The sequence below is a fragment of the Castanea sativa genome, chromosome 7 (assembly GCF_040712315.1).
Source record: "Castanea sativa cultivar Marrone di Chiusa Pesio chromosome 7, ASM4071231v1".
NCBI lineage: Eukaryota > Viridiplantae > Streptophyta > Magnoliopsida > Fagales > Fagaceae > Castanea > Castanea sativa.
In genome coordinates, this window is record NC_134019.1 from 33,817,365 (window position 1) to 33,889,453 (window position 72,089).

General features: G+C 37.5%; 3 protein-coding genes, 1 long non-coding RNA gene and 1 pseudogene across 10 annotated transcripts in view; 4 read left to right on the top strand and 1 right to left on the bottom strand.

Moving 5' to 3' along the window:
• The first annotated feature begins 13,734 nt into the window (after window positions 1-13,734).
• Window positions 13,735-15,966, top strand: LOC142644362 (protein FAR1-RELATED SEQUENCE 5-like; annotated as a pseudogene).
• LOC142642005 (uncharacterized) lies at window positions 14,721-18,077 on the top strand. The gene is made up of 5 exons (XM_075816352.1): window positions 14,721-15,985; window positions 16,073-16,228; window positions 16,316-16,471; window positions 17,580-17,680; window positions 17,811-18,077. Exons 1-5 carry the CDS (start codon window positions 15,976-15,978, stop codon window positions 17,829-17,831), a joined length of 444 nt encoding a protein of 147 aa, XP_075672467.1. The 5' UTR covers window positions 14,721-15,975; the 3' UTR covers window positions 17,832-18,077.
• A 700-nt stretch (window positions 18,078-18,777) lies between these two features.
• LOC142642314 (uncharacterized) lies at window positions 18,778-20,892 on the bottom strand. The gene is made up of 3 exons (XR_012845637.1): window positions 20,590-20,892; window positions 20,142-20,258; window positions 18,778-19,126 (listed from the first exon to the last, which is right to left on the bottom strand). It is a non-coding gene; the product is annotated as an uncharacterized LOC142642314 (long non-coding RNA).
• A 32,440-nt stretch (window positions 20,893-53,332) lies between these two features.
• Window positions 53,333-61,343, top strand: LOC142642884 (mitochondrial import inner membrane translocase subunit TIM44-2-like). 4 transcript variants are annotated; one of them, XR_012845758.1, is made up of 7 exons: window positions 53,333-53,436; window positions 58,694-58,777; window positions 58,914-58,989; window positions 59,832-59,876; window positions 59,969-60,037; window positions 60,137-60,209; window positions 60,393-61,343. XR_012845758.1 is itself a non-coding variant. In XM_075817324.1 (5 exons), the coding sequence occupies exons 1-5, from the start codon at window positions 53,417-53,419 to the stop codon at window positions 59,975-59,977; spliced, it is 234 nt and encodes a 77-aa protein (XP_075673439.1). In that variant the 5' UTR covers window positions 53,333-53,416; the 3' UTR covers window positions 59,978-60,127. The 4 variants fall into 4 exon arrangements, 2 of the variants coding, with proteins under 2 accessions (XP_075673439.1, XP_075673438.1); XR_012845759.1 differs by lacking the exon at window positions 53,333-53,436 and adding an exon at window positions 56,847-57,958 and having other exon boundaries at window positions 58,862-58,989; window positions 60,393-61,342; XM_075817324.1 differs by lacking the exons at window positions 60,137-60,209; window positions 60,393-61,343 and having other exon boundaries at window positions 59,969-60,127.
• A 541-nt stretch (window positions 61,344-61,884) lies between these two features.
• LOC142642883 (mitochondrial import inner membrane translocase subunit TIM44-2-like) overlaps window positions 61,885-72,089 on the top strand; it is a 13,526-nt gene continuing 3,321 nt past the window's right edge. For 2 of the 4 annotated variants that reach the window (XM_075817319.1, XM_075817322.1), the window contains exons 1-8: window positions 67,682-67,797; window positions 68,269-68,764; window positions 68,842-68,948; window positions 69,614-69,697; window positions 69,834-69,909; window positions 70,737-70,781; window positions 70,890-71,321; window positions 71,447-71,515. In XM_075817319.1, the coding sequence (XP_075673434.1) occupies window positions 68,567-68,764; window positions 68,842-68,948; window positions 69,614-69,697; window positions 69,834-69,909; window positions 70,737-70,781; window positions 70,890-71,321; window positions 71,447-71,515 (1,011 nt within the window). In that variant the 5' untranslated portion in view covers window positions 67,682-67,797; window positions 68,269-68,566. The other 2 variants (XM_075817321.1, XM_075817320.1) reach the window with 2 other exon arrangements.

Here is a 72,089-nt window from a genome sequence, read left to right on the forward strand (position 1 = left end):
CTCAAAAAGAATGCTTTATCCGAGTATGGGTTTTTATAAATTTTTGCATCCTCGAAAGAAGTTGGTTCATATATATAGAACCAACTTGTAAGGTTGAATTTATTCAACTATGTGTTAGCTTTATTCTGTGCCAATTTTGCTTGTAATTTCAGCAATTAGATACCCTGTGTGGAAATTATGTAAGGGTTGTGTGTGAGAGAGTGTGAAGAAAAATCAAGTTGTGTGCATTCAAAGGAGTCTCGCAACTGGATCTCACAACTGACTTGCGACTGACAAGTCGTCAAAGTGCCACACGTGCGAAGCATGCAGGAAGCTGAAGGGTCACGATAGCTGGAGCACTACTGGACAAAAAGTATAGTTTGGCTTGGCAGTTAACTCGTTACTCGAACCAGTCACGAGAGTGAGTCGCTAGAAATGCCATGTTTTGTAGAAAAATGACTTTTCACATTCCTTATGTATCCTTCTATACCACGAAATGTAGAGAGCTCCCACAGAGAATTTTGAGAGAGAAACCCTAAAGAAAATCAAGATTGACTTATTCATAATCTTAGACTTTTGATTCTCCAAATTCCACTACTCTCACCCTCTCCATTGACATATCCTTGAGAGGTTCATTAGCCAAATTCTTATCTCACTATACCCATATCAATGAGGAGATATTTTAGTACTTGAGAAGTAGTTCAGAGATGACCAATTCATTTGGTTGATGCAATGGGCTTATTACGGGATTCGGAAAGTTAGAGAAAACATGATTAAGCTTAACCAGTTGGTAATAGGAGCTTGGAGGGCTCAAGTACATTGGGTAGACTAGGCTTTGAGGGTCTTTTGTTATTTGTGTACTCCAACTTTATTATCTAGTGGATCATTTCACCGCTTAAAGGGCGGCAAATAGGTTTTTCACCAAGTTCTTCAGTTTCTTCTTCGATAACACGTATCGGTATTATCTTTGTGTTTGCATCTCTCTTCCCTTACTCTTTACATTTTAATTGCTACTATGATTGTGATTAACTATGGTTTAGAGTGGTTTACCAATTTGGATTTAGCTTATATTCATCATTCCGCACATATATTGTTTGTGTATAAGCTTGTGTTGGTAATTTTGAAATCGGGGGTCTAAACATTCATTAGTGTTTTACACACTAATTGAATTTTCAATTGGTACAGAGCGGGTGCACTTGTTGTGGTTTCATTACCTAAGTGTGATCCTAGACCCCATTTGAGATGGATTGATCTCAATCCCTCAATGCACCTCCCTACTTTGATGGGAGAAATTACGCCTTTTGAAAAGTGTGTTTACGTGCATTTCTATGTTCTATTGATGATAGTTTTTGGGACGCTGTCGAGACAGGATGGACTAGGCCGGAGGCCGCCAAATCCACCTAGGATAAGGCAGCCTTTGCGGTGGCAAATGCTAATAGCAAGGCTTTAAATACTATTTTATGTGGTGTCTCACCTAAAAATTTTCATAGGATCTCTCATGTTACAATTGCCAAGGAGGCGTGGCAAATTTTGAAGACAACCTATGAAGGCACCAAAAAGGTGAAGGATACCAAGTTGCAAATGTTCACCACTCGCTTCGAGGAGTTAAAGATGAATGAATACAAGTCATTCGACTCATTTTATGGAAAGCTAAATGAAGTGGTGATTGGAAAATTCAGTTTAGGAGAAAAGACGGAGGACTCTAAAATTGTTAGGAAGATTCTACAATCATTATTAGAGAGCTTCCGTGCAAAGGTTACTACCATCGAAGAGAGTAGACCTTGATGAGATTAAAATTCAAGAACTCATCGGTTCTCTTCAAACCTATGAGCTATCTCTACCATCACAAAGAATGAGAAAATCTCTTGATCTTAAGACAATCAATGAGAGATTGGAAGCTCAAGATTCCTCAGATGAGGATGAGGTTGAAAAAGAAGTGGCGTACCTTGCTAAGAACTTTCGTAAGTTTTTAAAGTTCAAGAAGGATGGAAAGTCTTTTGAGAAGGGAATATTCTCAAACTCTACAAAGAAGAAAAAGGATTTCAAGAAGAAGGATTCTAAAGATTCTTCTCCATCACAAGTGGTCATGTGCTACGAGTGCAAAAGGCATGGGCATGTGAAGAAAGAATGTCCCACATACTTAAAGGCAAAGGGTAAGGTGTTTGCCACTACTCTTAGTGACATAAACAACTCCAATTTGGACTCAGAAGAAAGCTGTGATGGAGAAGGAAATTACTCCACATTCATGGTCATTGCTCCTGTAGAATCTTTGGATGATTTAAGTGGTCTTGTGGAAGAGCTTGGTGAGCACACTAAAGTGGAGTCCATGGGAATTGGGGAGGAATCTAATGATGAAGACGAAGGAGCAAAGGGATTACAAGAATCCTATAATTTTCTTCTTAAGAAGACCAAAGAGTATGCAAGAGTGGCTAAAGCAGTCATTAAGAAAATGAAGAGAGCTGAGCAAGATTACAAAAGTCTTCTAGTGCGGCACAAGGAGACTAAATGCGAAGTTGAGACGTTAAACGAAGAACTAACTGAAGCCTATTCCAAAATCAAGTTTCTTGAGTTTGAAGTGATTCAAGCTTATGCTAAAGTGGAGCATTTTTCCTCCAAAAAATTTGACGAAGTGTTTATTCATTAAAAGCCTTTTTCTAACAAAAGCGGATTAGCATACACTGGAAAAAGTAGTTCAAGCGCCAATGTGTCCTAGGAGATGAAGTTTGTTAAGGCCAAGGAACCAATGATAACAACTTCTATTGTTGAGAAAGTGAAGGTTGAGAAGAAGTCAAATGTGATTGCTCAACGGGTTTTAACAAAGCCTCCAAACCCATTAGTAGCCAAACCCAAGGTTAAAGGAAACTCTCTTCTGAAGTCACAAAGAGGTCCACAAACTCAACATTTTTGCCATCATTGTGGAATTCGAGGACACACTAGACCTAATTGCCATAAGCTTCAAGTATTGAAGAATGCAAGTTTTCATAGGCCAAAAGGACCAAGAAATGGCAAAGGGAATCTCAAACAAGCAAAGGGGCGAGAAGTTGACTCCGATATTGGTGATGTGATGAAGATGATAGACACCATTACTTCTTGTTTGGAAAACTTCACACTAAGGATTGAGAATCGTAACCCGATTACTCGATCCTCTAAGGGTATCACCCTAAATGCACATGCCGTGTGGGTGAAGAAAGGTATACATGCATAAGCCTAGGAACATGTCCATGCATTAATACTTCCGATTTGGTATGACATTGTTTGGTTGTGTGCTTATGTTTTTCATTCTAGCATGTTTTTTGTTGTTTTGTTTTTAAAATGCTTGGAGTGTTTTTTTTTTTTGATCAATTTTTACTTGCTTTGTGTCAAAATCCAAAAACACATAAAAAGTAGAAAATTCAAAAAGTTTGATTGGCATTATTGTGTTTTGTCACACGCATGTTTTGCTTTGTACCTTCTTACAAATGGCTTTGTGCATTTACGAGAGTAGCTTATTCTCTATGCACTCATATCATTGTGGGAGAAATCTTGACATCTATGTGATTGTTGTAAATAGATTTTTAAACTTGTCATGAATGATTAGTCAATGATTTTGTTGATCTTGAGACATGTATAGACTTATGCTTATAAATCTTCCCACTATTTTATGTTTTGCTTAAAATAGCTCAACCAATGTCAAATCTCGAAAAGAGATAATGAGCTGCAAAAACCGTTACACATACTAGTATTTGACTAGAAAAAAGGGAAAGTGACTTGTAATGAAAATGTATGGTGCCCAAAAAGCCAAAGGCTTATTCAACAATTTGAAATATAAAAAATTTCAAGCATCGATCTCAAAATAAGATGTAATGATTTGTAAAGAAGCCAAAATGTAAAGCTTCAAAGATATGTAATCAAGTTTTATGAGAGGTCATATATGCATATTTCTATAATTGAGATTGGTCACCCTTCTTAGTGCTAATTGTGTATGTCTTGGTTGCATTGATCATTGAAGCTTCACATTAGACTAAAGACTATCTCATATTTGGTATCCACACACATCACACATGTCTATGTTCAATGAATGCCTTATTCATTTATGTGATTATACTTGATTAAATGTGTTGCACATACTCAATCATATGTTAACCAAACACAAAAAGATTTTTAAGTATTTTTAATTGTTTTTGGAAAGTGCATTTATTTTGAAAAAGTTTAGAAAATCCAAAATTTGTGCAACTCTGTTTTTGGCGACTCACTCTTGCAGGTCAACCTAGTCGTGAGCTCACTCAGAAGCTCTCACAACTTACTGGCAAGTCAATCCCCAATAGCGAAAAAGACTTAGAAAATTTTCAAAAATTCTGGGTTTTTAGGATTTTTGGGACTCAAATTGGTGACTTGTTCGCAAGTGGAAGCTCCAGTCGTGAGCCTACATAGAAGGATTCGCGAGTCCCCTAGCAACTTGCTCGCAAGTGGACTTTCCAGTCGCGAAAAACACTTAAACAAATTTTTCAAAAATTTTGTCAAGGGATTTTGGCGACTCAGTTTGGTGACTTGCTCGCGACTTATTCCAGTCGCGAAAAACGCATGTTTTGCACAAATAGGGTTAAATCCAAGATAGTTTTCACAAACTTTTCAGTTTTTTCGTGCCTCATGTGCACCTTCATTGTCTTGTCCGCCTCTCCCTCTTCCAAAATTTCCATTCTCACTCACAAAACCTCCATTTTCTTCATCAATCCATCATCAATCTTCATGAAAATGTATGGTTTTCTCTTATTCTCAAAGTATTTCAAGTTTCAAGCCCTAGTTTTCTTGGATTTTGTGTTTTTGTTAAAATATGGAAATATGATGATTGAATATGGTTTTGATGATGTTTTGTTGAGTTTGATTTATGAATTTTGTTGGTTTTGTTAGTACAATGCTCATTCTACTCGTTTTACATATTTGTTCTTCCTTTTTGTGCAATGCACTATGTTTTGTGTTGTGTTGTGCATATCATGTTCATGATAAAATGTCTCTTAGATATTTTTTTGTGTATCTTTGGATTCCATAGAATACAAAGTTTGTAGGGATAATCATGTTTCTTTGATTTTGAAACATCATATGATTATGTGTTCTTACACTTTGCCCTAATTTGCATACTTTTGCATTTGATGCGCACACACACACACACACACACACACACACACACACACACTTTGACATGTTTGAGTGCTTAATGCCATGATTATATCATGTATTGATGTTTTATCTCCTATCATGTCAATTTGTTTTCACTACTCTTTAAATTTCAGTTTTTAGGATTTTAAATTCAATGTCCATTGCGTTGGGACTAACTTGTTGCTAATCAAGTTTGTTACTTTTTTGTGTTTTATCTTGCTCCTTGACAATACATGTTGTAGCTTGACGATGTCTCTTTTCAAGAAATAAACTGTCAAAGGAAGTAGTAGCAAAGGAAAAGAACTAGTGATTGATCTTGATAGCCTCACCCCAAATTCAAAGAAGACCCAATCATCGACATCTTTGATGCTGACGAGTTCAGATCATATGCCGCATCTCAAGCATATGAGAACCACTTTAGGAATGTCCCTTTGTTGGTTGAAAGGGTGGTTACGCAAGTGTCCCTTCTTGATACGAACATTACAAAATGGTTCACCACCAAGGATTGAAATTTTCTTCTATCTAACTTTGAAGAAACATACAAATAAATGGTGAATGAATTCTATGCAAATGCCATTCATGAAGGGGATGAGCTGAAATGTTGGGTTAGAGGAAATGGCTTCATAGTGATACCCTCCTATCTTACCATCATTTTACGCATCAACCGGCCAATGTTCCAAAAGCCACCGGTGTATGATGACTTAGATCCAAAGGAGGATTTGCTTCGGGAAACTTTTGGAGAAACCTTGGAGTTCTCTCCCAATGGAAAATCAATTAGTGTTTCATCACTACCTCACGAATTGAGGTTGCTCACAACAATTATGTTCCATAATCTCTATCCTCTCTCAAGCAACGGTTGCACGAATCTTGGTCGGGCTTTATTCCTTCATGACATGATCACTTATGAAGAAATCAACATTTGCTCTCATATCTTCCATATTTTGAGTAAGACGGTTGAGAGAACTGCCTCAAGTAACTGCCTTCTTTTTTGCTACCTCATTTCAAAAATTATGAAGCTCAAAGGCGTTCACCCATCGACAAATGAGTACCCTTTTTCTAAGCAAAGTCCAATCTACAATTGCACTCTCAATGCTAGCATCGGTCACAGCTGAAAGGGAGTCAAGCCAAAGAGTCACTCTCCTCATAGTGGTTCACACTCTAGATCACTCTCCTATAATGAGAAGTTGGACAATATTATGGCATCTGTCCAAGACATCAGTACTAAGATGTCCGATCTTGCATTTATCATGCACACCCAACACACTCGTTTTGAAACAAAATTCACATCTCTCCGAACTCAATTAGACCAAATCCAAAGGAAGCTAGAAGAAGATGAGGACTAGCTATTCCATGAAAAAAAAGGGGGAGATGGTTCATGATAGGGGGATAAAGAGCTTTGATCAAAGGGGGAGCATTGGAAGTTGAAGAGCAAGAGAAAGAAAAAGCATATGCTTAATATTTTGTTTTACATTATCTATGGTCTTTGTTCATATTTCATGGTTATGTTGTGTATTTAAACTATTCTTTTATGTACCTTTGCTTTGTAGCTATTTAGTACTTTTAGAATATGTATGCATTTTCTTTAGTACTCTACTCTTATGCCCTTATTGGATCTTGTAGGCTTGATGCAAATACCTTAGTATTTTGTATTGATTGAGTGCTGGGCATGCAAATAATACTTTACATTGAGCTTATTAGCTTGCATGTCCAGATGTTCATTCCTTGTGTGAATGATTATTGTGGTCACTATTTATAGTGATTGTTCTTGTTCGGTCAAGCCATGCTTTATAGTTATATTCTTTGTTGCTTGATCGCATTATGCTTGCTCCATATGCATCTCAACGTTTTTGCTTACAATGATCTTGTTGTGTTATTGTTTTTCAGGTATCTTGTCCATATGGTTTAAAAGCTTCATGGAATCTAAAGTTAGGTGTGAATGAGTTTCGGAAATAGTTCCCACCTCATATTTTAAGTCTAGAGTCTGTTTTAGGGTTTTGTCACGAAATAGCGAAAGGGGAAGATTGTAAGGTTGAATTAATTCAACCATGTGTTGGCTTTATTCCGTGCAATTTTGCTTGTAATTTTAACAATTAGATACCTTGTATTTAGGTGTGAATTATGTAAGGGTTGTGTGTGAGAGAGTGTGAAGAAAACTCAAGTTGTGTGCATTCAAAGAAGTCTCGTGACTAGATCTCGCGACTGGCAAGTCGCCAAAGTGCCACACGTGCAAAGCATGCAGGAAGCTGAAGGGTCACGACAGCTGGAGCACTACAGGACATAAAGTACAGTCTGGCCTGACTGTTAACTCGTGACTCGTACTAGTTGCGAGAGTGAGTCGCCAAAATGCCCTGTTTTCTAGAAAAATGACTTTTCACATTCCTCACGTACCCTACTATAAATACCCTTATATCCACGAAATGTAGAGAGCTCCCAGAGAGAATTTTGAGAGAGAAACCCTAAAGAAAATCAAGATTGACTCATCCATAAGCTTAGACTTTTGATTCTCCAAATTCCTCTACTCTCACCCTCTCCATTGACATACCCTTGAGAGGTTCATTAGCCAAAGTCTTATCTCACCATACCCATATTAGTGAGGAGGTATTTTGGTGCTTGGGAAGCAATTCAAAGATGACCAATTCATTTGGTTGATGCAATAGACTTATTACAGGATCCGGAAAGCTAGAGAAGACACGATTAGGCTTAACTAGTTGGTAGCAGAAGCTTGGAGGGCTCAAGTACATTGGTTTGACTAGGCTTAGAGGGTCTTTTATTATTCGTGTACTCCAAATTTATTTTCCAATGGATCATTTCATCGCTTGGAGGGCAACGGAGAGATTTTTCGTCGAGTTCTTCTGTTTCCTTTTCAATAACACGTGCCGGTGTTATCTCTGTGTTTGTATCTTTCTTCCTTACTCTTTACTTTTTAATTGCTGCTGTGATTGTGATTAATTATGGTTTAGAGTGTTTTACCAATTTGGGTTTAGCTTATATTCATCATTCCATACATATATTGTTTGTATATAAACTTGTGTTGGTAATTTTGAAATTGGGAGTCTAAACATTCATTAGTGTTTTACACACTAATTGAACTTTCACAACTGCAGCACAGGATGTAAAAAAAATGTTATTTTATTTAAAATATCTACTCTCTCTCTCGTCTCTGACTCACTCTCTCTTTTCTATTTTTGTTTCTCTTTCTCTCGGTGGATTTGGTGGTACTTGGCATAAATTTTGATGGTTGAGGTTTGAATCGGTGGACGGGTTTTGAATCAGTGGCTAAGCCTTGGGTTTCCTCTTGATGGTTTTGGTGGCGTTGGGCTTTGGTTTCGAGGCTAGGGCTTGAATCGATGGAGTTGGGCTTTGGTTTTAGGCCTGGGACTTGAATCGGTGGCGGGCGGCGTGGGTTGGCGGTGATTTCTGTGGATTTAAATCAGTGGCTTTCTCGGTGGTTGTGGGTTACTGAAGTTGTGGGTGTGGTGGCTTGGGTTGAATCGTGTGGAGATTGGGCATTTTGGCTTGGGTTTTGATGGTGTGTTTGGGTTTTTGGTTGGTTTTGTGTTTCAATGGTGTGGATTGGCAATAGGTTTTGTTGGTTGATTTTGGTGTTTCGGTGGTGGCTGAGCTTTAGTTGTAGGTAGTTGTTAGCGGCGCTGGGTTTGTTGTAGTGGTGCGGCGGCAGCGGGTTCTGTAGTTTTGGATGATTTGATTTGGGTTTGTTGTAATTTTGTTTTGTTGGTTTTGTGTGATTTTGGAATGGGTATGTTGTGATTTTGCTATATTTGTTTTGGGCCTGGATTCTTGTTGATTTTTTGGTATAGATAGATTTAGTGGATTTTGGAAGGAATGACTTTTGTTACTGGGCTGTGGTATGGAGTTGGTTGCTGGGAGCACTGAGAGGAGAGGAAGACTTTGGTTGGTAGTAGCAGATTGGAAAAAAATAGATAAAAAGGAAGAGAGAGAAAGAATAAAATTTATATTATTTTAATCAGTTGGATGTAAAAATAGAAACTGAGATATTGGAAGAGTTGTAAAATAAAATGGTAAAATAGATAAAGTAAGTTTTTGAAGATGCAAAATAGAACTTTTTTGCATCTCCAGCTGCTAATGCTCTAAGACCCACCCCCCTGTGAGAAAAACTTCGCCCCTCCTCCAATACGTAGCCATACAAGTGCCCCACCCCAAATTCCTACTTTTCATCTTTTTTTACTTTTTCTTTCATTCTCTAAGACATGTCAGCCATTTCCCACATTTCTTTTTCTTGAGTGAGGCTATATCCCATAGCTATTCAAAGACCTATGTTGTACTGGTGTGGGAATTATCATTAGAGAGTAGAGTGATTGTGAGGGTATAGTAATAGACTATTTTTTACCATAGTGACTTTGTTATATTTAATTTCTATAAATATTATTTCTTGTAAATGTAGTTTAATTTTGGTTAGATTTAATGTTTTTTTCTAAAACTATTGACATCCCAAAATCCCACACCTCTTTTATTTTCGAGTTGCACAACTTACTTCACCTGATCCAATGATTTTTTTTTTTCACTCCAAGTCTACCCCATCACTTTTTTTTTTGGATATCAAGTCTACCCATTACTATTTAGCTAGGATGGAGTCTATATTATCATATAAAATCTTTTAGAATTTGAAAGATATTTATGGGATAAATTGCTTTAGCTTGTGCAATGGTCTTTATTCTTTTACCCAACCTAACTGCCTTAGAAATATATTTCTTCTTCCACCCCATCATACATTTAGCTATACGCTCTTGAAGCTCTTTAAAACTGCCAACTTTAGATTTACTACCCACCATTGGTAACCTTGGATACTTTTCACAGCTTGACATAACTTAAAGCCCCTAAAATATTGCAAATCTCTTTTTTCACTTCAGACCTAGTATTCCGACTGAAAAACAACTTTTCTTTTTTGTCTATTAATTTCTTGACCAAATTTAGCTTCTTATTTTCCAAGTATGTCCAAAAGATGGTGGCATTTTGATGTATTTGCCTAACAAAAAAAGTAGACTATCATCTGTAAAAAGAAGATGAGACATGCTTACCCTCCATTATCCCTTGTAGTTGCCTCGACACTGTTGCCTAAGAAGATGACACATGCTTACCCTCCACGACAAGGCATTATCCTTTGTAGTTGTCTCGATACTATTGCCAAGACATTATTCCTTGTAGTTGCCTCGACACTGTTGCCTAAGAAGACGACACATACTTACCCTCCACTACAAGACATTATCCCTTGTAGTTGTCTCGACACTGTTGCCAAGGCATCATCCCTTGTAGTTGCCTCGACACTGTTGCCTTCCTTATCATAGCAGATAACCAATTAGATCCGTATACACTTAAACTTAGAATATTCACATCAGGCTATGCAAAAATTATTATTTAGTTTAGTATAAAAACTTACATTTTCTACTTTATCTAACCACTTTTTCAACACTCACATCATATTATTTATTTTAAACTCTATTTTACTAAAATATTTAATTTTCTTAATTTTTTTAATCATTTATTTCTCTTAACATTCCACAACCACAACCATCTATTTTAACACTTTCGATGCAAATGCTCTAACTTATTAGTTATCATGACATGGATCACCAAATTAATTAATAACTTAATTTTTCGAAGAATTAATAAACATTAAATGAATTAAAACATGAGATGGGAGGAAATTGAAGTGGACGGCACCTGGCAGCCACTCAAAATCAATTAAACATTTAAAAGAAGAATAATTAATTGAGGAAGCGAAAATGCGGCGGACAAAAAAGGAAGAGAGATTAATTAATAATTTAGTTTGTCTGCCACACAAGAATCAAAGATTCAGAAGGAAGAGTCTCAACAAAAAAAAAAAATCAAAAGGAAGAAAGTTTCTTCAATTTATTTTTATTTTAAAAAAAAGAAAAAGAAGAGACAATATTTAGTTACAAATTTAGTTATAACTAAAAATAATAATATTATTACATTTTTTTTAAATCTAATAATCGGATTGCATATTCTTTATATTATTAACATATATGCCTAATTTCGTATCAATTAAATATTATTTATTATTCGATCCATAAACATATTTATATGCATAATTTTCTACTAAAAATATTATAATTAAACATGTGATAATATAGCTATTAATTTTTAATTTTTTAGAAATTTTGCAAGCATGTAGAATATAAAAAAAATTAATCCAATAATATATTTATTAAAATTCACATTAAATAAAAATATATAGAATTGAGTTGTAGCCATTGTAGCACCAAACTTTTCCCTTAAAAAAAAGAGAGAAAAAAAGAAGTGTCAAAGAAACAAAATTGTAGAATAAATTGGAGGATCAATGAAGATAATGGCGATGTGAGGTGGTAGTGTTTAGAGGAGGAAAAAACCTGAAATTATGGGGTAAGAGTTTGAAGTTTTAGAGAATCCAAAATTACATAATTGCTTTTCTGTCTATATTTTGAAATGTGGTTATGTAAAATAAGTCAGTAAATTTTTATACTAAAACAAATATGAAATTTTTCAAAAAATATTTAATTATTTTTAATAAGAAATGATATTTTTTTCACAACAAATTCTAAGTGGTAAGTTGTTATTGGGTAAAAGAAAATTAATTTCAGCAATGGGTTTAAATTAAAATCAGTAACGATTTACCATTTAAGATTTTTTGCAAAAATTTTCTTTAAAAAAAATTATTGTGAAAAAATTATGGACTATTACTTCTCATTTTCAATAGGTAAACTTAAGGTAGAAAATATAAAATTCTAAAATCACAAATCAATTTACAAACTAGTAATGTGATAAGTGATTATTGGTAAATAAAAAAAGTGAAGATAGATTAAAATAAAACCCAGTAAAAAAATTTGTTTTGTAAAAAATTATTTGGGCTTGATGTGGAATAAAATTTCTCCCCAAACTAGTTTGGAGAGAAACTCTACAAACTTCTCATATATTTTTATATTGAGTGTGAATTTTGAAAATTTAATCGTTAGATTGTATGTTCTTATTATATCCTTCATGCTTGAAAAAATTGAGAAAATTAAAGATTTATTGTTTTGCCATCAGATAAATGTTAAAATTTTAATTTTTGATGATCTAAAATTGTGCTTAAAAAATAAGTTCATTGATCAAATAGTAAATAACATTCAATTTAATCAAAATTTGATATGCATATTAAGAATAAAAACATAAGGAAAAATGAAATTTAATGGTTAGATTTTTAAAATTTTAACCTAAAAAAGAGTTGAATAAGAAGTTTAAAGAGTTTCTTTTCAAAGTAATTTAGAGAAAAACTTTGTTCATCACAGGAAATCTAAAACTATTCAAATTTCAAAGACTCAAAAGGGCCTTTAATTTTTTTTTTTTTTTTTGACTCAAAAAGGCAAGCACAAGGTCTTCCACTAAAATACAGCTATGGGATTGGATTTGTAAACTAGTGTACCCAACGAGAAAGTATACTATGTTTCAGTAATTCCAACTCAGCATCTCCTTTGGTGTTTCCTAACCAATAAATTATCAACACCTGTCCCAAAAAACCCACATCAGCCTGTTGTAGTGAACCAAATCAAAGACCATTTTATCCCTAAAAAAATGTCGAATCGCGCCACTTTCTCCCTCGCTTACTAAACCTGAAATTCCAAAACCCATTTGTCTTTCACAGTCTCTCAAGTGCTCCCTCTCCCTCTCCCTCTCCCTCTCCCTTTTCTCTCTCTCAAGTGCTCCTTCTCCTTTCTTTCTTTCAACTCCGAATTTTGCTGCCAAACATAGCCACTGCCGAGCATCCAACGAGATTGGAGTTCTTTCTCTCAACCAGGATTTTGCTGCCAAACACAGCCACTGCCAAGCATCGCAGGTCCTACGAGACTGGAAGTTGAATCCTTTGAAAACCCCAAATTGAGCATCGCAAGTCCATCGCCGATTTCGAGAATCCGCCGCAAAGGGGTAATATTTCTTTTCATCTACTTCCTTTCATACCTATTCACATCTTCTTTTTCATTTTAGTTTTATTTGTTTGCAACTACGGAATGGTTTTTTTCACTTATCAATTATCACCCAAAAAAGAAAGGCAGAGACACCCCAAAAAGAAAGGCAGAGGCACATTTGAGTTTGGAAAGGAGATAGTTTTTTTAGTTTCTTTTTATTAATTTATTTGCAAATACAGATGGTTTTTTTTTTTTTTTACTTATCACCAAAATAAAATTAAAAAAAAAAGAAGAAAAAGAAAAGCAAAGACACATTTGAGTGTGAAAAGGGGATAAATGGGAATAAGAACCTGAAACATGCTGTATATGTGATAGCCTAAATAGGAAGTTTATTTTTTATATATATCCCAGCTTTTGTGAAACAAAGAGTTGAAGAAACAGGGTATTGAAACTGATCCGTATCTCTTTCAATTTGGCACTGGTGCAGGGATGTGATTCTTTTGTTCTATTTGGGTTTACTAAAGGAATTGATTCCAATAAATAGTCTCTTTCTAAGAGTCTCCGCTGAGGTATTTAATCTATCTTTTCCCTTTTCTTTTCTTAGTTTTAGTCTATAGTTGTGTTATTATGGAAAATTATGAGTTCTGCCCATTCAATTTGTTCGTTCAACATTCTTTTTCATGATTAGGCTAGACTAGTAATGGATTTTTCAGAAAATGCTCTTGATACAGCTGGTGACAATGATAAAATTGAAAACCATGAGAATGTAAATTTGGGTGAACACTATGAAATTAAACTTGGAATGCAGGTGAGTTCTGAAGAAGAAGCATATAATCTCTATAATGAGTATGCTTTAAACAAGGGGTTTAGCATTCGAAAATGGGTTAACCGAAAGACTGATGGTGTACTTAGGCAACGAGAATTTTTGTGTTCAAAACAGGGTCATAAAGAGTTTGAAGACCCTTGTGATTATAAGAAGTATAATAAATTAGATACAAGAATAGGTTGTCAAGCTAGGATTCGTTTTAATGTTAAAATTGGTATTTGGAGTGTTTCACTCTTCAATGATGAACACAATCATGAATTTGCAAGTCCAGAAGAGAGGTGTAATTTGAGATCGGGAAGGAAGGTGCTAAGTACTCATGGGACTATAATTGAGACAATGGTTAGCTCAGGCATAAAAGTAACAAAGTCTTACTCATTTTTATCAAAGGAGCTTGGTGGTGCAAATAACGTTGGGTTCCTTAGGAGAGATTGCCATAACTTCTTGCACACTAAAAGAAAACAATTGATTGAAGCTGGGGATGGGCAAAGTGTTATTAATCATTTTAAAAATAGACAAAGTGAAGATTCAATGTTTTTTTATTCAGTGCAAGTAGACCAAGAAAATAGAATGGCAAATTTCTTTTGGAGAGATGGTAGATCAAAATTAGATTATGATTGTTTTGGGGATGTTGTTGTTTTTGACACCACTTATCGAACCAATAAGTATAACTTAATATGTGCACCATTTGTGGGAATTAACCATCATTGGAACAATGTTTTATTTGGTTGTGCCTTTCTAACGGATGAAACAACTGATTCATTTATTTGGTTGTTTGAGACTTTTTTGACAGCAATGGGAGGTCGACAACCAAAATTTGTTTTTACAGATCAAGACCAAGCAATGGAAAATGCTATTAAGGTGGTTTTCTCTAAGTCTCGTCATAGACTTTGTACATGGCATATTAGTAAAAATGCCCAACAAAACCTCCCAGGACTTTATGGTAATCCAGATTTCCATTAAAGATTTAATAAGTGCTTAAATGGATGTTTAATTGAAATGGAGTTTGAGTCAACTTGGAATGGTATGATTGAGAAGCATAATTTAAAGGATCATGCATGGCTTTAAAGGTTATACCAAATACGAGAAAAGTGGTGTCCAGCCTTAAATGTAGATTTCTTTTCTGCAAAGATGAAGTCTACCCAACGAAGTGAGAGTACAAAGAGTGTATTTCATCAAATCATGAAAACATCCACGACACTTATCCAAGTTGTTGAATTTTATGAGGAAAAAGTAGTAGAAATACGCTAAAATGAAATAAATGAAGATTTTTGTTGTAAAAATGGTGTACCTTCGAAAGTAATGAGGTATGGAGGTATCTTAAGTCATGCTGCTAAAGTTTATACTATTACTTTGTTTAAAATGTTTGAAGAAGAGTTCAATTCAGGTGGGGGATTGAGTTGTGTTGAAACTAACCATCATGAGAATAACTTCATATATTCACTGCATAATGAGATGAGTAATAGGGTATATACTGTGCATTTTAACCGGTCTGAATTGACCATTTGTAGTGATTGCAAGTTATTTGAGACATTGGGCTTGTTATGTTGCCATGCTTTAAGGGTGTTTCTTGTTAACAATGTGAACAAGATACCTGATACATATATATCAAGTAGATGGACAAAAGATGCAAAAAAGAGATTGTGTTGTCATGATGATTTTTCTCAACCAAAAGAGAAATCAAGTCGTACTTTGCGTATGAGCATGTTAACTCATTTGGGATATAATATGTTTGATAAGGCTTCATTGACCGATAGTGGGACAAAATTTATGATGGATAATCTAAGAGAGCTATCACGTGAGTTTGAAAAGTATATGATGGCTACAAATGGGGTGGAAGATGTTGGTAAAGAATGTCCTCAAGATCTTGCACATGATGAGGTGCAACCAAACTTAGATGGGGAGAAACCAATCCTTGATCCACCACATGTGAGAAAGAAAGGGATAACCAATGCTAGAATAAAAAGTCAATTGGAGAAAAAGAAAAGAAAAAAGGTGAAAGATGCATCAACTTCACAAGCTCCACAATCTACTTCTATGCTTCAAGAAATTCAAGTGAAAAAGATGAGAAGAAGTGTAAAAGATGCAACTAGTTCCCAAGCTCCATAAGCTAGTTCTATGACACACGGTATGTTCAAAACTACTATTTTAGTCATTTTTTCTCTTTGCTTTGCTTGTCAAGTTTAACCATTTGCTATTTTTTTCTTTTTCTTAGGAGATGTTCAAGCATCATTCATTCTCCCGGAGATGTCTATTGCTTATCCCATGTTTAGCTCTACAAAAATGCATCAACAAATTCAAGAGGAAAAGATGAGAAGCGGAAAATATGCAACTAGTTCACAAGCTCCACAAGCTAGTTCTATGATACATAGTATGTTCAAAACTACTATTTTAACCATTTTGTTCTTAGCTTTGCTTGTTAAGTTTAACCATTTGTTACTATATCTTATTTTCTTAGGAGATGTTCAATCATCATTCATTCCCCCGGAGATGCGTATTGCTTATCCCATATTTAGCTCTTCAAGAATGAATCAAGAAATTCAAGTGGAAAAGATGAGAAGTGAAAAAAATGCAACTAGTTCACAAGCTCCACAAGTTAGTTCTATGATACATGGTATATCCAAAACTACCATTTTAATCATTTTTTTTTTCTTAGCTTAGCTTTGCTTGTGTTTTTTTTTTTTTTTGATACCATTCTAGAAAAAAGGAGACATTACAAGAGGTTAGTATTTACATAACAGCTATGGATGGGCATTTTCGTTGCCAACTTAGCTAAAGCAAAAACACAGCTAGTAACCACCTTTGGCACAAACATAGAGTGATACACATAATCATTAGCTAAGAGATAAGACCAATTAGACATGAGGCTCTTCTCTTGCCAACTAGCAGTGGTTCTGTAGTTGTTGACCTGCACAGCCCTCCTACAATCACTGAGAGACAATGTGTTTGAAACCCAATTTCCTAGCTTTGAGTGCTGCCTCTAGCATTGCTCACTGGATGATGACTGGAATAGGTTGCAGAATGGAATTTCCATGAGTAGTCTTGTCCTCAAACGCATACCCAGCTCTATTCATTCTTTTTAATCTAGCACTAGCCACTTTGACTATGAGCTGCCAAGAGCCACATGGAATTTAAACCCTCTTGGACTGAACACCACTCCTATGAACTGGTGTAGAGCAGCAGCCAAAAGCTTCTGCATACCTGCAAACAAGAGATTGGACTATTAGAATGACTTCTAAAGGGTTAGGTTGTTTCCCTTCATGAACCACCAAGTTCCTATGTGTCCAAATAGACCACAAGGTAGTAAAAATCCCTTGCAGGTACTTCATATTATCTTGATCCAAATTCTTATGTCTTAAGAGAATTTGCCCAAGCCATTGCTGCACTGAAATATTCCTAAGATCAGTTGTGTGGATAGCCAGGGGTGTGCCATGCCAAACTGCCCTGGCAAAGGTGCAAAAAAGCATTAAATGAGAGGAAGATTCCTCATCCTCAGCACATAGGGGGCAAGAGCTATCTACATGAATTCCCCTAGTTTTTAGAGTAAGGAAAGTAGGCAAATTATCACGGCAAAGTCTCCACACAAAAGATGAGGAAGATTCCCCTAGCTTTGCTTGTTAAGTTTAACCATTTGTTAATATTTCCTCTTTTTAATCTTTTTTTTTTTCCTTAGCTTTGCTTGTTAAGTTTAACTATTTGTTACTATTTCCTCTTTTTCTTAGGAGGTGTTCAATCATCATCCTTTTCCCCAGAGTTGTTCAATCCCATGTTTAGTTATACAAGAATGCTTCAAGAAAATACATTAATATCACCCTTCAGCCAGGTACATTATGTTACTTTAAACTTTTTACATTAGGGAGAAAAAAAAAATGCCTTTTAACATGTATTGTTTTTTAAACTTTTTACAGTAGTAGGGAAAAAGTGGCTTTTAACATGTACTTTTTTTTTTCCAGGACTCAACCACAAGATTCTGAATATAACGGAAAGCTTTTTTGGACAGTTTTTTGAATAGCAAACTGCACAGTCATATGCACAAGATTCTGAATATAATGGAGAACTTTTGGACAGCTTTTTGAGTAGCAATCTGCACAGTTTTATGCACAAGATTCTGAATATAAAGGAGAACTTTTTTGAATAGTAAACTGCACAGCACAACTAGTGGACAGTATTTTTGGTCAACATACAACTACTTTTTAGATGGGATATCTAACAATTTGGATAGTTGATACCTTTTGTAACAACTCTTTTGAACACACATGTTAGATTCTATATTTGCATTTTGAGTAGCTTCTAGTCTAACACAAATTATATATGAAAATGATGCATATTTTTATGTGATGGTAAAGTTCATTTCTATAAGTTCATCTTTAAATAAGACAGTTGTGGATGAATATTTTTACATGTCCTCCTATTTGGACAATTTGCAAATAGTTGTGGAGATGAATTTGGAGTTTTCATTTTCTTTTGTTTAAATTAACCTTACAAAGGGCATTTGCAAATAGCTAGTGGCTTTTGCAACTAAAGAGCATTATTGTTGAATACTGCTAGTTTCCAATACCCGACTTGGTCAATTGTCCATTGTCTTTTGTGACTTTGGGAAGAAGTGAATACTTATACATTGTTGAAGAATTGAACATTTTTAGAAAGTGGAAGTGAAATACAATTATTGCAAAATACATCTAAATAGGTAGTCATGCTATTTGCTTGAACCGTCAAGTTCAAACTCATTTTTATGTATAATATTCTTAGATGGATAATAACCATTGAAGTTTACAATGATCTCAAATGTATGTAAATTTCTCTTTACTTATTGATATGAGCCCCCCCTTTTAACATTGGTATAATGGAATGAAAGTTGCTGAACAAGTCCAACTTACTAATATGAGTTCAATATTATAACATTGGTAAAATGGATCCATCATGTTAACTTCAGTAGAAGTTACTAATACAAATGTTACGTACAAAAAATCCATCATGTTACATACTAATGAAAGTTGCTGAACAAGTCCAACTTATTTAACTAGAAGCTACTAATACAAAGAATCCATCATGTTAACTTCAGTAGTTACAACAATTTTCCAAAACAATTGCTACAAGTTGAGTAACCAATTGTCTAAATTTTCAGCTATGCTATCTAAAAAGTTGTCCAAGCCAAATATGTTATCCAAAAATATTGGTCCAAAATGTTGTCCCCCAGCTGTGCCAATTGCAATAAAAAATCTTGTCCAAAAATGCTATCCATCATGCTTCAAAATCTTGTAGTAGGGTCCTAAAACAAAAGAAACACAATATTAGCAAATAAATAAATAACCAAAAGCACATGTAACATGTTAAAGTTTTTGTTTTTTCCTCTAAAATAAAAAGTTTACAGTTATAGTTGACTCAAGTGAGACATTGAGGTACTTTCAAGAAGCATTCTTGTAGAGTCAACATGGAAACTCTAAAAATTCTGGCAGAGCAACAAAGCCTTATGCAATGAAGTTTAAGATGACATATTTGACATAGCAGTACAAATAATTTTTAATATTAATAATGTCACTAGAGCATTATTCAATAGAGGGAGACTGTTTGGAAAATACGTTACCATAATCAAGTCTATAAAAGTTTAGGTACAAGATATGTGTTGTCACAAATGCAATTAGTAAAGTAGCAACCATTAAAAGCTTGGAATATTGCTAGAATGAGGCTGAACAAAAGTAAGGCCACAACAGATGAATAATCTAGCTTCTCTGTCAACTCCACATATCTATCAATAACTAAATCAACAAACATTTAACAACCTAATGTAATAAAAAGAAATTAATTTTGATCATAAATAACTCTGCAAGTTTAAAATGAAAGCAGCTACAAAGTAAGGGACCATTTTTTCCTTCTAACATGAAAGGTGCCTGGCTTTTTATGTAAAAACAAATTGTAAGGATGGCCATAGCAATTCCTGAATGGATCCAATCACAAATTCATATCATCAATTCATCATGAAAATCTAGCAGTGATGCTAAGAAAACCACTAGAGCCCACTTCAAGAGCTTTTCTCCAAATATTAATGAATTCATACACTTCGAATGAACTTGTTCAAGACCAAAATTTCAACCATTAGGTATCAGAAAATTTATATCATCATGTAAATCTAACCATTTTAGAAGGCAGAACCTTCACAAGGTAGAATCCAAGCATCTAAAAGTAGCCTTTGCACCTTTGCATAACCAACATAGCAATTGATCATGTAAAACTATCATATTTCATTACCATAAAAAATAATTGAATACACCACAACTTCAAAGTACCTTCAAAACTCAATGAAGGCAAAACGAAGTATGAGATTAGGGAAACCACATATACTGCATTCAACAACCTTCACAGCAAGACCAAGATTTTAATTAACATATCTGCAAAGCAATCATCTGCAAAATGAAGGCAGCAAACTATTTGTCACACAAAGAGAGAAGCTTCGTGTTTCTACATATGAAACTATAACAAAAAACCCAACTTTAATCTAGGATCCAAAAAAAAAAAAAAAAAACAGGTACAGGTACAGGTACGGGTTAAGAACAAAGGAGTGCATCCATGTTCATTGAGACATTTTATCAAACAGGTACAGGTTTCCTTTCTACACTCAAACGTTCATCTGGATTTTCTTTTGTTTGTTTAAACGTGTAATTTTGAGAAGAAAAAAGCATACAAAAAAGTGTGAAAAATACAAAAAAGAAACAGAACAAGAGGAAAAATAAAAACCTTATTGTGACATCGGGTGTTGAAAGCAGCAAGAAAGCTTCCGGTGTTGGGTGGTGATGCTAGAAAAGAAGAGTTTGGGGGTTTTTAACGATACAAAGGCCGAACTTGTCGGAACCGACGATGTTCAGCAATGTTGTGCTGGCGGAGACACTGGGCAGTGGCTGTCAGGGTTTGTGGTGGTCGGAACTGGAGGTTAGGGAGAGTGGTGCGGTGAGGAAATGGAAGCTTGTAGTTGCAGGTGGAATGGAGTGTGGGTGAGAGAGAGAGAGAGCTGAGAGAGGGAGAGGAGAACTAGAGAAAGAGTAAGTGGATTTGAAAATTAGATTTCAAAAATCAAGAAACTGAAGAAGGAGAGAGAGGAATCGGTGGGCGGGCTTTTGAAAAAATTTCAGGGTCAAGATGGTAATTTTGTTTGGATTAATGGGTAATCTGACGTGGTTTTTAGGAACAGGTGTCAGTCACTTATTGGATAGGAAACACCAAAATGGATACTGACCTGGTAATACTGAAACATAGTATACTTTCTCGTACCCAACAAACAACTTCTTGAGTCCTCGCCTCGCCTCCTCTTCAGCAGTACCTCATAACAATAAAACAGAGAGATTAATTGAAAATTGTAAAAAAAAAAAAAAAAAAGGAACTTTTGCTTTTCCTCTCAATTCCTTTTTCTTTCTTTTACTTCATAACAATAAAACAGAGAGATTAATTGAAAACTGTAAAAAAGAAAAAAAAAAGAAAAAAAAGAAAAAAGGAACTTTTGCTTTTCCTCTCAATTCCTTTTTCTTTCTTTTACTTCATAACAATAAAACAGAGAGATTAATTGAAAACTGTAAAAAAGAAAAAAAAAGAAAAAAAAGAAAAAAGGAACTTTTGCTTTTCCTCTCAATTCCTTTTTCTTTCTTTTACTTCATAACAATAAAACAGAGAATTAATTGAAAACTGTAAATAAGAAAAAGAAAAAAAAAAAAGGAACTTTTGCTTTTCCTCTCAATTCCTTTTTCTTTCTTTTACTTCAATTGGTTGCAGTGAATGATCTTTTTGCTTTGCTCCCATGGGGAAACTCTCCAAGCTCACACCTATTGATGATGCCGAAAAAATCACCAATAAGTTGCAAGCACTCTCCAACCCGTGTCAACACCTGCAAAGAGAAAACAAAGAAACCTAAAAGAGAGCACCGGTGTGGTGCCGGCCAAAAACCCTCCGAATGTCAAGTTAGAATTTCTTTACAACCCTATAGTGCCAGAGTTGAGTCAATTGTGCGTACCTCGAGTTATGGGGGTTTTGATGTATTTATAGAGGCGTGAAGTTGACTTCCATCCCTTGATTACCAAGTTCTTTCCTTTTATACCTCCAAGAATTCTTTTCCTTATAAAATTCCTCCAATCAAGGCTAACGTATAGTGCAAGAATTCTTCGTATATATGTTGGCGTGAATTACAATCAAGGCCACGTCAACCCCAATCATATAGCGTAATTCGAGGTAGCCCGGAGAACGAACAGGAGAAATTATACGCATGTACTCTACTCGCCCGTCCACTGCGCTTCCGTCCACCTTGGTCATATAACCCGTCACCCTATCGTAACAATTTCGTGGTGGCACCGTCATGTTGATTTTATCCTAAATCAGTTGCCCCCTCATTCCATGATACCGTCATCTCTCCCAAGCAGGTTTCATGGAATGACGGTTAGAGTTTCTGTCGGACAGGCTGGAATGCTATCATAAATGCTCAGGGACACGTGGGGGGATTTCAATGGTTGTTTGCTGGAATCAAGGCGTCTCTTCGTTTACCGCGCTGCTCCCTCTATATATATCACCCACCGTATTCACTTTCACACTTTCTAGAAAATTGTATGCTGTTCAGAGCGCAACCGTCAACCTATTTCAGAGAGAAACCATCTCTTTTGAGAAACCGAGAAACAACGTGCTGATAACTTCTTCGTCGTGTTTTTCTCGTCATCTGCTTGTAAGTTATTCTTATACAATGTTTTACTCCTTATTTTTCTTGTTTGTCCCGTCGTCGGTACAAATCTAGAGCCTTAGGCTTCCTTTACCCGTCATATGTAGGTGTCAAATGTCTAGTGAGGCATCAAGTAGTTAGTCTTATGCCCGCGAAGGAGCGGGTTACGAAGAGGTGTTCCCGTCAGGTCAAGTAGACCAAGACACCTCCAGCGGGGAGAGGGAACCGTCAGCTAGCTCTCCTTCCCATGAGAAAGATGAAGGGCAGAATGGGGACGGGTCAGAGTATGACTCGACCGACAACCTAGATGGTATCGACCCACCGGTCCAATCCGTCATAGGTCCTGATGGCTTCAGGGAGTTCGTCCTGCTCCCTCTGTGGACGGTGAACGACTTTGTGTCAACCATCAAGTCAGCGCACTTCAACACGCTGAGGCAAAAGTACCAAATACCCGACACCATATCCATCCGTCTACCATTTAAATTAGAAAAATGCTATTACTACGGTCTCGAAGACGTCGGGGTCTATGAGCAAATGCTAAAAGCTGGTCTCCGTTTTCCCCTGAGTGCTTTGCATCGTCGTCTCCTCCAGTACTTGGGTCTGGCCGTCACCCAGATATCTTCGAACGCTGGAGGGTTTTCCTGAGCGTCGAGGTATTGTACGGTGTGATGTCCGACAGAGCTAGACGGTTAACGGTGGAGGAATTTTTCCATTGCTACCTTCCGTCCGAAATTACAAAATCAAGGGGCATGTACAGCTTTGTACCGAGGAGTCCGGTACTTAGGCTAGTATCCGAGACCCCTGACTCCAACCGTAACTGGAAGGGTCGTTACTTCTTCCTTTGAGGAGATAATTGGATGTGTCATCCAGGTGATGACGAATACATGCCAGTAGATAAAACATGGGGGATAATGCCCCCGTCTGGTACAAGTTCGTCTACTTGTCAACCGTCACCCGTTTTTTATGGGTTTACTTTTAACACACCTTTTTTGTTTTTTTTTTTAACAGCAAGGGACCGTCCACCTATTTCAACCAAACAGTTCGGCTTTCTGGAGAAAATTTTTCAAAAGACTAAGTTGTCTGAAAGGACCTGGTCAAAGCTCGTCACATTGGACACGTTACACTGGTACTGTGACGGTCATGAACCTACGTCCGTCGCTCGCCGATACGATACTGGTGTCCGCAAACGTAAGTTCTGGAATCCTTCCGTCAATATCCTTATTTTATGTAGTCTCTTTTTTAATCATCTTCTTTTGTAGAAATGGAAGATGCCAGGAGACGGGCTATTAAATTGCGGGTAGTGAAAAAGAAACAAGGGGGCGACGCTTCAACTATGGATCCGTCACATACGGCCCCTAAAAGACTGTCCTCTGAAAGATGGGACCGTCATTCCAAAAAGTAGAGACTTGTGACGGGGCTACCAGCCGGCCAGGGGTCCGACATGGTGAAACAGCCTCCCAAGCTTAGGATTGGTAAGGGTAAGGGCTTGATGACTAACCCAGACGCCGTCAAGGAGAAGCCCCCTGTCCTGCTTCGTGAAGACCCCCAATACGCTATCTGTTGTATTGGTTCTATTATAACTGATGACGACTATGAAGACCTTGGAAATCATGCCACCGAAGCCATGGGCGAGACATGTCTGTTCAGCTTAACTTAGGTTAGTGTCCGTCATAGGCTCATTCCGTCATTTTGACCCCGTCTCGTTCCTTTCCCTGTTGAACTTATTTCTATCCGAACTCTGGCAGGGGGTGCTAATGGCCAAGGGCTTGTCAGACCGTTGCATGGCCCAGGAGAGAGCCCTTGAACGAGTACGTGCGAAGGCAAAGGCGACGGTAGAAGAATTGGACGAGCTGAAGTTGTGGAGGGTCCGTCATGAGCAGAAGCTGACGCTCTCCGAGCAGGCTCGGGAGAACTTAGAAAAGGAGGTGGAGCTGCTTAGGAAGACAGTGAAAGCTCATGACAACAACATCCGTCAAGCTAAAGTTGATGTCATCAGAGAGTATCGTGACTCCGACGCGCTTCTAATGGAGCTTGGTTCTTCTTTTAGCGACGGGTTCGATGACTGCATCCGTCAGGTGAAGGCATCATTCCCTGATCTGGACTTAGCTCACATAACTATATATGTCGAGGCCCAAACCCCTGCTCACCCCGTCGACTCTGAAGGGATAGAGGAAATTTTTGGTGAGGTTCTAGGTAATGACGGGGTTGCTAAAGCCGCAGAAGAGCCCACTGTCGCTGATTCTCACCAACCGTTGCCCGAAGGCTTTGAAGAAACCGTCACAGTTCAAGACTGATGTAATTTGTAGTGATACGGAACAATTTTATTTTTTGTCTTTTATTCAACTCTTTTTGCTAAGTATTAGACTTTTTTATTGAACTCTACTGTGTCAGTGATACCCCTTGGGTAACCCGTCCATATTTGGACCTGACGTTTTTGTACTATGCATGATTTGTTCAGTATGTTTCAGACTATCCGTCCACTTTCGTTGAATTTTGCTTTTTTATTTGGTGTATTTATGTAGCTCTTAGTTGATCCGTCCATGATATGGACTTAGCGCATTCTATGTGCTTCGAGATGATCCGTCCACCTTGTGGACTCGTAGAATTTTCATCCTTTGGATGATCCGTCCACTTTGTGGACTTGTAGAATTTTCATCCTATGGATGATCCGTCCACTTTTTGGACTTGTAGAATTTCCATCCTATGGATGATCCATCCACTTTGTGGAATTTTCATCCTTTGGATGATCCGTCCACTTTGTGGACTTTGTAGAATCTTCATCCTTTGGATGATCCATCCACTTTGTGGACTTGTAGAATATCCATCCTATGGATGATCCGTCCACTTTGTGGACTTTGTGGAATTTTCATCCTTTGGATGATCCGTCCACTTTGTGGACTTTGTAGAATCTTCATCCTTTGGATGATCCGTCCACTTTGTGGACTCGTAGAATCTTCATCCTTTGGATGATCCGTCCACTTTGTGGATTCGTAGAATTTTCAACACCGTGCATTCCATATTTTCTAAATAAAAATTCCTCTCATTATATAAGTTCAACAGACCATATCGTTAATGGAAAAGAAAACTTGGGTTCTAATAAGTAAAAACTATAACTGTTTAAATTTAAACTGAAAATAAGGCGATAGACATTGTCCGATGCCTGCTGCACTACTGGTAGTACTTCTTTAGGTGCTCTGTATTCCACGGATGGCCCAATTTCCTTCCGTCTAACGTCTCCAAGTAGTACGTTCCTTTCCTATTCCATGAGATAATTCTGTACGGTCCTTCCCGGTTAGGACCCAGCTTTCTCAGGGATGCATCCTTCGTAGCGCCAAGCACTTTTCGTAATACCAGATCTCCCACCTGGAAGTCTCGGTGCCTGACCTTGGAGTTGTAGTGTTTTGCCATCATGTCTTGGTACTGCGCCAGTCTCTGTGCTGCTGCTGCCCTTACCTCATCTACAAGGTCAAGTTCTAAACGCAATGCTTCATTATTCTTGCTCTCGTCATAGCTTTCCACGCGGTAGCTCGTTAATCCTACTTCTGCCGGTATGAGGGCCTTAGTGCCATACGCCAATCGAAACGGTGTCTCTCCTGTTGGCGTTCTTACCGTTGTTCTGTACGCCTATAGAACACTTGGTAGTTCGTCCGGCCATATGCCCTTTGCCCCCTCGAGCCGAGTCTTGATAATCTTTAACAAGGACCGGTTCGTGACTTCAACTTGTCCGTTGGCCTGTGGGTGGGCGGGTGACGAGTAGTGATTTTTGATTCCCAGCTGAGAGCAAAAGTCCCGGAATGCATCGTTGTCGAATTACTTCCCGTTGTCTGAAACGAGCACTCTTGGAATCCCATATCTGCAAATAATACTTTTCCATACAAAGCTGCGAATGTTTTTTTCCGTGATAGTAGCAAGAGCTTCTGCCTCCACCCATTTGGTGAAGTAGTCAATACCAACCACCAAAAACTTCAGTTGCCTTACTGCTGTTGGGAATGGACCCATGATGTCCAATCCCCATTGTGCGAACGGCTATGGAGCCGTCATAGGTGTGAGTTCCTCCGTTGGCCATCTAATGAGATTGCCAAACCGTTGACACTTGTCGCAGGCTCTGACGTACACCTGGGCATCCTTTTGCATTGTCGGCCAGTAGTAACCCGTTCGGAGCAGCTTGTGCACAAGAGACCTTGATCCAGAGTGGTTCCCACAAATTCCTTCATGAACCTCCCTCATCACGTAGTCTGCTTCCTCACGGCCAAGGCATCTTAGGTATGGTTGGGAGAATCCTCTTTTGTAGAGGACGTCTTTAATCAGGATGAACCGGGCAGCCTTAACCTTCAATTTCCTTGCGTCTTCTTTGCTATCTGGCAGCTTGCCGCTTTTGAGGTACGTCATAATTGGAGCCGTCCAATTGTCTTTAGCACTTACTTTCTGCATTCTAACATTGTCTAATAGCGATGAATGTTGGATGAAGGACAATACCTGTTCTGGGGGATCATAGGTACGGTCGAAGGAGCCTTTGCGAGTCGATCCGCCTCTTGGTTCTCTTCTCTTGGGATCTGAACTATCGTGAATTGGAGGTCACTCGTTTGACCCTTCACTTCCCCGAGGTACCTTCTCATTCGTTCATTCCTACAATCATAGCTCCCATTAACTTGACTAACTACGATTTGAGAATCGGAGTAGACCATCGCCTTCCTAGCCCCAGCCGCTATCGCAAGCTCCAATCCTGCCACCAGGGCCTCATACTCTGCTTTGTTATTTGTAGTGGTGAACTCCAGACGGATCATGCATTCGATCTTATCTTCTTCCGGGGTGTGGAGTACAACCCCGATTCCTCCTGCATGCTTGTTAGAAGATCCATCTGTGTGAATTTTTCATGTGGGTGTCTCTTTTGCCCCCTGCTCCTCAGGTGTAGTGAATTCCACAATGAAGTCTGCCAGTATCTATCCTTTCACGGCCGTTCGTGGCTGGTACTGGATATCGTACTCACTCAGCTCGATAGCCCACAAAGCCATCCGCCCTGCAGTTTCAGGATTGTTCATTGCTCTCCGCAAGGGCTGATCCGTCAGGACTTTTATGGTATGTGCTTGAAAATAGGGCTTGAGCTTCCGAGCTGCAGTCACAAGAGCGAAAGCGAGTTTCTCCATCCGTAGGTATCTTTCTTCTGCTCCTCTCAGCGCCCGGCTGATAAAGTACACGGGCTTTTGTATCTTCCCTTCCTCTCTGATGAGAGCTGCATTTACCGCTGCTAATGACACGGCAAGGTACAGGAATAATTCCTCCCCTGGCGTGGACGGACTAAGCAATGGCGAGGCAGAAAGATATGCCTTCAACTCTTCAAATGCCTTTTGGCATTATTCCGTCCACTCGAAAGATCTCCTTAGTGTTCTGAAGAAAGGGAGACACTTATCCGTCGCTCTTGATACGAACCTGTTTAAGGCTGCTATCTTCCCTGTCAAGCTTTGCACTTCCTTCACCGTCCTCAGAGGAGATAGTTCCATAATCGCTTTGACTTTCTCTAGGTTGACTTCAATGCCCCGCTGGGACACCATGAATACTAAGAATTTTTCAGCGGTAACTCCGAATGTGCATTTGCTTGGATACAGCTTCATTTTATACATCTGAAGAGTGTTGAAAGTCTCCTGGAGGTCCCTCAGATGATCAGACACCTTGGCGCTTTTCACCAACATATCATCTACGTACACCTGGATGTTTCTGCCAATTTGGTGCGCGAACATTTTGTTCATTAATCGTTGATACGTGGCTCCTGCATTCTTGAGCCCGAACGGCATCACCTTGTAGCAAAAAAGCCCCTGGCTTGTCACAAATGATGTTTTCTCTTGATCAGTTTTATCCAATTTAATTTGATTATACCCTGAGAAGGCGTCCATGAAACTCAACAGTTCATGTCTTGCGGTGGAGTCTACTAAGGTGTCAATGCGCGGGAGTGGGTAACTGTCTTTAGGGCATGCTCTATTCACATCCGTGAAGTCAACACACATTCTCCACTTCCCGTTTGATTTCTTGACCATTACCATATTTGCCAGCTAATCAGGGTAGTACACCTCCCTTATGAAGTTTGCTTCTCGTAGCTTCTGCACTTCCTCTACTATGGCTCGATCCTGTTCGGGGGCGAACACACGCTTCTTTTGTTGAATTGGAGAGAAAGAAGGTGAGACGTTCAATTTGTGAACTATGATTGTTGGATCTATTCCCGGCATGTCGTCATGGCTCCATGCGAACACGTCTTGGTTCTCTTTGAGGAATAACAGGAGCGCATGTCGAACCGTTTGGTCGACTGAGGTTCTGATCCTGGTGGTTCGGTCGGGCCTTGAATCATCCAGTCGTACCTCCTCCAATTCCTCCACGGGTTCTACTACTGTTCTCTATTCCTCGATGTTCATTGCATGTACATGGTCATCCATCTCCATCATGGCAACGTAACATTCCCGCGCAGCCACCTGATTTTCGCGTAGTTCTTCAACTCCGTATTCGGTGGGAAACTTAATCATCAAATGGTAGGTAGAGGTGACGGCCTTCCATGCATTGAGAGTGGGTCGTCCGACTATGGCATTATATGCTGAGGAGTAATCAACCACGAGAAAGGAAACATCCTTGACTATTTGTTGCGGGTAGTCTCCTACCGTCACCGCCAACGTGACGGATCCTAGAGGATAGACCCGGGTTCCTCCAAAGCCAACGAGGGGCGTGCATGCCGGGATCAGGCGCTCTTTAGCAATCCCCATTTGCTGGAACGCGGGGTAGTAAAGGATATCTGTTGAGCTCCTGTTGTCCACCAAAACTCAGTGGATGTTGAAGTCCCCTGCCTGTATGCTAACCACGAGCGCGTCGTCATAGGGGTGGTGAAGGCGTCGGGCCTCCTCTTCCGAAAACTCGATGCTGGAGCTGTTTCGTTGTGTTCCTTCTGGTGAGGACCCCGTCGACTGGACGCTTTGTACCGTCCGTAAATAGGTCTTTCTGGCCTTTTTAGACGACCCTGCTGAAGTGTCGCCCCCTATTATCATCTGGATGTCTGCTACCGGTGGTCTGGGATGTTCGTTTTCCCGTCAGGGATTTTGTTCATGGTTTTGATCCGTTCTCTCCTTCCTGACGAACCTCTGCAACCTACCCTGCCTAATGAGGGCTTCAATTTGCTGTTTCAAGTCATAGCAATCCGCTGTATCATGACCATGATCGCCATGAAAGCGGTAGTACCTGTCTCTTGGCCTCTTATTAGGATCTCCCTTTAGCTTGCCAGGGAACGTTAAAGTTCCTTCATCCTTAATCTGCATTAACACCTGGTCAATTGGGGCGGTGAGGGGGTGAAGTTTGTAAACCTTCCTGTAGGCGGCTTGGGTCGCCGATCCTCCCGTCGTTCTACAGTTCTTGCCCTTTTGTTCCCCTTGTCTGGTTGCATATCTTCCGGCCTTTCCCTCTTTTTGGGCTTGTCTTCTCTAGAGAGCAAGGCGTCCTTTGCGTTCATATACTTTGTCGCCCTGTAATACACGTCGGACATAGTCTTTGGGTCATTCTTGTATAAAGAGAACAGGAACTTACCCTTCCGTAGCCCGTTCGTGAATGATGCCACGAGTATCTTGTCATCGGCCTCATCTATCTAGAGGGATTCTCTGTTGAATCGGTTGAGGTATGATCTCAAGGTCTCGCCTTCTCGTTGCCAGATGTTCAACAAACACGCAGTGGATTTCTTATGCCGGTGACTTCCAATGAAGTGGGATACAAACTGCGCGCCTAGTTCCTTAAAAGTGCTGATGGAGTTAGGCGTTAGCCTACTGTACCAGTCCCTTGTAGGTCCTTTCAACGTGGTGAGGAAAGCCCTGCACATGACTTCGTTTGGCACGCCCTGAAGATGCATCAGGGTCTTGAAAGATTCCAAGTGATCCAAAGGGTCCTTGGATCCGGCATAGTTCTTTATGTTTGGCATGCGAAATTTTGGAGGAAGGGGGCACAAAGTCACGGGCGTTGTGAACGGCGAATCTGTTCTGTGGACTAGGTCATCCAAGTCGCTAGATATCCGTCCCCTCAAGGCACTCATCATCACGTCCATACGTTCCCTCATCTGTTGCATCTCCGCTACGATGTGAGGTGGTAGGGAGTCCAAGACGGACGGCGAGTTTGTCTCCGGCCGCTCCGGCCTAGTCGGTGCAGTGCTACCTTCAGGCCCGACAGCGTTCCTCCCCTCCGGGCTCGCGACTTCCTGGTCTTCCTCTGGTGCACTTTGATGTGCATTCCTTTGTCGTAGTTGCTCTTCTAAATCATGATTCTGCTTAGTGAGGTGCTCAACAGCCGCTGCAAGCGTTTGGACTTGCCTTTCTAGCGCTATAGCATGCTGTTCTTCGCCTTGATTGTTGATTGTCGCCATCGATCTGGTGAGTACCATGCAACTTTTTGTCTTAGGAATAGAGCAAAGGCTGAATAGTCTTCCCTACGCTCTCGATTTTCCCACAGACGGCGCTAACTAATGATGCCGAAAAAATCACCAATAAGTTGCAAACACTCTCCAACCCGTGCCAACACCTGCAAAGAGAAAACAAAGAGACCTAAAAGAGAGCACCGGTGTGGTGCCGGCCAAAAACCCTCCGAAGGTTAAGTTAGAATTTCTTTACAACTCTAGAGTCCAGAGTTGAGTCAATTGTGCGTACCTCGAGTTATGGGGGTTTTGATGTATTTATAGAGGCGTGGAATTGACTTCCATCCCTTGATTACCAAGTTTTTTCCTTTTATACCTCCAAGAATTCTTTTTCTTATAAAATTCCTCCAATCAAGGCTAACGTGTAGTGCAAGAATTCTTCATATATATGTTGGTGTGAATTACAATCAAGGCCACGTCAGCCCCAATCATATGGCGTAATTTGAGGTAGCCCGGAGAACGACAGGAGAAATTATACGCATGTACTCTACTTGCCCGTCCACTACGCATCCGTCCACCTTGGTCATATAACCCGTCGCCCTATCGTAACAATTTCGTGGTGGCACCGTCATGTTGGTTTTATCCCAGATCACCTATCATCTCCATCTTCTGCATATTCTTTATTTATCATATCAATATCACAGTACCTTCTTCAACACCTCCTCGTTACATCGCTGTTGAGGATATTACCCTTGACTGTGGCAGTGAAACTTCAGGCAAGTCGAAGGGCATGGATGGGCGTTACTGGAGTGGAGACTTTTAGTCCAAGTTCTTTCCCAAAGAAGAACATAATCTCAAATCTGTTACCTCTCAAACTCCAGAAGAATTCACAGATATAAAAGCCCCCTACACAACAGCATTGTATATCTTATTCTCAATTCACGTACGTGTTTCCACTCACTGTTGGCCCGAAATTTGTTCGATTGCACTTTTTCCCTTTCTCTTACTCAGGTTTTCAAGAGTCTGAGGACAATTTCACTGTCAAAGCAGGTTCGTTCACCTTACTTAGAAACTTCAGTGCTGCTTCGAATCATGGTTATACTGGGCAAAATGAGATTGTAAAAGAGTTCTGCATCTACGTCGACGACGTTAATAAAAAATTGAATATAACCTTCGTCCCTTTTTCAGATACTACTTCTAGTAATTTCTATGCTTTCATTAATGGAATTGAGATTGTCTCCATGCCTAAAGACCTGTACTACAGTCCTGAAGGTCAAACTCAAAGTGAGAAAATCCCTCCTTATGTTGGCGAAAGTCTTCGGTTCTACATAAACTACAACATGGCACTCCAGATGGTTTTTTGAATAAACGTGGGTGGGAGCTTGATATTACCTGCAGAAGACACTGGCTTCTTTAGAGAATGGTCCACGGATATATGTTATTTCGAGGATGAAGGCGTATTCCTTCACAGTCCATCTTTGGTGCCAAACTACTCAAAAATAGAAAATTACACTGCACCAGATGATGTCTATCGATTTGCAATGACCAGTCATCATTTAGATTACAGATTACCAGTTGATTCAGGATTCAATTACCTGGTGATATTACATTTCTGTGAGATAGACCTCAATATAAGCCTCAATAGCCAAAGGTCATTCAGTATAGATATAGACCATAAGTCATCAGTTGAAGATGATGCTAATGTAATATGGTGGACTGGCAATCGCGATACGCCTATTTACAAAGATTACGTAGTACTATCAAAAGAAGAAAAGGTTGAGGACAACAATAAGTTTCTCCTCATTTATTTTTTGAGTAAAGACGATAAAAACGGTGCCATTTTCAAATACTAGTTGGTCTATGTCTCATATTTATATTCTTGTCATTTGAAATTGTATTAAATCAAAATGTTGGAATCATTGTATTCTATTGTATATTTTGTTAATCTAATCTCAAAGTCATCTCTTGATTACAAGGTGGCATATCATGCGTCGAATATATGGTATTCTTTCCTTAACAAATATTGGCATCACAAGGACTGGTGATGGTAGGTGGATATGAATGTCTTCCCATATAACCACATTTGGTGTGGGCTCCCTTACTAGCTTGGCATATCATTAATTCAAGTTTCCATGTCAACTATCTTCTCTTTGGCGGAGTTAAGCTGACAAGTCATCATTTTCCTTAACCATGTATATCATTGATAGAAATGATTCAAGTTATATTCTTATCCATGAAATGTAACGGTGGGGATCTTGAACCCTGCCACAGCACAAAACCAAATAAATAAATAATAGTTAAAACCCAAAGAAACAGTAAACTATGGCCAAGAAAATAACCTGAGCTGGAGCACCAAAAAGCTTCATGCTCCTGCAAAAACTAGAGGCTGTGACACTGTTTTGAAAAATCCGAGATGGGTTTTGTAAACGACGTGTTTTTCTCACTTGTGAGGCAAAAGGGTTTTAAGAATAGTATCTCTTCCATTGAAAAGCCAAGTGCTTCAACTTAGATTGTCGAACTCTTTCCCAAGATGCCATTTTTTTCAAGTTAGAGATTTCAAATTGTTGCATTTATATGATTTTTGTGAAATAATTTTCTTCCAGAGAGAGAGAGAGAGAGAGAGAGTGAGAGAATGGTGTAATAAATTCAAAGTTTTCTAAACCCCAAATCAACTAGGAATGGCCGAAAGAAAGAGATTGGAGAACAAGAAAACCCAAATGACTTGGGAATAGGGGTAGCAAGAATTGGGCTGGGCCTGGCGTGCAAATTGTTTAGTAAGCCCAAAATATTTAATATTCTAATGGGCCCAAGACATTTCATGCTTCTAAGGCCTAATCCAAGATTCAAATCCTATTTGGCCTGGCACATTTTCAGAATGAAATTCTCATCACTCTATAAGCATCTTCAACCAAAATCAAGGAAAAAAAAATCATATAAAAAGTTTTTTTTTTTTTTTCTATTTGGGCTGGCACATTTTCAGAATGAATTCGCCATTACTATATAAGCATCTTCAATTGAAAAAAGGAAAAAAAAAATCATATAAAAAGTATTTTGTTTTTTTATCTCAAAAAGTAGGTTGTTGTTGCATAAAAATTTTGACATCGAATTGTTACTACATCAAAGGAATAAGAGATGGATTAAGAAAAATAAAAGGCTATAGCCAATTACAAAAGCCTCTGTTTTTTATTTTTATTTTTTATGATCAGTTTGGAAAATCAATGCATCAAACTATATGCTAATGGTAAAGTGCCAATAGCTTGTATTTCAATTGGTATATCTCATGATTGTTTTAAAGGTATAAATCTTCTCTCCCATTGTAATTATTGAATTATAATACTATTGATAATATGAATGATATATTTCTTAAGCACAATAACGTTTAGACATGGATCTAAGTATATATCGCAAACTTCTCAAAAAAAAAAGAAGAAGAAGTATATATCACAAGAGTTACATTTGCATTCAATGGAAATTAACATACTCTCCAAATTTAATGGTAGACTATGATAGTTTGATGTCAATGGACCAATACTTTTCCATTTTACGGTTGAATTTAAATAAGAAAAAATTTAAGATATATGAGGCAATTCATCATTTAATTAATTCGATACTATTAAATGAGAATCTTAATACAATTTGATTAGTGTTTCGACTTGCCATTGGGGAGACTTTGTAATGCCTAAGTCAGTAAACTAGTTGTATGAGAGTATGGGTGATTTTACAGAATACATTTTGCACAATACTAGTTGTTCTATGTCTCATATTTATATTCTTGTCATTTGAAATTGAATTAAATCAAATTCTTGTCATTTGAAATTGAATTAAATCAAAATGTTGGGATCATTGTATTGTATTGTATATTTTGTTAATCTAATCTCAAAGTCATCTCTTGATTACAAGGTGGCATATCATGCGTCGGATATATGGTATTCTTTCCTTAACTAATATTGGCGTTGTAGAGAGGGAAAATTTCCGACCTATTACAAGCTAACACATCATACTACCAAGTCCACAAAATACAACCAATTACAAGGCGCCACGTACTGCTGCTAGGTTTTGCCATCACTATTCAGAAACCAATAGAAATTTGCCAAGTGTCATTGAAATAAAGGCATGAAACTGCATCAGCAGGTGTAAGCAATGACACAAGCAGCCCCGCACGTGTAAGCGATAACACAAGCGATCCAGCACGTGTAAGCGATGACATAAGCGAACCAATCAGGCTGTGACAAGTGTCACCAATCAGACTCTACCACATGTCGCTCACCCACCCCTAAACTCCTATAAATAGAAGCCTTCCTAAGACATTGAAGGAGGACAGAAGAAAAGAAGATATCTTGAGTTCAGAAATCCAGAAGCTCTGCCGGAATCAAACCCCAAAGCCTCCAAGAATTTCAAGAACTTCAACCTCGAATACAGACAATATTCGAAGCAAAATCATCCAAACTACTTGTCCAGATCTTAAAGGTCACTAGAATCAAGCTCAAAAGCCTCCAGAAACCTTAACGAGCCACAAATCAGTGAAGCTCTAAGGATTCTAGCCTCTAAAGCTTTGAAGAACTTCCACCACAAACCTTCAGAAAAGAAGAACACGAAGAACAAAGAATTCCTAACAAGCTCATAGCCAGAGATTCATTGTAATTCTGTTTCAAAGATCTTTGATCCATTCCTCAACCAAATTGAAGGATATCTTGTGTTCGAATCAGAATCACATCACCACAATTCCAATCAATAAAAATTTCAAGGAGATCGAATCAGAGGATCACTCTTTTGTAATTACAGAGAATTGTACCACATATTCATCAATACAAATTTGCATTTGTGAAACTATTTTACTTGTTTGATTTATTTCAAACTAAGAATTTAGTCGTCTACAAATTTTGGCACGCCCGGTGGGACCTCTCTGCCTCTCATCTCATTCTCCTTCAAAGAAAACAAATCTTCATCATCTTGCTACCAACTTCAATGGCCACTAGCAAGAACATTCAAGCTTCAACAATAGCTACTTCAATTAAACTTGGTACGGCTACCACCAACAATTGCATTGGAGCAATCAATTGTAGCCAACTTAAAGCTCACAATCAACTTCAATCAACCAAGGAAGCCAAGGTCCAGACAATCATCTCCTTAGACCCTCTTAAAAGAAACAAGGTCATCAACAAGGACATCTCCACCTTGGAACACCTCAAGTATGGGGGCAAATCCCCTTCTTCCTTCACAAGAAGTTGGTCGCACAATTTCTCTCTCATCAAAGAGAACCCAAAAGATAAGATTTCACGTGCTCACTTCAATTCAAGTCCTTCTCCATCATCTGTGGAAGTTGGGTCAGTCATGATGACTAACACCTCTACCATGGAAGAAAAGATGGCTGAAATGGAACAAAGGGTCGTCCTTCTCACAAAAGCACTTGAAGATAAGGACCTCCAAATTGCAACTTTAATGAACAAACTCGAAGAACAAGATCTTGGTGAATTAAGCCATGGTCATAAATTCACATCTGCGAAGGATGATGAAGGAAAAGAAATTGAAAACACTCCACGACAAGAACAAATCACCTCAATGGCCTCAACATCTATCCAACAATTGCAGGACATGATAACAAATACCATACGAGCACAATATGGAGGTTCTTCTACAAATTCTCTCATATATTCAAAACCCTATACGAAGCGCATTGACAATATGAGAATGCCAAATGGGTATCAAGCCCCTAAGTTCTTGCAATTTGATGGAAAGGGAAACCCTAAGCAACACGTTGCTCACTTTGTAGAAACTTGCGAGAACGTAGGGACTTAAGGAGGCCTATTTGTAAAGCAGTTCGTTCGTTCACTAAAAGGGAATGCCTTTGATTGGTATACAGACTTAGAACCCGAGTCAATCGATAGTTGGGAACAACTTGAAAGGGAGTTCCTCAACCAGTTCTACAGCACACGTTGTACGATAAGCATGATGGAGCTTACCAATACTAAGCAGTGGAAAGACGAGCCCATTGTTGACTATATCAATCGATGGCGTTCTTTGAGTCTAGACTGTAAGGATAGACTTTCTGAAATATCTGCCGTAGAAATGTGCATCCAAGGCATGCACTGGGGACTTCTGTACATCCTGTAAGGGATAAAACCCCGAACATTTGAAGAATTGGCAACTCGTGCGCACAACATGGAATTGAGGATCTCTAGCCACAAAAATACAAAACCTCCCATACTTGAGGAAAGTAGAAAGGAAGTAAAGATGAATGACATGAATACAAATGGCAATCTCAAAGACCCAATAACTGTTAACACTGCCATAATTAAGGTTCCAAGGAGAGAAGCAAAGGCAAATAAAAAAACAACTTGAAGGATGGCAAAAGAACGAAGTGCGTCGTCTGACCTTTAAGGAACGTGAGCAAAAATCATATCCGTTCCCTGATGAAGATGTGCCAAACATCTTAGAACAACTATTACAATAAAGCTAGTTGAATTGCCAGAATGCAAGCGACCAGAAGACATAGGGAAAGTTGATGACCCTAACTACTGCAAATATCATCGCATCATTGGCCACCCAATTCAAAAATGCTTCGTCTTCAAAGAACAAATCATGGAGCTTGCTAGAGAAAACAAGATTGATTTAGACCTTGATGAAGTTGTCGGGTCAAACCATGTGACCATTGCTTGTGATGTACTTCCAACTCTCAGGCAGGGGGCAAACACCAATAAGACTTACAAATTGATTGACAATGATGGCATAAGGATCGGCCCTATCAATGGGAAGTTTCTCAAATACTTCTTTGCTTGAAAATCGAGAACTGCTCCTCGGTAAGAGTTTAAACTACTTACTGTAGCACTACAAGGGTACATGATGTCTTCCCATTACCTTTGAAAGTGTACAAATAAGGAGAAATTAATCCCATTCTATGTTACCATTTGTGAGTGTGGCGTAGTGGCTGGATGCCCATGTCGCCTTTGAGGCCAAGGTCTCGGGTTCGATCAGAGGTGATACCCATTATTGCACAATTGGTACCCATGAAATGCCGTGGGGTGTAGGGTGAGGATTACACACGTGAGCCCTCCCTTTTTGTAAAAAGAAACAACCAAAAAAGAAAAATCATAAAAAAAAAATTTAATTAAAAAATATATATTGAACTACGTAATGATTTGATCCCTCTCGAGGGTACGTAGGCAACTTAGTATCTTTTTGCTAAGTTCAGTCACTCAAAAAAAAAAAAGAGTTTCATTGTTAAAACATGAAAAGAAAGGAGCAAGGAATAAGTCTTCTTTATTGATCAACAAAAGGAAAGTGGTACAGGGGAAAGCATGATGACACGTATGAAAGGAATTAAAATACAAAAGATTACGACATCCATTTTAAGTCTTTCAAACTAGAACGACTATCTTCCAGCAAGGCTCGTATCTTCTCTAAAGCTTCCATATCTTGGTATTCAAGAACGGGAGCGGATTTGACTTCTTCAAGTTGTTCCTCTAAAGCTTGCACTACGTCATCTTGTTCAACTTGATGAGATTCGATTTGAGACAATGATTGTTCTAATTGACCAAGCTTGGTTTGCAAGTTAGCCATCCTCAAAGTAACAGTATCAAGCTCGGTCTTCAAAGATGCCTTCTCATGCAATGCTTCAGCAAGGAGGAATTCAACTTCAGTCTCACGTTGAATTAAGATAGCAGGACTTGGTCGGGTATTCAGAGATTCTTTCATCTTCAAGTAGTCTGCAACACCCTTACAATATTTGTCAACATTTTCATGCAAGTATTGAGGGTCCACTCCAAGAATTGCAATCTCATTATAAATTTCATGTGCTTCAACTTGTGGGAGGATATTGTCTATAGAAAGATTCGAAAGCCTGTTTAAAAGAACATCTCCCAGCATAGAAGCTCCTGTCCTACGCACGGAAGAAATGTGCACCTTGACATGAAATATAGAAGCTTCTGGAGGATCGATTGGTTGCAAGGATGAAAGAGGTGTCATTTCCATCTCAATCAGAAATTTGGATGACGTGCCAGCGTCAGCAAACTTACGCCTCTTGAGATCCGAACTCTTCATAGATGGCTTTGAGGTAGAAGACTGACTATGTGTAAGAAGATGTGCATGATCAGTAGAAGTCTCCGCATCAACACCTTTCATTGGACTCTTCAAATGTTTCCGACTAGGGTCGAAGTCGTCACACACCTCCTTTTCAAAAATTTCAATGGCATCCCTAACTGGTACAGCAAGCGAACCTTTGATGCTTTGACTTTGTGCAAACTTTGACAAGGGTTGTGGAATGTCTGAGTCTTGTAGATCCCTCTTTCCCTTCTAAGGTTTGTTGGACGTCAGTGATTTAACAGAGGAGGCAATTTCAACTAGTAAATTTGTTCCTTTGGTAAAATCAGTTTTACATACTCCTTCCCACCATCGTTTGTAGCTATGTCTGACCCGGCTTCCAAAGTCTGACGCAAAAGCAAGAATGAGTACCTTGGAATCTGTGTTGCTACAAGTGAAAGATTGGTAGAATTGGTACAGGTCTTTTAAAGAACCTGTATGAATTTCTTCCTTTGAGTTACTTGGAATGTCTTGATGAAATCCAAAGCGCCGACTGAATCTGTGGGGGCTATATGCTTCTACAATGTGTTGGTCTTCACATCGAAATGTCAAATACCCTGAGCGAAGGCTCATAAAGTAGTTGAACCTCTGAATGGATAAACGACCATTGTCAATGAATGTCTGGTCATAGCTTTTATTAAAAGCGGTCTCGTGCCAAAAGAAGTCGGTGGCAGTTCGTATCTGCTTTCGTGCAGACAATTCACTGAATACAGAGGCAGAACCCACACCGAAGTATTTAGTCATCAAAGGATGGGATAGTTTGGCATGAACGATGCGGTTGCTTCTAAAAAAATGACCTACCCAAGCGTAAACATAATGAATGGCAAAACTAGTTCCAGACTTGCTCGGAGTAGAAGAGGAAGAAATGGTGTTGAGCCCATGATAAATGCTAGCCAGTACTGGGGGAGCAAGGCCAAATGAACGACTATTGGCCATAGAACTAGCAATCTTGAAAGTGCCAGGACGGATGCTATTCGGATCCTTGCTAGGAAAGACAAATATGCACAGCCAACAGGAAAGAAGTGCCGATAGGTAAGTCTCCTCCTTTACGTCACCCTCAATTTGAAGATCTACAAAGACCCCGTGTTCTTTATCAGACCATGATCCAGGCTCGTTTATCTCGCCAAAGAGATTCTGACTCCACTTGGGAATGGTTGCCTGTCTCACTGGTTTTCTGGGAGCTGGGTACTTGCTGTTTCCTCTGTACCAAAAAGTAATCCAGTCACGAACACTCATTTTTCCTTGCCTTTTCATCCGGTTTTGAAGGTGATGATACGCCATGAAAAGGTAGCGGCAGCTGTGCGGTAGATAGGGCCGTCCTTCGTCATTGGTTCCATCTAGCTCTTGCGCATTAGGTACCACTTCATCATAAAAAGCACCTGTGCAAGGAAGTCCGCCAAGAATGGAAAGATCCCATGGTGTGATAGAAATTTCCCCAACTAAGGTGTGGAGGGTATTGGTAGATGGACTCCAACACTCACACAACGTCTTCATGAGATTCTCATCATAATCATATGTCAATAAAGAGGCAAAGACAGCATTTTAAAGGTGGACCGCATCAAGGAGGTGCTTACATTGACCAAGCACATCTTCTAGCCAATCCCAATAAAGGAAAAAATAGGAAAACCCTCCATTCGTGCTAAAGGAAGAATCCCAATTGACACGTTTTGCAATTATCTCTCGTCCCAAGGTGTGGTACGACTTTGATTTGGCAACATTTTTGTGATGCGAAGCAAGAAGGGTAACTATCTCCAAATTAGAGCCGCCATCAGAGTGAACAACTTGTGACCATTTTGGCAAATTGAGAGGATAAGAGTTACGGCCCCATCTCTCTGAAAATCTTCCAATTATGGGCGGACGAACAATCAAAGTTGTAGCCTTTGCATCCTTGTCATCTTTCTCCTTACAAATAAACAAGGCTGGTTCTTGCCCAATCTTCGAATCCTTGAAAAAAAGCATCATGATACCTGAAAAAAATAAATAAATAAATAAATAAATCAATCAAAAAGTGAAAAATAAATAAACAGCAATTAAATAATAATAATAAAAAAATCTCTACACTTGTGTCAGAACGTTACTCAGGAGATGCTTTGTATAATTTCATGCATGCCCCGCATGCATTTATATAGAAAACTTCTGAGATAACAGACAAAAAAAAAAGGTGATTTGGCAAGCCATTAAAATGCTTCCACCAAACAGATATTATTTGAAGACAGATTTTACAACTCAAAAATGTCAAACACTGTCAGAACAGAGAAGACTAAAATGGCAATTAATCCAACAATGTCCGCCATCTCCTCTTCTGAATTTCTAAATCCTCTGACAGGGTGCCACAAAAATCAACCCACAAAAAACAAAGTCCAACAATGCTTGCTGGCTTCTCTTCCAAATTCCTAAATCCTCTAACAAGATGACCCAAAAATCAACCCTTGAGAACACTAGAGTCACTCAATGGTTACCCTGAACCTACGTCCTGCCTAAGTTTCTACATGTTGTTAGGCTGTCAGAACGACTACCGCCAAAATAGACCAAGAGGCTTACAGGTCCAACAATGCCAGCGGACTTCTTTTTCAAACTCATGGGAATCCAGACCTCATTTCACAAAGCTAAATCTACCAAGATCTCAAACCAACAAAAATTGACAAAACCCAAAAATTTCAGGAGCAATCACTCTGTCACGCACCTCCACACACCGCCAAAAGCTTCAGAGGATCGCAGCCTACCACTTCAAAATTGTATAAATCCAGACCTTATTTCACAAAAATAACACTACCATTCGATCCAGCGGCCCCAGATCGACAAAACCCAAAATTCTCATGTCCAAAACATGAGCCACGTGCCGCCAGAAGTTCTAACGAACGAACACGCGCCACCCTCATCTTCCACGCGCCTACACGCGCCAGCTCTGCACATCCACGCTCTTACACGCGCCGGTTCATCTCCCGCGCACGTCACACGCGTCACACGCGCGTGCACGCGCCAGGTGCAATCGGATGATGTCACTGATGACGTCATCCTCCACGAACCGGTGCGAGCTGGACCGACCTGGATCCGGACCACCTGAAAAAAAAAAAAAAAAAAAAAAAAAAAAAAAAAAAAAAAAAAAAAAAAAAAAAAAAAAAGTCAAAATTTTTTAGATGGACATGTCCCACTCAATTTTTCGCGTACTTTCCAATTTTGGGGTCTGTTTCTTCAACCGAGACTCGAAAATTGTAGAACAGTCCAATTTCTAAAAAAATTGACTTTTGCACAAATTTTGACCAAAAGTCAAAATTTTTGAGATTGACCTGTTTTGCTCAATTTTTCGCGTACTTTCCAATTTTGGGGTCTATTTATTCATTTGAGAATCCAAAATTGCTCAAATAATGTGATTCTACAACTATTGACTTTGATGTAAACTTTGACCGAAAATCAAGATGTTCGAGCAAAGCTTGTCCTATCAGGTTTTCACAAAGATTTTGACTTTGAAATCTAGGTATTTGTTTTGGACTTAGAAACTACCAATCTGACCCACTTCTCCAAAGTACTAGCGGTGTCCAAAATTTAAGCTCCCAAGATTATAATTTGAGATCCATCCATTTGGTCTGAAATCCCTCAAAATTATCCTCCAGACTTGATCAAGGCTCCCATTTTAAAGAACAGATGAACTCTCACAAGTATGTCTCAAAATTGAAATTACATTGAGTCACTACTTCGCCTACCATTTCCGTCGGTGCCTACTAGTCTCCAACCTAACATTCTTATTCGACGCCTACTGTTCCCATCCACCATTCTCACCAAAAGGTCTCTTCTGCCGTTCTCAACTACCCAACTACCGTTCTTCATCTCTTCGCTATAAATAGAAGGGCCGGATCCACTAAAACTCATCAAGAAAAAAAAAGAAAAAAAAGAAACACACATACACTAAATCATGAAATGAAAATTTGCTTCTTTCAAATTTTCAAATCCTCCTTCTCACAACCAATTCTCACTATGGCCTCGTCATTCTCAATACCTAGTAGCCAAAATCGCTTCATAATCAGTTTAAAATCAACCCCTTCATGGTTCAGTAGTAACCCTTCTCACAACATCATCACTGTTTTAGGATTCAAACAAATTTTTTTTCCTTACATAATGACCACATTTGTTCATAAAGTATTCATAACAAGGTCTGCATCGACCTCCCATGCTTTCGTGGAATTGGTTGGCCAGGAAATCCAAGTCCAGCAGAGACACCTGTTCTTAAAATCAGGGCTTCCGTAGTCTCTCTCCAACAGTTTGGTCTCCCATCAAGAGCAGCGATTTAGAACAAACAGCAGCTTGGTTGGTTTCTAAAACTAGGATCACAAGTTAGCTCCATCTTTCATTTGTTGTGCTTTCCCAACAAAGTTACATCAGGTGAAGGTGGTAAAAAGTGTTGGGGTATCCTACAAATTGTCTCCCATCCAACACTCACGATGACCTCCAAGGTACCAGCTCATCAGAAATTAGCCTTTGGTGTCGGCAAATGGTTGCCAAAGCACCATTCCATGTTTCCACCAATGCGGGGTCCAAAGGTTATCGTTGCTGATACCACAAAACACACTTTCTGGAATTACTCCAACTTAAGATCAGCTTGAAGAATTTCAGAAAATATACTTCTGAAATTACTTCAACTTAATATCCGTCAGTATGGTCCAGTTACACAGGCGCATTCAACGACTTGCTGTCGGACCTCATTCAGCATGCAGCCAGTCCCACATCTGAAGGTGTACTTCCCAGAGACATCTATGCCAGAGAGTCCCCAACATGCAAGGTCAGGGCCATGGTGTCATATGTTTCACCCATTCACTTCGCTTCATCACCATCTTCTTCGCCACCACCACCAGCAGACCCAAAATCCCTTCTGAAATTACCTCAACTTAACCTGAGTAATGCGATAACACAAGCACATTCAAGCACCCTCCCATATGTTCTCTCTGTGATCCGAAGTATACCCTTCAGATATAACTTCACCAGAAGTTCTTAAAAATAAGAGGCTAGCTCTAGAGCTCTTCATGCTGTACCCAGCCAACATCCTCACATCTTCTCCATCTTCAACACCCTGTGATCACCACCAACGATCCAAAATACTCTTCTGAAATTACCTCAGCTTAACATCTACCGAAACGTTTCAATCTTGCAAGTACATCCAACTTCTTGCAAATAACTTTCAGCCCCACCAACCCACTCCAAGTACCATTGAATACTCTTTTGAAATTACTTCGACTTAACCTCTGTTGAGAAAACTCGATCACGCGAGTACATTCAAATACTCGTAGACCCCTTCTCGGTCTCATCAAAGCCTTTCATATGGGTGGGTCTACTCTTCTGCAATTACTTCATCATGTTAAAAGCTCCACCACCATCAGCTATTTCACTACAAGAGTCAAGCATAAAAATCCATTTTTTTCAAGACTCATTCGCTCACCACACTCCAAAACTGTGTGCATGAACGAGTCTCGAGGGGGCATTTGTAGAGAGGGAAAATTCCCGACCTATCACAAGCTGACACATCATACTACCAAATCCACAAAATACAACCAATTACAAAGCGCCACGTACTGCTGCTAGGTTTTGCCATCACTATTCAGAAACCAATAGAAATTTGCCAAGTGTCATTGAAATAAAGGCATGAAACTGCATCAGCAGGTGTAAGCAATGACACAAGCAGCCTTGCACGTGTAAGCGATGACACAAGCGATCCAGCACATGTAAGCAATGACATAAACGGACAATTCAGGCTGCGACAAGTGTCACCAATCAGACTCCACCACGTGTCGCTCACCCACCCTTAAACTCCTATAACTAGAAGCCTTACTAAGACATTGAAGAAGGACAAAAGAAAAGAAGATATCTTGAGTTCAGAAATTCAGAAGCTTTGCCGGAATCAAACCCCAAAGCCTCCAAGAATTTCAAGAACTTCAACCTCGAATACAGACAATATTCAAAGTAAAATCATCCAAACTACTTGTCCAGATCTCAAAGGTCACTATAATCAAGCTCAAAAGCCTCTAGAAACCTCAACGAGCCACAAATCAGTGAAGCTCTAAGGATTCTAGCCTCTAAAGTTCTGAAGAACTTCCACCACAAACCTTCAGAAAAGAAGAACGCACGAAGAACACAAAGAACACACGAAGAACACGAAGAACAAAGAATTCCTAACAAGCTCATAGCCAGAGATTCATTGTAATTCTGTTTCAAAGATCTTCGATCCATTCCTCAACCAAATTGAAGGATATCTTGTGTTCGAATTAGAATCACATCACCACAATTCCAATCAATAAAACTTTTAAGGAGATCGAATCAGAGGATCACTCTTTTGTAATTACAGAGAATTGTACCACATATTCATCAATACAAATTCGCATTTGTGAAACTATTTTACTTGTTTGATTTATTTCAAACTAAGAATTTAGTCGTTTATAGGCGTCACAAGGACTAGTGATGGTAGGTGGATATGAATGTCTTCCCATATAACCACGTTTGGTGTGGGCTCCCTTACTGGCTTGGCATATCATTAATTCAAGTTTCCATGTCAACTATCTTCTCTTTGGCGAAGTTGAGCTGACAATTCGTCATTTTCCTTGACCATGTATATCATTGATAGAAACAATTCAAGTTAAATTCTTATCCATGAAATGTAATGGTGGGGATCTTGAACCATACCACAACACAAAACCAAATAAATAAATAATAGTTAAAACCCAAAGAAACAGTAAACTATGGCCAAGAAAATAACCCGAGTTGGAGCACCAAAAAGCTTTATGCTCCTGCAAAAACCAAAGGTTGTGACACTGTTTTGAAAAATCCAAAATGGGTTTTGTGAAAGACCTGTTTTTCTCGCTTGTGAGGCAAAAGGGTTTTGAGAATAGTATCTCTTCCACTAAAAAGCCAAGTGCTTCAGCTTAGATTGCCAAACTCTTCCCCAAGATGCCATTTTTTTCTAGTTAGAGATTTCAAATTGTTGCATTTCTATGATTTTTGTGAAATAATTTTCTTCCATAGAGAGAAAGAGAGAGAGTGTGTGAGAGAATGGTGTAATAAATTCAAAGTTTTTCTAAACCCTAAATCATCCAGGAATGGCCGAAAGAAAGAGATTGGGGAACAAGAAAACCCGAATGACTTGGGAATAGGGGTAGCAAGAATTGGGCTGGGCTGGGCCTGGCCAGCAAATTGTTTAGTATGCCCAAAATATTTAATATTCTAATGGGCCCCGAACTTTTCATGCTTCTAAGGCCTAATCCAAGATTCAGATCCTATTTGGCCTGGCACATTTTCAAAATGAAATTCCCATCACTCTATAAGCATCTTTAACCAAAAACAGGGAAAAAAATCATATTAAAAGTATTTTGTTTTTTGCTATTTGGGTTGGCACATTTTCATAATGAATTTACCATTAGTATATAAACATCTTCAACCAAAAAAAGGAAAAAAAATCATATAATAAGTATTTTGTTTTTTTGCATCTCAAAAAGTAGGTTGTTGTTGCATAAAAAATTTGACATCGAATAGTTGCTGCATCAAAGCAATCAGAGATGGATTTAAGAAAAATAAAAGGCTATAGCCAATTAAAAAAGGCTCTGTTTTTTATTTTTTTTTATTTTTTATGATCAGTTTGGAAAATCAATGCATCAAACTATATGTTAATGGTAAAGTGCCAATAGCTTGTATTTCAATTGGTATATCTCATGATTTTTTTAAAGGTTTAAATCTTCTCTCCCATTGTAATTATTGAATTATAATACTATTGATAGTATGAATGATATATTTCTTAAGCACAATAATGTTTAGACATGGATCTAAGTATATATTGCAACCTTCTCAAAAAAAAAAGAAAAAAAAAGTATATATCGCAAGAGTTACATTTGCATTCAATTTTAATTAACATACTCTCCAAATTTAATGGTTGACTATGATAGTTTGATGTCAATGGACCAATACTTTTCCATTTTACGGTTGAATTTAAAAAATAAAATTAAAGATATATGAGGCAATTCATCATTTAATTAATTCGATACCATTAAATGAGAATCTTAATACAATTTGATTAGTGTTTCAACTTGCCATTGGGGAGACTTTGTAATGCCTAAGTCAGTAAACTAGTTGTATGAGAGTATGGGTGATTTTGCAGAATACATTTTGCACAATACTAGTTGTTCTATGTCTCATATTTATATTCTTGTCATTTGAAATTGTATTAAAAATGTTGGGATCATTGTATTGTATTGTATATTTTGTTAATCTAATCTCAAAGTCATCTCTTGATTACAAGGTGGCATATCATGCGTCGGATATATGGTATTCTTTCCTCAACAAATATTGGCGTCACAAGGACTGGTGATGGTAGGTGGATATGAATGTCTTCCCATATAACCACATTTGGTGTGGGCTCCCTTACTGGCTTGGCATATCATTAATTCAAGTTTCCATGTCAACTATCTTCTCTTTGGCGGAGTTGAGCTGACAAGTCGTCATTTTCCTTAACCATGTATATCATTGATAGAAACAATTCAAGTTAAATTCTTATCCATGAAATGTAATGGTGGGGATCTTGAACCCTACCACAGCACAAAAACAAATAAATAAATAATAGTTAAAACCCAAAGAAACAGTAAACTATAGCCAAGAAAATAACCAGAGTTAGAGCACCAAAAAGGTTCATGCTCCTGCAAAAACCAGAGGCTGTGACACTGTTTTGATAAAGCTGAGATGGGTTTTGTAAAAGACCTGTTTTTCTCGTTTATGAGGCAAAAGGGTTTTGAGAATAGTATCTCTTCCATTGAAAAGCCAAGTGCTTCAGCATAGATTGCCGAACTCTTCCCCAAGATGCCATTTTTTTTCTAGTTAGAGATTTCAAATAATTGCATTTATAAGATTTTTGTGAAATAATTTTCTTCCAGAGAGAGAGAGTGTGTGTGTGAGAGAGAATGGTGTAATAAATTTAAAGCTTTTCTAAACCCTAAATCAACTACAAATGGCCGAAAGAAAGAGATTGGGGAACAAGAAAACCCGCATGACTTGGGAATAGGGGTAGCAAGAATTGGGCTGGGACTGGCCTGCAAATTGTTTAGTAAGCTCAAAATATTTAATATTCTAATGGGCCCAGGACTTTTCATGCTTCTAAGGCCTATTCCAAGATTCAGATCCTATTTGGGCTGGCACATTTTTAGAATGAAATTTCAATCACTCTATAAGCATCTTCAACAAAAAATAGGGGAAAAAATCATATAAAAAGTATTTTGTTTTTTGCTATTTGGGCTGGCACATTTTCAAAATGAATTTGCCATTGCTATATAAGCATCTTCAACCAAAAAAAGGGGAAAAAAAATCATATAAAAAGTATTTTGTTTTTTTCATCTCAAAAAGTAAGCTGTTGTTGCATAAAAAATTTGACATCGAATTGTTGCTGCATCAAAGGAATAAGAGATGGATTTAAGAAAAAGAAAAGGCTATAGCCAATTACAAAAGGCTCTGTTTTTTTTTTTATTTTTTTTTATGATCAATTTGGAAAATCAATGCATCAAACTATATGTTAATGGTAAAGTGCCAATAGCTTGTATTTCAATTTGTATATCGTATGATTTTTTTAAAGGTTTAAATCTTCTCTCCCATTGTAATTATTGAATTATAATACTATTGATAATATGAATAATATATTTCATAAGCACAATAACGTTTAGACGTGGATCTAAGTATTTATCGCAACCTTCTCAAAAAAAGAAGAAGTATATATCGCAAGAGTTACATTTGCATTCAATGGTAATTAACATACTCTCCAAATTTAATGGTAGACTATGATAGTTTGATGTCAATGGACCAATACTTTTCCATTTTACGGTTGAATTATTTATAAAAAAAATTAAAGATATATAAGGCGTTTCATCATTTAATTAATTCAATACTATTAAATGAAAATCTTAATACAATTTGATTAGTGTTTCGACTTGCCATTGGGGAGACTTTGTAATGCCTAAGTCAGTAAACTAGTTGTATGAGAGAGTATGGGTGATTTTGCAGAATACATTTTGCACAATACTAGTTGGTCTATGTCTCGTATTTATATTCTTGTCATTTGAGATTGAATTAAATCAAAATGTTGGGATCATTGTATTGTATTGTATATTTTGTTAATCTAATGTCAAAGTCATCTCTTGATTACAAGGAGGCATATCATGCGTCGGATATATGGTATTCTTTCCTTAACAAATATTGGCGTCACAAGGACTAGTGATGGTAGGTGGATATGAATGTCTTCCCATATAACCACATTTGGTGTGGGCTCCCTTACTGGCTTGGCATTTCATTAATTCAAGTTTCCCTGTCAACTATCTTCTCTTTGGCAGAGTTGAGTTAACAAGTCGTCATTTTCCTTAACCATGTATATCATTGATAGAAACAATTCAAGTTAAATTCTTATCCATGAAATGTAACGGATGGGATCTTGAACCCTGCCACAGCACAAAACCAAATAAATAAATAATAGTTAAAACCCAAAGAAACAATAAACTATGGCCGAGAACATAATCTGAGCTGGAGCACCAAAAAGCTTCATGCTCCTGCAAAAATCAGATGTTGTGACACTGTTTTGAAAAATCCGAGATTGGTTTTGTAAAAGACCTGTTTTTCTTGCTTGTGAGGCAAAAGGGTTTTGAGAACAGTATCTCTTTCATTGAAAAGCCAAGTGCTTCAGCTTAGATTGCCGAACTCTTCCCCAAGATGCCATTTTTTTCTAGTTAGAGATTTCAAATTGTTGCATTTATATGATTTTTGTGAAATAATTTTCTTCCACAGAGAGAGAGAGTGTGTGTGTGAGAGAATGATGTAATAAATTCAAAGTTTTTCTAAACCCTAAATCAACCAGGAATGGCCGAAAGAAAGAGATTGGGGAACAAGAAAACCCAAATGACTTGGGAATAGGGGTAGTAAGAATCGGGCTGGGCCTGGCGTGCAAATTGTTTAGTAAGCCCAAAATATTTAATATTCTAATGGGCCCAGGACTTTTCATGCTTCTAAGGCCAAATCCAAGATTCAGATCCTATTTAGGTTGACATATTTTCATAATGAAATTCCTATCACTCTATAAGCATCTTCAACCAAAAACTGGGGAAAAAAAACAATAATATAACGTGTTTGGAAAAAGCTTTTCTGCTTTTTGCTTTTTACTTTTTATTTTTTTAATTTTTGTAAATAACGTGACTGTTAGGAATTAATTTAGCTTTTAGTTTTTTTTTTTTTTTTGCAATTAACATAAAAATTATTTTATATTTTCTTCAAAAAAAAAATTTGCTCTTTTTTATCTCTAAAAAAGTTAGGGTACGTTTGGTATACTAAATGAGGATTACGATAGGAATTGTAATCTTTATTATTAGGAATAAAATGTGTTATAATGTAATAACTAAACATATTCATTTGTTTGATTGTGAATTATAACATTAGAATGAAACTTAACATTTATTTTCGGAAATTTCTTACTCATACAATTATATCACCTTAAAAATTGTTATTTTTAAATTTAAGAGAGATATGTGTTATTTTTTATGATTTTTTATTTTTATAATTGTTAGATGTATATGGAAAGTTTGTTTATTTGAAAATATACTAAGTTTTGCAATTATTGCACTTACTAAGGAATAACTAATACAACATTTTAAAGAGGAATAATTATTTCTCATTTTGAAGAATAGCTATTCATAAGGAATGATTATTTCTTGTAATAAAAATATAACCAAACTAAAGAATAACCAAACCATAGGAATAATTGTTATATTACCGTTCTTATTACAGTTTACCAAGCATGCCCTTAATGGATATCATAAGAATATTGGTTTAGAAACTATTTATTGAAAATAAAAAAGTAACTAAATTTTTTGACAGCTTTTAATTTTTCTTATTAAAACTATATCAAAACTTTCTTAAAATAGTCTATTAACATTTACAGGTGCTCATTAACATCATCATTTTATTATTATATATAATTAAGAATAATTTATTACTGTATTAAAAAAAGAGGGTAGGAGGGCACCGACCCATCTTTGTCTTCTTGAAAAGAAAACCAAAGATGGAAAAGTAGATATGGTGAGGGGTCATCCCACTCTTTACTCTAGAGATATAAATTTTTTACAGTAGATAAGATAGAAGTGTGTGTGTGTTTTTTTTTTGGATCATAGCAAAACACATTTATGGTAATAAATTTTATTGTGTGGGGCCTAATATTACACTTTTTAATAATGTAATATTTTACTTTAAAAAAGACAGCAAAAAGTGTCGGTAGCTAAATCAAAAGAAAAAAAAAAAAAAAAAGTCATTGCAGTGAGAGCAGTTCAAGACTAGTTGTGTTGCAAGCTGCCAAGTAGCGTACACTGTACATCGTGACATGATAGCAGCAGTTCAAAGTTGAAACCCTTTTCGGTCCCGTTTAGAACAGTCAGCACAATTTTTTCAAAGGTAGATCGTAAATGTGAGACCAGCGGGCTCCAGTTACAGCCAAAATTGTCACTCTTTGGACTCAAAACACGTTTCCCGTAACTGTAAGAGTAATCTTAGAACGGAGAAAGTCTATATACACAGAAATTGACAAATAATTTGATAGCCGTTAATGTGACAATGTTAGTTGAATCTCTAATTGATTTTGCAAGTTTAATTAGGCCCACCTAGATCACACGGCACATGTGTAAAAATATCAAATTTTGTGTGTATAACAGTATTCTTTCCTGTTATTATACTATTTTATACAATAATTTTATGTAATATTTTATGGCTCACTGTCTATTACTTTTATATTAATCACATCACTTATATCCTATGATGTGATACATCATCGAGGCAATATTGTTGCAGGGTAGTCCTAGATTTTTTTTTCTTCCTAGAATGTTTTTAGAGAGATTTTTTCTTTTGGGTTTCGCATATAATCTCGAGGTACTAGCGCCTCTGATTGATGGTTGAGATGTTGCATGACAGCAAGCAGAATATCATCTGTTAACAATTTTACAGTATTAACAGCACCAGCTGGACATTGAGACATATCGTTTTCTTTGTGTTTGTCACTCTTTCTCTGCTGGATTAGGCATTGGCTGCTCTTCAACATTGTTTCATACCATTAACATGCATTTGATGTTTAAATTTTCACTTGGGGTGAGGGAGAGGTAGTGAAAGATACTGTAATTGTTGAGGAGACTCTAATTATGTAGTTATATAAGCATATAGAAACACCATTTAATCAAAACGTTTAAGCCTATGACTTTAGGCTAAATTATATTACATTAACTACTTATGTCATTATTATTTAATGTGAAACTTCACTCACATGTGTATACCTAACAATCTTCTCCTTATTTGAGTTATTGTTTCTCTATAGGTTTCAAAGCCTTCTATATGGGCCATGAACAAGTTTTACTAGCTCCTTTTACTTGCAAACTTTTTCATTTACCAATGCATCATCCATACGTCTCTTGTAAGTTATCTACCATTTATGGAGACCATGTGTCAACCTCGCATGCTCTTCCCCAAGATGCCATTTTTTTCTAGTTAGAGATTTCAAAATGTTGCCTTTATATGATTTTTGTGAAATAATTTTCTTCCACAGAGAGAGAGAGTGTGTGTGTGAGAGAGAATAGTGAAATAAATTCAAAGTTTTTTAACCCCCAAATCAACCAGGAATGGCCGAAAGAAAGAGATTGGAAAACAAGAAAACTCGAATGACTTGTAGCAAGAATTGGGTTGGGCCTGGCCTGCAAATTGTTTAGTAAGCCCAAAATAATTAATATTCTATTAGAAGCATGAAAAATCCTGGGCCCATTAGAATATTAAATATTTTGGGTTTACTAAACAATTTGCAGGCCAGGCCCAGCCCAGCCCAACCCAATTCTTGCTACCCCTATTTCCAAGTCATTCGGGTTCTCTTGTTCCTCAATCTCTTTCTTTCGGCCATTTCTGGTTGATTTAGGGGTTAGAAAAACTTTGAATTTATTATACCATTCTCTCACACACTCTCTCTCTCTCTTTCTAGAAGAAAATTATTTCACAAAAATCATATAAATGCAACAATTTGAAATCTCTAACTAGAAAAAAATGGCATCTTGGGGAAGAGTTCAGCAATCTAAGCTGAAGTACTTGGCTTTTCAATCGAAGAGATACTATTCTCAAAACCCTTTTGCCTCACAAGCGAGAAAGACAAGTCTTTTACAAAACCGATCTTAGATTTTTCAAAACAGTGTCACAATCTCTGGTTTTTGCAGGAGCATGAAGCTTTTTGGTGCTCTAGCTCAGGTTATTTTCTTGGCCATAATTTGCTGTTTCTTTGGGTTTTAACTATTATTTATTTATTTGGTTTTGTGCTGTGGCAGGGTTCAAGTTTGAGTTTACCATTGATTTCGGCAAATGGGTATGTGGGAAATCGTCATTTTAGCGTCTTCAATGAGTTTTTAGAAAAAATGAAAGTCGAAGCTAACAGGTACGATAGTTAGTTTTTCTGTTCTATTAAGCTTGTTCTTTTTACATATATAGATAAAGCAGTGGATTTAATGTTAAAATTTATACGTTGTTTGGTAGCTGATCATTGTTTTAAGAGGGTTATATGCATGTAAGAATATAAAGGCGGGGGCTTTGTGAGAGTATTTAAGAAAATCACCTCACACTTAAGAGTGATGAGAGCTGTACATATATATAGTCATTTTACAGATTGTATAGCATAATTACATATAAATATTGATGACAAAATAAATGGAAATAATTGACTAAACAAGCTCCTATAATTGAGGGTCAATGGTTGCACATATGGTAAGCCTTAGATTATGGTAGAGGATCCTCAACACCCCCCCGCAGGCTAAGCGTTGGATTAGGACAAACGTGAAGCTTGGAGCGAAAAAATTGAAAGAGAGGCCGAGGCAAACTTTTAGTGAAAAGATCAGCAACCTGTAAGTGAGAGGGCACATATTGGGTGCGAAGTTTGCCAGCGACAACAAGTTCGCGAAGAAAGTGGTAGTCTAACTCAACATGCTTGGCCCGCTTGTGAGAAATGTGGTCGGAGCTCAAAAAAATGGCACTTTTGTTGTCGCATAATAGAAGAGGCCGCCGTGAAAGAGAAACTTTGAGGTCACGAAGGAGATGCATGAGCCAAAGAAGTTCAAGAAGAAGTGAGAGCAAGGGCACGATACTCGACTCACAAACTCGAACGAGAAACCGTAGGTTGCTTCGGCACTCCAGAAACCAAATTGTTGCCAAGGTAAATGGAATAACCAGAGAGGTAGAGCGACGAGTGTCCGGACATCCGGCCGGCCGGCATCGCAGTAAGCAACTAAAGCACTAGGAGCAAGTGGATGAACGAAAATCGAGGCCAAAATGTAAGTGTACCTTTGACATAGCGAAGAATGCGCTTTACAAGAAGAAAGTGGTCTTCACGGAGAGTGGAGGAACCGACCGACGAGCCGATCGCATGAGCAATATCGGGACGCGTGATAGTCAAATACTGAAGGGCACCTACAAGAGATCTGTAAAGAATGGGATCCGGAAATAAAGGACCATCAGAAGACAGGTGCTGAGAAACAACCATAGGGGTGTGAAAAGGCTTGCTATCAAGTAACTGAGCGCGAGTGAGAATGTCACGCGCATATTTCACTCGACCGAGAAAAGACCATCAGTGGTTGGTGTTGCTTCAAGACCAAGGAAGTAACTGAGAGAACCCAAATCCTTAGTAGCAAACTCAGAATGAAGCTTACAAGTGAAGCGGTCAAGAAGAGAGGAGTTGTTTCCTGTAAGAATGATGTCATCAACATAAAGAAGCAAGTAAATAATGTCAGACTGCCTGTGAAAGACAAAGAGTGATGTATCTGCACGACTGCAATAAAAACCAAGGTGAATGAGGAAAGAGCTGAATCGTTGAAACCAGGCACGAGGTGCTTGTTTGAGGCCATAAAGAGCTTTCTTCAACAGACAAACATGATTAGGAAAGCGAGGATCAATATACCCAGGAGGCTGTTCCATATAGACTTATTCAGTAAGATGACCATTGAGGAATGCATTTTTGACATCAAGTTGGCGGAGAGGCCAGTGGTTGGTCACAGCAAGTGAAAGGACAACACGGACAGTGGTAGCCTTGATGACAGATGTGGCCGAAAGTGTCGCGGTAGTCAAGACTGCACGTGTATAGCCTTTGGCAATAAGGCGGGCTTTCGAGACGCTCGATAGATCCATCGGCAAATACTTGGTCCGAAACACCCATTTGGAACCCACAATGTTGGTGTTGGCAGGTGTCGAGGAACCAAAATCCGTGCATGATTATTTTGCAAGGCTTGAACCTCTTCATCCATGGCGGCAAGCCAAGCAGATTCTTAGCGCATTTTTAAACCCTTTGGGCTCATCGGAGAGCAGAGAGAAGACCAGAGGATCCCAAAAAAGCAAGATTTGCCGGATGTCGAGTTTTGAAAATACCAGCTTTGGCTCGTGTGAGCATAGGGTGAGAACTCACTGGAGGGGCAGCAACAGGAGCAGCAGGGGGCAGCTCAGTGGGTACAAGAGAAGCTAGGCTAGGGTCCGAGTGTGACAAAGAGGGACCTGCAAGAGAATCATCGACCTGCAAAGACTCATCCACGGGATCAGTACAAAGAACACATGGGCTAGATTCGGATTGAGTAATGTGCGGGGAATAGGGCACAGGGGAGGATGGGGGCATGTCTGAATGGGGAAGACTGGGTTCCAAAAAATTTGAAAATTGGAGGGAGGATATGGGTTGAGCGTGTGAGGTATCGAGGGAGGGAAAACAATTTTCATCAAATTGAGCGTGTCGGGTGATATATAGCCTAGAGGTAGTGGGGTCAAGACAACGGAACCCCTTATAAGAGGGGTTGTATCCCATAAAAATGCAAGGAATACTACGGGGGGAAAATTTATTAGGCATATAATCACGTAAACAAGGATAAACCCGACAACCAAAATGATGAAAATTTTCATAATTTGGCGGAGAACCATAGAGAAGCTCAAAAGGGACTTACCTCCGAGAAGTGGTGCGGGCAAGCGCTGCCGATGATGTAAGCCGCAAGTGCTAAAGGCGTCAACCCAAAAGCGAGGAGAAGTGTGTGAATGGAAAAGTAAGGCCAAACCGCTCAGTCACATGACGGTGTTTTCTTTTAGCACGACCATTTTGGGCAGGAGTATATGGACAAGACAGTTGATGATGAATGCCAGAGGTACGAAGATGAGTTTTAAAGCTATTGCTAGTAAATTTTGCACCACCGTCACTTTGAAAAATTTTGATATGAGAAGAAAATTGATTTTCTACAAAATTTTGAAATTGAATAAAGATATTATAGAAGTCAGATTTCAATTTTAAGGGATAAAGCCAAGTAAAGCGAGAATAATCATCAATAAACAAAACATAGTAGACAAAACCCAAATTTGATTTTACAGGTGAGGGACCCCATATATCGCAATGAATAAGATCTAACACATTGGATGACCTATGTTCAGTGCGAGAATAGGGCAAACGATGACTTTTCGCAAGTTGACATGTATCACATAATGTAGGAGATGGCAATAAGGAGGTAAGAAAAAGCTGTCCTTTTTTATTTAATAAAGAAATAATAGAATGATTTACATGGCCAAGGCGAGCATGCCATAAATCATACGAAGCATGAAGAGATTTATTTTTAAGGACAGAAATAAAGGCGGAATTTCCGCGCTCTAGCACATATAAGCCTCCATCACGTTGACCGGTTGCCACCACCTTTCCCGTTTGAAGATTCTGAATAGTGAAAAAATTATTAGTAAAGGTAACGGATAAAGGAAAATCATTTGTTAATTTTCTAATGGACAAAAGATTTTTAGTGAGGTGGGGAACAACCAAAACATCTAGCAATTGAAGATTTGGGGAAGGGGAATGTTTACCAGTGTGGGTTATGGGTAGAGACGCACCATTCCCTACAACTACACAATCCTTACCCGTGTAGGTGGTGGAGTGATCCAAATTTGAGTGGGCTGGAGTCATGTGGGCCGAAGCCCCTGTGTCCAAAAACCAATCAGAGGCATCATTCCAAGACAGAGAGCACGAAGAGGTGAAGGCTTCTGCAAGGTGCGCTGTGGGTTCATGCCTGTCATAGCATTGCCTACACCGATCTGCGTAATGTCCTTCCAAGCGGCAGATTTGACAGCGAGGTGGACAGCGACTTGGGTTGGTGTTGGCACGGCCCTGTCCATGACTGGAAGAGTCACTGCTGAAACCATTTCCGCGGCCACGTTTGAGGCTAGAGAAGCCACCGCCACGATGAGAAGAGGTTCGGGCAGCAGTGAACGCTGCAGCTGAGTGCGTCGGAGGCTCTAGAGATTTTTGAAAGAGTTCAAAACTCTCAGCTTTAGACACAAGGTCAGAGAAGCAGGGGAGAGGGGTTTGAGCCATTTGAGCAGTAGAAAAACTGGAGAAATTAGGCCTAAGACCATGAAGAAACCAGTGGACTTTGTCGGTTCCATCAACAGGGCGACCAATGGCGTGAAGCTGATCACATAAGGCCTTGAAGGCACGGGCATAAGCAGTGACTGAACGGGTGCCACGTTTCATCAATTGGAGGTCGTCTTTGAGACGGATTTCACGAGCCTTGGAGCGGTGGCTGAAGGTGTTTTCGAGGGCAGTCCATACCTCACGAGATGTGGAGAGGCCAACGGCTTCAGCCATGGCTTCTTCTGTGAGGGAGGAAAGGAGAAGACTAAGGAGGTGTTGGTCAGCTGCTTTCCACGCCAAGTGTTTGTTGTTTGGTGTCTGAGAGGTGGGGGGGTCGAATAGGGGTGGCGGCACAAGGGTTCCATCCACATGACCCAGCAAACCTTGACTCTCAAGGAGGGGAAGAAGTTGACTCTTCCATAGAAGATAGTTGGAGGAGGAAAGCTTGATGGTAACCATGTGAATCATGGTGTTGAAGGGAAGAAGGGTGGAAGAAGAATCGAAAGAAGAATCAGAGGCCATTGTGGATCGTGGGATGCTAATCCAGGTAAGGCTCTGATACCATGAGAGTATTTAAGAAAATCACCACACACTTAAGAGTGGTGAGAGCTGTACATATATATAGTCATTTTACAGATTGTATAGCATAATTACATATAAATATTGATGACAAAATAAATGGAAATAATTGACTAAACAAGCTCCTATAATTGAGGGTCAATGGTTGCACATATGGTAAGCCTTAGATTATGGCAGAGGATCCTCAACACTTTGTAACCCGGTAACTTTTTGGTTGCTTCTTCTTGTTCAACTTCTATGCTTGTTTGGCTGTCTCACAGTTTTCTTTGTGTTTGTTTGTGTGTGTGTGTTGTGTAGTTGCTGCTAGAGAAATTATATAGGAAACCGAAAAAATGAATTGTAACTTTGATTTCTAGATTTTTAGTTTCATGCAAATTATTTATAAAAAAAAAAACCACAATTTAACTTTGATTTTGAGGTGAGAACAAAATCTTTTGTGTTGCTTTGATTGGGTCTTTAGCAAGGTATTTTAGCATTGGACTAGGCAGAGGGATTTCTTAAATTAGATAATGTGTTATATACTTTGATGTTACTTCTACAGCAGTTTTGCATTTGTGTGCAAATTTTAAATTTGGTAAGGATTTGTGGCGTCTGCTTGACAATGGCTTATGTCCCCATTCCCATTTTGAAGCTGAAAAAAGTCCCCGGTTTGACTTTGTTCATGATCTTAAATTACGGGACACTGTCATTTTGTTGGTCACAGAAACCCAGAACTTCAAAAGTCACTCAAGGAGCTAAAAGAGAAAGCAGAGGAGCTGAAAGTGGCCAAAATAGAACTGAAAAATAGGTAATATTGTAATGTAGCCACCTAATAAATTTTGTAATTTTGCCTTATTAATTAATAGGCTGAGACATACCGTTGTATGTCAAGGCTTAGTGGACACTTCAATGGAGGGATTGAGATGGTGAAATGGCGAATGCAGAACAAAGCAGACAACTGAGCAACTGTACAAGCATGTGGATAGTGCGTGGACTGAGGCTGAAGCTACGGCTAAAAAGGTTTGATATAAATGTTCCTTCATGTGCTGCCAGTGGCAAGACAAGTGATAAAGAACACCATCTTATGTTTCTAAATAAATTTTATAAGTTATTTTTTATATATTCCGATTGGTTTCTTCTGATGTACTGCAATATGTATGGTTCTGGTCTCTAGTGACTTTGTTAGAGTGCTTTTGCATGAGTTTGTATTTTCATCATTGGCGGACTTGTATATTTAAAAAATTCTGCCGTTGGTGGTGTCTTCAAACATGTTTAAGGATTGTATGTTTAGCTTGTAGGGCAGGTCCTATGGACTGTCTTGGAAAATATGAAGTGTCTTTGGTACTCATCTTGCCGGATCAATTTTTAGACTCAGATATTCCTCAATGTCCTGGCTCTTTTTTTTTTTCTTTTTTTTTTTTTTTTTTAAATCTTTCAAAGTTACCCAAGGTGATGGGTCCAGATACCACTACCTCATTGTTCACCTTAACCTTACAAGAAGAGGAGGTGCCATTTGAGGTAGAGCTTGTGGGCCAATGTCCTAGCTATTTGTGGAATATGAGAATCATAAGAATAGTCGTATGCTTCCACTATTATGCTTCCAGAAGAAACCGAAGAATTTCTTAGGGAATCCTACTTGTTACTACCATATTAGCTAAGGGCCGTTGTTAAGTATCTAAAGTGACTATCATCTATATCAATGAAGTATGCCAATGAGCTCTAGCTCAAACAACACCTCCTCTCCCCCATTGAAAGGAGTGGAGGGTAAGTTAGTTCAAACCTATTGGATGTGTGTGTAAACTTACTAATACAAAAAAGCTATATTAGTGAAGTACGTTTCATGAAATTTATGTTGTTTTTAGGTTTCTACCAACATGAAAGAGAAGATCTCAGCTGCAAAAGAGGAGGTCTGCTTTCTATTCATGATTTTAACACATCATTGATATCCATTACTTAAATAGTGATCTCATATCATATTTGACCGTCTTGTCTTTGACAGTCTCAATGAAAGTATCTTTCAAGAAACAGATGCTGCAGTATCAATCAAGGAAATACGTCAGCGAGATCCGTATGTTCATATTACCGTTGGTGTTTGTCTAAGAGTTTTTTCGTTCCATATTTTAACAAATTTTTACTGTTTTCTATTGATCATATTTGTGTGGATTAGATCTTTCTCTTTACCGGAGTTTGTGACAGAAGTTCAGGAAGCACTCAAGCCTGTCCTCCGTGCTTACATGAAGGTGAGGTTTTGAGCTTCTGCAAGAATTCTAGAGCGGTGTTACCCTTCTATTCGCCGTTCTATTCGGTCTTTTTTTTTTCTTTTCTTTTTTTTCTTTTTTTCAAATTTTCATTATGAATGTGTATATGTGACTGCCATTGGAGTTTTTCTTCTCTATTGAATGGAAATTGGTTTTTGTTTACAGGGAGATGCTGAAACACTTAAGAAGTATTGTTTCCCTGAGGTGATTGAACGGTGTAAAGCTGAGCATGGGGCTTATCAAAGGAATGACATCTTTTTTGATAACAAGGTAGGAAATTTTAGTTCACTGATTCTTTGTTTCTTAGTCATATCTATCAAACAAAAGTCTATATTTACCAGCCATGGTTGCATTGTATCTTTACAACACATTAATCTTCTGACACATTGCCATCCCTTTTTCTTTTTTTTCAAGGGTATATTTAAGAATATGATGAGCGTGTGATGAATACTTTATGTTGGAAGGAATGGAATATGAGACTTTGATAAATATGAGACATAGACCAACTAGTATTCTGCAAAATCACCCATACTCTCATACAACTAGTTTATTGACTTAGGCATTACAAAGTCTCCCCATTGGCAAGTCTAAACACTAATCAAATTGTTTTAAGATTCTCATTTAATAGTATTGAAACGCCTCATATATCTTTAATTTAAATTAAAAAAAAATACAACCGTAAAAGGGAAAAGTATTGGTCCGTTGACATCAAATTATCAGTCTACCATTAAATTTGGAGAGTATGTTAATTACCATTGAATGCAAATGTGACTCTTGCAATATATACTTCTTTTTTCTAGAGAAGGTTGCGATATATACTTAGATCCACGTCTAAACGTTATTGTGCTTAAGAAATATATCATTCGTACTATCAATTGTATTATAATTCAATAATTACAATGGGAGAGAAGATTTAAACCTTTACAAAAATCATGAGATATACCAATCGAAATACAAGCTATTGGCACTTTACCATTAACATATAGTTTGATGCATTGATTTTCCAAACTGATCATAAAAAAAAAAACAAAAAAAAACAAAGGCTTTAGTAATTGGCTATAGCCTTTTTATTTCCTTTGATGCAGCAACAATTCGATGTCAAATTTTGTATGCAACAACAACCTACTTTTTGAGATGAAAAAACAAAATACTTTTTATATGATTTTTTTTTTCCTTTTTTTAGTTGAAGATGCTTATATAATAATGGCAAATTCATTCTGAAAATGTGCTAGCCCAAATAGGAAAAAAAAAAAAAAACTTTTTATATGATTTTTTCCCCTATTTTTGGTTGAAGATGCTTATAGAGTGATGGGAATTTCATTTTGAAAATGTGCCAGCCCAAATAGGATTTGAATCTTGGATTAGGCCTTAGAAGCATGAAAAGTCTTGGGCCCATTAGAATATTAAATATTTTGGGCTTACTAAACAATTTGCACGCCTGGCCTAGCCCAATTCTTGCTACCCCTATTCCCAAGTCATTTGGGTTTTCTTGTTCCCCAATCTCTTTCTTTCGGCCATTCCTGGTTGATTTAGGGTTTAGAAAAGTTTTGAATTTATTACACCATTCTCTCACACACACACACACTCTCTCTCTCTCTCTCTCTCTCTGGAAGAAAATTATTTCACAAAAATCATATAAATGCAACAATTTGAAATCTCTAACTAGAAAAAAATGGCATCTTGGGGAAGTGTTCGGCAATCTAAGCTGAAGCACTTGGCTTTTCAATGGAAGAGATACTATTCTCAAAACCCTTTTGCCTCACAAGCGAGAAAACCAGGTCTTTTACAAAACCCATCTTGTATTTTTCAAAACAGTGTTACAGTCTCTGGTTTTTGCAGGAGCATGAAGCTTTTTGGTGCTCCAGCTCAGGTTATTTTCTTAGCCATAGATTACTGTTTCTTTGGGTTTTAACTAATATTTATTTATTTGGTTTTGTGCTGTGGCAGGGTTCAAGATCCCTACCGTTACATTTCATGGATAAGAATTTAACTTGAATTGTTTCTATGAATGATATACATGGATAAGGAAAACGACGACTTGTCAGCTCAACTCCGCCAAAGAAAAGACAGTTGACATGAAAACTTGAATTAATGATATGCCAAGCCAGTAAGGGAGCCCACACCAAATGTGGTTATATGGGAAGACATTCATATCCACCTACCATCACTAGTCCTTGTGACGCCAATATTTGTTAAGGAAAGAATACCATATATTCGACGCATGATATTCCTCCTTTTAATCAAGAGATGACTTTGATATTAGATTAACAAAATATACAATACAATACAATGATCCCAACATTTTGATTTAATTCAATCTCAAATGACAAGAATATAAATATGAGATATAGACCAACTAGTATTTTGCAAAATGTATTCTGCAAAATCACCCATACTCTCGCACAACAAGTTTACTGACTTAGGCATTACAAAGTCTCCCCACTGGCAAGTCGAAACACTAATCAAATTGTATTAAGATTCTCATTTAATAGTATTGAATTAATTAAATGATGAAACGCCTCATATATCTTTAATTTTTTTTAAAACAAATTCAACCGTAAAATGGAAAAGTATTGGTCCATTGACATCAAACTATCATAGTCTACCATTAAATTTGGAGAGTATGTTAATTACCATTGAATGCAAATATAACTATTGCGATATATACTTCTTCTTTTTTGAGAAGGTTGCGATATATACTTAGATCCACGTCTAAACGTTATTGTGCTTAAGAAATATATCAGTCATACTATCAATAGTATTATAATTCAATAATTACAATGAGAGAAGATTTAAACCTTTAAAAAAATCATGAGATATACCAATTGAAATATAAGCTATTGGTACTTTACCATTAACATATAGTTTGATGCATTGATTTTCCAAACTGATCATAAAAAAAAAAAAAAAAAAACAGAGGCTTTTGTAATTGGCTATAGCCTTTTATTTTTCTTAAATCCATCTCTTATTCCTTTGATGCAGCAACAATTCGATGTCAAATTTTTTATGCAACAACAACCTACTTTTTGAGATGAAAAAAACAAAATACTTTTTATATGAGTTTTTTTTCTTCCTTTTTTTGGTTGAAGATGCTTATATAGTAATGGCAAAATTCATTCTGAAAATGTGCCATCCCAAATAGCAAAAAAAAAAAAAAAAAAAAAACTTTTTATTTGATTTTTTTTTTCTTGTTTTTGGTTGAAGATGCTTATAAAGTGATGGGAATTTCATTCTGAAAATGTGCCAGCCCAAATAGGATTTGAATCTTGGATTAGGCCTTAGAAGCATGAAAAGTCCTAGCCCATTAGAATATTAAATATTTTGGGCTTACTAAACAATTTGCACTCTAGGCCCAGCCCAATTCTTGCTACCCCTATTCCCAAGTCATTCGGGTTTTCTTGTTCCCCAATTTCTTTCTTTCGGCCATTCTTGGTTGATTTAGGGTTTAGAAAAATTTTGAATTTATTACACCATTCTCACACACACACACACACACACACACACACACATCCTCTCTCTCTCTCTCTGTGGAAGAAAATTATTTCACAAAAATCATATATATGCAACAATTTGAAATCTCTAACTAGAAAAAAATGGCATCTTGGGGAAGAGTTCGGCAATCTAAGCTGAAGCACTTGGCTTTTCAACGGAAGAGATACTATTCTCAAAACCCTTTTGCCTCACAAGCGAGAAAAACTAGTCTTTTACAAAACCCATCTTGGATTTTTCAAAACAGTGTCACAGCCTCTGGTTTTTGCGGGAGCATGAAGCTTTTTGGTGCTCCAGCTTAGGCTATTTTCTTGGCCATAGTTTACTGTTTCTTTGGGTTTTAACTATTATTTATTTATTTGGTTTTGTTCTGTGGCAGGGTTCAAGATCCCCACCGTTACATTTCATGGATAAGAATTTAACTTGAATTGTTTCTATCAATGATATACATGGTTAAGGAAAATGACGACTTGTCAACTCAACTCCGCCAAAGAGAAGATAGTTGACATGGAAACTTGAATTAATGATATGCCATGCCAGTAAGGGAGCCCACACCAAATGTGGTTCTATGGGAAGACATTCATATCCACCCACCATCACCAGTCCTTGTGACGCCAATATTTGTTAAGGAAAGAATACCATATATCCGACGCATGATATGCCTCATTGTAATCAAGAGATGACTTTGATATTAGATTAGCAAAATATACAATACAATACAATGATCCCAACATTTTGATTTAATTCAATCTCAAATGACAAGAATATAAATATGAGACATAGACCAACTAGTATTTTGCAAAATGTATTCTGCAAAATCACCCATACTCTCATACAACTAGTTTACTGACTTAGGCATTACAAAGTCTCCCCACTGGCAAGTTGAAGCACTAATCAAATTGTATTAAGATTCTCATTTAATTGTATCGAATTAATTAAATGATGAAACGCCTCATATATCTTTAATTTTTTTTTATAAAAAAATTGGATCATAAAATGGAAAAGTATTGGTCCATTGACATCAAACTATCATAGTCTACCATTAAATTTGGAGAGTATGTTAATTACCATTGAATGCAAATGTAACTCTTGCAATATATACTTCTTTTTTAGAAGGTTGCGATATATACTTAGATCCACGTCTAAACGTTATTGTGCTTAAGAAATATATCATTCATACTATCAATAGTATTATAATTCAATAATTACAATGGGAGAGAAGATTTAAACCTTTAAAAAAATCATGAGATATACCAATTGAAATACAAAGCTATTGGCACTTTACCATTAACATATAGTTTGATGTATTGATTTTCCAAACTAATCATTAAAAAAAAAAAAAAAAAAGACAGAGGCTTTTGTAATTGGCTATAGCCTTTTATTTCTCTCAAATCCATCTCTTATTCCTTTGATGCAGCAACGTTTCGATGTCAAATTTTTTATGCAACAACCTACTTTTTGAGATGAAAAAAACAAAAAACTTTTTATATGATTTGTTTTCCTTTTTCTGGTTAAGATGCTTATATAGTAATGGCAAATTCATTATGAAAATGTGACAGCCCAAATAGCAAGAAACAAAATACTTTTTATATGATTTTTTCCCCCTGTTTTTGGTTGAGGATGCTTATAGAGTGATGGGAATTTCATTATGAAAATGTCCAGCCCAAATAGGATTTGAATCTTGAATTAGGCCTTTAACATGGAAGTGTAGGATGAAGATATTCAAGTTGGATTGGATTTGACTCGAGGGTAAGTTTCTACTTGGTGCGAAGAACTACACTTAGCTAAGCCAAATTTTTGGTGTCCTAAAACACAATAATAACCCCATTTTTTTAAAAAACAAGATTGCCAACCAAACTTTTCAACCAAATTTATTGCCTTTATCGCTATCTTCTATTCTATCTCAATAGTAGACAAAGCAACTATCTATTATAACATCGTCATTTGACTGATAACATAGTCGCCATTTATTGATAATATAATTAGATAGTATGAAAACATAATTCGTTAAAGACCCCATTCTAATATAATTATAAACTACCAATCCAACAACATTGCTTCTATCGTTAGAAGTTTTATCATATACCAAGGCAACATCTATAGTATCTTTTGAATATTGAAGAATCTATTTATTAATTTTTTAGTGTTCTTTTCTAGGTTTAACCACACACACGCGCGCGCGCGCGCACACACACACACACACATATATATATATATATATATTAACCAAACTAACAATATGTGAAATATTTGGACAAATGCAAACCATAGCAAACACCATGCTACAACCTGCATTAGCATAGAGAACACAAGAAATGTGCTCCTCTTTTTTAGGCTGCAAAAAGCTTGAAATCTGCTCATAAACACCATATTTTGCTATAATTGAGAGGCCTTGGCCAAATAAGACTCAAAAACTCAAAGTATTTCAAAAAAACTTATGTATATGCGCACAAGGAGATGTTGGTGAAACTGTTTATAAGATTTTTTCTCTCAAAATTTTGATGCAAAGTTGATCTTACATCACTAAGAAAAGGTTTTGTACTTAAATTTTCGATTATAAAAAGCTCCATTGACCCCCTTTTCAAACACAAGTAAGCGTTAAGTGAAATACTCATAAATCACAATCAAAGTGTTTCGTGAAATATTCATTTGAGTTTTAGACTTTTTTTTTTCTTGGCCAATGCCCATAGTAGGTTAGCTAGTCAAACTCCATGATTTTGGTTATTGTTTAGAGGGAGCTTTCTTTTTCTATTCCTTCCAATGTTTGCTTTGTTTTAAGTTTTCCTAGTTTAGTTTGATAGTTTTACGGTTTAGTTGCTTTTGTTTTTTTGGTAAATTAGTTTAGTTGCTTTCTAGACTTAGGTTTTATAGGTTGGAAGCACTTTTATGATAGAATTGGTAGATTTGTAAGGTTTTTGCCTCAAGGACGCATATATAGGCTTGATTATGTGTGTGCATCTTGAGGAGCCTACATATATAGCCTTAGTCATGCGTACATAGTCTCTGCGAGAAATCCACATTTTTATTATTCTTGGATTCATGTGTTGTTTGCTTCTTTTATGCTTTTAATAACATGCTAGTAACATGCTTTGGGTGTGAATAATGGGTGAGGTTTGTGTCCAGTGCAACTAGACATTGTTGAAATTATAATATGTGTCTAATTTTAAATACATGTCACTACCTTAATGGATCCAGTGCACTACATGCACTGGACCTAAGCCTCATCCGTGAATAATATGCTAAAAACACAACAACTTGTACAAGAAGCCACTAGTGAAATTATTTCAATTGTACACTAATCACAAACTACTAAGCCAACATTTGTGAAAATTATTATTAAATTTTTTGTGTTAAACTTATTGAAAAAAAAATAAAGAAAATGGTTTAGTTCCAAACTAGTTTTTTTTTTTCGATACTATTATTGAAAATAAATCATTTTTCAAAATGTATTTTCTAGAAAATCATATCATTTTCCTATGTTTGGTAACAACTTTAAAGTGAGTTGAAAAATTATCTTTTAATTATCTTTATTTAGTTTTACGTGAGATAAAATTATTTTTCAAAAAAATTTAGTTCAAAATAATTTTATTTCATGGTAAGCTAAATAAAGGATATTAAAAGATAATTTTTTTTCGATTAATTTTTTTTCTTCTAATACTACTGAGCACCAAAAAAAAAAAAGTTACCTTCATATAAAATTTTTCACAATAAATAATTTTATTAACAGTCACATAATTAGTTGGAAAAAATATAATCATTAGAGCTAAGCTTTATTAAAAAGAAAAAAAGAAAAAAGAAAAAGAAAAAACAGAAGAGGTCTTGAAAATTATGTAGTGGCTCAAAACAAAGCAATAATAGCGGGGTCTACGTCCACATAGGACGACACGAGTACGTGACGCCACGTGTAATACGGCAGGCTCTAGAGCATTTGGAGCTATATATATAAACCGATGTTTATGCTTTCATATTTCTAGGGTTTCTAATCCTCACAGCACCGGTCACAATAACCAAACTCTCTCTCTCTCTCAGCTCTCTGACTGCGTTCTCGGCTCTCTGATTCTCCAACAAACCCTATCACCTGGTACTTCTCGCCATTATCAAACCCTAACTCAACCTTTGTATCAAACCACTAGGATTCGTTTTTTAATTCAGTATCTACTATATATATACATATATATACATATACAGCTTTTGTTTGATTCTTGATTTTACTTTCCACATAGGGTTAGTGTTTCCTATTTATTATTGAATGCGAATCGATAGCATTTACAATGGGGTTTTGCTCGTCCAGGGGTGATTTTTTTTATTATTATTATTATTATTATTTTTTTGTTTTCTGTTACTGCTGAGTTGGACTAAATGTGTTAGGAATTGGGTTTTACTCGAGTGTGATTTCTAAGATTAGGGTTTTTTTTATAAGTAAAATTGATGTTATTTGATAATAAAGAACCGATATTTATGTAAAAAAATTGTGTTTGAAAGCAAATAAATAGAGTTTGAATATGGGTCTGCTGGTTTCGTGCTGATACTGTTCTGTTTGTTATGAAATTAGGGTTTTGGGAGGTAGAATGATTAGTTTGCACACATGTGCTTCTAACTATGTGTAAACAAAGGAAAAGCAAATCGAAAGTCAACAATTTGGAGGCCAGGCCCAGCCCAATTCTTGCTACAAGTCATTCGGGTTTTCTTGTTCCCCAATCTCTTTCTTTCGGCCATTCCTGGTTGATTTAGGGTTTAGAAAAACTTTGAATTTATTACACCATTCTCTCACTCTCTCTCTCTCTTTGGAAGAAAATTATTTCACGAAAATCATATAAATGCAACAATTTGAAATCTCTAACTAGAAAAAAATGGCATCTTGGGGAAGAGTTCGGCAATCTAGGTTGAAGCACTTGGCTTTTCAATGGAAGAGATACTATTCTGAAAACTCTTTTGCCTCACAAGCAAGAAAGACAGGTCTTTTACAAAACCGATCTTGGATTTTTCAAAACAGTGTCACAGCCTCTGGTTTTTGCAGGAGCATGAAACTTTTTGGTGCTCCAGCTCAGGTTATTTTCTTGGCCATAGTTTACTGTTTCTTTGGGTTTTAACTATTATTTATTTATTTGGTTTTGTGCTGTGGCAGGGTTCAAGTTCAAGTTTACCATTGATTTCGGCAAATGGGTATGTGGGAAATCGTCATTTTAGCGTCTTCAATGAGTTTTCAGAAAAAATGAAAGTCGAAGCTAACAGGTACGGTAGTTAGTTTGTTCTGTTCTATTAAGCTTGTTCTTTTTACATATATAGATAAAGCAGTGGATTTAATGTTAAAATTTATACGTTGTTTGGTAGCTGATCATTGTTTTAAGAGGGTTATATGCATGTAAGAATATAAAGGCGGGGGCTTTGTAACCCGGTAACTTTTTGGTTGCTTCTTCTTGTTCAACTTCTATGCTTGTTTGGCTGTCTCACAGTTTTCTTTGTGTTTGTTTGTGTGTGTGTGTTGTGTAGTTGCTGCTAGAGAAATTATATTGGAAACCAAAAAAATGAATTGTAACTTTGATTTCTAGATTTTTAGTTTCATGGAAATTATTTAAAAAAAAAAAACCACAATATAACTTTGATTTTGAGGTGAGAACAAAATCTTTTGTGTTGCTTTGATTGGGTCTTTAGTAAGGTATTTTAGCATTGGACTAGGCAGAGGGATTTCTTAAATTAGATAATGTGTTATATGCTTTGATGTTACTTCTACAGCAGTTTTGCATTTGTGTGAAAATTTTAAATTTGGATTAAGGATTTGTAGTGTCTGGTTGACAATGGCTTATGTCCCCATTCCCATTTTGAAGCTGAAAAAAGTCCCCGGTTTGACTTTGTTCATGATCTTAAATTATGGGACACTGTCATTTTGTTGGTCACAGAAACCCAGAACTTCAAAAGTCACTCAAGGAGCTGAAAGAGAAAGCAGAGGAGCTGAAAGTGGCCAAAGAAGAACTGAAAAATAGGTAATATTGTAATGTAGCCACCTAATAAATTTTGTAATTTTGCCTTATTAATTAATAGGCTGAGACATACCGTTGTATGTCAAGGCTTAGTGGACACTTCAATGGAGGGATTGAGATGGTGAAATGGCGAATGCAGAACAAAGCAGACAACTGAGAAACTGTACAAGAATGTGGATAGTGCGTGGACAGAGGCTGAAGCTACGGCTAAAAAGGTTTGGTTTAAATGTTCCTTCATGTGCTGCCAGTGGCAAGACAAGTGATAAAGAACACCATCTTATGTTTCTAAATAAATTTTATAAGTTATTTTTTATATATTCCTATTGGTTTCTTCTGATATGCTGCAATATGTATGGTTCTGGTCTCTAGTGACTTTGTTAGAGTGCTTTTGCATGAGTTTGTATTTTCATCATTGGCGGACTTGTATATTTAATAAATTCTGCCGTTGGTGGTGTCTTCAAAACATGTTTAAGGATTGTATGTTTAGCTTGTAGGGCAGGTCCTATGGACTGTCTTGGAAAATATGAAGTGTCTTTGGTACTCATCTTGCCGGATCAATTGTTAGACTCAGATATTCCTCAATGTCCTGGCTCTTTTTTCTTTTTTTTTTAATCTTTCAAAGTTACCCAAGGTGATGGGTCCTGATACCACTACCTCATTGTTCACCTTAACCTTACAAGAAGAGGAGGTGCCATTTGAGGTAGAGCTTGTGGGCCAATGTCCTAGCTATTTGTGGAATATGAGAATCATAAGAATAGTCGTATGCTTCCACTATTATGCTTCCAGAAGAAATCGAAGAATTTCTTGGGGAATCCTACTTGTTACTACCATATTAGCTAAGGGCCATTGTTAAGTATCTAAAGTGACTATCATCTATATCAATGAAGTATGCCAATGAGCTCTAGCTCAAACAACACCTCCTCTCCCCCATTGAAAGGAGTGGAGGGTAAGTTAGTTCAAACCTATTGGGTGTGTGTAAACTTACTAATACAAAAAAGCTATATTAGTGAAGTACATTTCATGAAATTTATGTTGTTTTTAGGTTTCTACCAACATGAAAGAGAAGATCTCAGCTGCAAAAGAGGAGGTCTGCTTTCTATTCATGATTTTAACACATCATTGATGTACTGCTACATACTTTGCATTGATGAGTGATGACCATTTATTTGTTATTTATTATGTGTTATGTGATTAGGTCAAAGAAAGTTTTGGGATTGGGAAGGAAGAGTCTTCAGAATTTAATGGTACTTCAGCTAAACATGGCACTGACAGTAAAGATGGAAGTAACAGTAAAGATGGAAGTAAAGCATCATCTGGAGAAGAGAATTTCCAGCAGTCTGCGTCTAGTGAAAATGCAGAAACTTTGTTTAGCAAACTGAAGTCCAGTCTTCCTTCCCAGAAGGTTTCTTTGGCCTTCCAGAAATTAAAGGAAGCAAAGGTTGCTGACTTAGCAAAGAAGGGATATGGTATTGTAAAAGATGAATTAAGTGGTACCACAAGTAAGAAAAAGCACCTGCAATATACTCCTTCCACATCAATAGGTGAAAGAAGTACAAAAACTGACATTGTCATTGTACAGTCAAAGCAGTCCCCATGGAGTAAAAAGTGGGAGGCATTCAAAGAGAAGGTAAGCTGATCCTTGTTGCCAATTTTGAAAATTATAAAAAGTTTTGTCTGTTGTTATATATTCTCTTGTCTATTACCTGAAAATGGACATTTTCTAACCTCCACCCCACGGTGCGTTTTTCCCAGATTCGAAGTCATCCTACATTCAAACGTGTCAGTGGGTATAGTGAGCCTGTTGTCACAAAGAGTCAGGAGGTATTTTTCAATCTTGTATTGTTTCTTTGTGTTGACCAGCTTGTCTAGTTGAAATGCTTATCCATCTGTTTGGTTTTTTGTTTATATGTGACGCTTTTCTTGCAATGGTTCTTGGCAATAAATGGCAGTGTCATATGCACATGTTTAAGGTTTTAAATGGGAAACTCACTTGGATGGACAAAAATTCATTGCCACTTAATAGCAGGACATGTTGGATATGTTTCAAATAAGAATGGGCTTGAAACATGGCACACCCCCTCTCTTTCTGTAGCACTGATGATTTCAGTTAATTAACCTTTTATTTTTTTCTTCAAAGCGTCATAGGTCTCCAATTATAAGGCTTTCTTATATTTGATGGTCATGAGATGAGATGAAAAAAAAAAAAAAATGCCTCACTTGAATTTATGGAAATCTTGGACAGAGTAAAATTGTACTTGGTAATATGTCTGGAAATTGTGTTCCCTAGTATTTGAATTTTCATAGACATTATAAACAAGCCAAATGTGAAATGCAATCTTGAATTCTCGTTTTCTCAGTGCTGAAGGCAAATACTTCAAGTACAATTTTGTTGACT

What these genes read in the sequence shown, in the direction of transcription:
- LOC142642005 (XM_075816352.1), top strand. An exon ending in AGTTAGTTCTATGATACATG is followed by an intron (nt 16,472 to 17,579) that starts GTATATCCAAAA and finishes TCTTTTTCTTAG; the next exon opens with GAGGTGTTCAATCATCATCC. An exon ending in TAATATCACCCTTCAGCCAG is followed by an intron (nt 17,681 to 17,810) that starts GTACATTATGTT and finishes TTTTTTTTCCAG; the next exon opens with GACTCAACCACAAGATTCTG.
- LOC142642884 (XM_075817323.1), top strand. Translation starts at nt 53,417, where the DNA reads ATGAAAGTCGAAGCTAACAG. An exon ending in AAAATAGAACTGAAAAATAG is followed by an intron (nt 58,778 to 58,913) that starts GTAATATTGTAA and finishes TGGCGAATGCAG; the next exon opens with AACAAAGCAGACAACTGAGC. An exon ending in CTGAAGCTACGGCTAAAAAG is followed by an intron (nt 58,990 to 59,260) that starts GTTTGATATAAA and finishes TTGTATGTTTAG; the next exon opens with CTTGTAGGGCAGGTCCTATG.